This window comes from Symphalangus syndactylus, chromosome 5, assembly GCF_028878055.3.
Source record: "Symphalangus syndactylus isolate Jambi chromosome 5, NHGRI_mSymSyn1-v2.1_pri, whole genome shotgun sequence".
Classification (NCBI taxonomy): domain Eukaryota; kingdom Metazoa; phylum Chordata; class Mammalia; order Primates; family Hylobatidae; genus Symphalangus; species Symphalangus syndactylus.
Genome location: NC_072427.2, coordinates 115,084,099 through 115,145,046, shown reverse-complemented (window position 1 = coordinate 115,145,046; position 60,948 = coordinate 115,084,099). Strand labels below are relative to the sequence as shown.

General features: G+C 36.9%; 3 protein-coding genes across 4 annotated transcripts in view; 1 reads left to right on the top strand and 2 right to left on the bottom strand.

Annotated features, from left to right (window-relative positions):
- Positions 1 to 2,146: 2,146 nt before the first annotated feature.
- LOC129482827 (olfactory receptor 4K3-like) lies at positions 2,147 to 4,907 on the bottom strand. Its single transcript, XM_063640002.1, has one exon. It carries the CDS (start codon positions 3,127 to 3,129, stop codon positions 2,218 to 2,220), a length of 912 nt encoding a protein of 303 aa, XP_063496072.1. The 5' UTR covers positions 3,130 to 4,907; the 3' UTR covers positions 2,147 to 2,217.
- LOC129481804 (ATP-binding cassette sub-family C member 2-like) lies at positions 4,127 to 47,603 on the top strand. The gene is made up of 15 exons (XM_063638511.1): positions 4,127 to 4,180; positions 5,077 to 5,086; positions 7,529 to 7,604; positions 21,256 to 21,316; positions 21,857 to 22,076; positions 29,531 to 29,685; positions 32,868 to 33,023; positions 37,528 to 37,727; positions 38,455 to 38,581; positions 39,908 to 40,009; positions 42,561 to 42,704; positions 43,982 to 44,140; positions 45,678 to 45,844; positions 46,850 to 47,044; positions 47,465 to 47,603. The coding sequence occupies exons 1-15, from the start codon at positions 4,127 to 4,129 to the stop codon at positions 47,601 to 47,603; spliced, it is 1,965 nt and encodes a 654-aa protein (XP_063494581.1).
- Positions 47,604 to 55,905: 8,302 nt separating this feature from the next.
- Positions 55,906 to 60,948, bottom strand: part of HSPA13 (heat shock protein family A (Hsp70) member 13) — a 12,547-nt gene continuing 7,504 nt past the window's right edge. For both annotated transcript variants that reach the window (XM_055279300.2, XM_063639416.1), the window contains exons 4-5: positions 60,469 to 60,636; positions 55,906 to 59,100 (exon numbers count right to left, since the gene is read on the bottom strand). In XM_055279300.2, coding sequence (XP_055135275.2) covers positions 58,433 to 59,100; positions 60,469 to 60,636 — 836 coding nt within the window. In that variant the 3' untranslated portion in view covers positions 55,906 to 58,432. The remainder of the gene's footprint in view (positions 59,101 to 60,468; positions 60,637 to 60,948) is intronic.

Here is a 60,948-nt window from a genome sequence, read left to right as displayed (position 1 = left end):
TTATTTTTGGCTCGGGGTACAGGTGCAGGTTTGTTACATAAGTAAATTGCCCATCCTGGGGATTTTGTGTACAGATTAATTTGTCACTGAGGTGATACGCATACTACTTGACAGGTAGTTTTTTGATCCTGTCCTTCCTTTCACCCTCCACCTTGGAGTAAGCCCAGGGGTTTGTTGTTCCCTTCTTTGTGTCCATGGCACTCAATGTTTAGCTCTCACTCATAAATGAGAACATGCAATATTTGTTTTTCTGTTCCTGAGTAGTTTTGCTTAGGATAATGGCCTCCAGCTTCATCCAGTCACTGCAAATGACATGATCTCATTCCCTTTAATGGCTGAGTAGGATTCCATGGTGTGTATGCACCACATTTTCTTTATCCAGTTCAAGTGTTGAGAAAAACTGACACACTAGAATTCCAGACCCGATGAAAATATCTTTCAAACATAAAGAAAAAATAAAGGCACTTTCAGCCAGGCATGGTGGCTCATGCCTGTAATCCCAGCACTTTGGGAGGCCGAGGCGGGTGGATCATGACGTCAGGAGATCGAGACCATCCTGGCTAACACAGTGAAACCCCGTCTCTACTAAAAATGCAAAAAATTAGCCAGGTGTGGTGGCGGGCGCCTGTAGTCCCAGCTACTTGGGAGGCTGAGGCAGGAGAATGGTGTGAACCCAGGAGGCGGAGCTTATGGTGAGCCAAGATCGCGCCACTGCACTCCAGCCTGAGCGACAGAGCGAGACTCTGTCTCAAAAAAAAAAGGCACTTTCAGATAAACAATAACTGAGAAGAAATCTAGGAAGTGTTTCTAGGCCGGAAAAAACTTTCCCAGATTGCGGTAAATATTGAATGAAAATCATCAAAAAGGAGAAATATACAATATTGGCTATTTAAACCACAACCAAAATAGCAACAACAAACAACAATACAATCTGGCACTATATGCACACATAATTTTAAAAGATTATTACAGTTTTAACTTTTTTTACTGTGAGTATGTGATAATGAGGACTGCCACAATATGTAGTACAGGATGCCACTGTCTTGCTTTGTGCTAAATTTCACCTGTAGTTTTATTCACCATTGCTTTTGCACGAAAATGAAAACATTCCTCTTTTATCCAACTACATATCTCTGTCAGGCCAGATGGCCTTTATGTAATTCTAACAAAAGCACATGTTACAACAGATGCAATGCAGGGTAGAAGAGATAACGCAACTGCTTCTATTCAGCCATATGCAAAAGGAATTTGCAAATAGTTAAAACCATTCCATTCTTCATAACATTTTTGAAAATATTGTTACTTTTCCTAAAATATGATATTTGCAGTAACAATGCCTTATTGGTGTTCTTTTTAAGCATTAGTACATAAGCATTTAATTTTTTAAGATTTCTAAACTGATAAATGTTAATAGATATAACCTACTTAAACAGAAGGTCTTTGGGGTCCCTAGTCATTTTTAGAATATAACACAATGTCCCTTATTTTATCTGGTATAGATAATGAATCTCCAACACATTTATTAAAAGAAAGAGAAGTAATACCCTAATATTGTTAGTGCACTCATCTCTCTTTTTATCATGTATCTCCTAAAGACAATTATACGGTTTTGCAAATGGCCAAGGCATGAAGTTGAAGGAATAACATTCTGTCTATATTATGACTGATTCAGTCTTATTCCGAGTGTGATGGGAAATGTTTCACAATTACCTTTACAGTGTCTGTTCAGGTAAGTTAGGTAGAGTGATTATTAATTGAATGACTAATTTATCCATTTGTAAAAGTAAAGATAGCAATACTCAATTCACTGGCTTATTGAAAAAAATTAAGAGAAGACTTATGTGACATACTTTGCTTAAAGAAATGCTTAGCATAATAGAAAATTTCAGTATATGGTAGTGGGTGTTGGAAGTAGCAGCACCAAGAGTAATGAATGTCATTAATTAACTTCAAGTCATCCTTGAGCACAGTCAAAATCATAGTCATAAAGACTGGCCAAATTTCCCAGACAGGAAATAATTTAGCATTCAATAATCAATAAATGATTGTGGAACTGAGTAGAATTGACACAAATCTTTCATTTGGAGATACAGACTACCATCTGTGTGAACTGGGTAATGTTTCCCAGTTCAAAGTAACAGGTCAGATGTGACTAATTTAGGGACATTACTATAAACATGCTAGGGTGAGACACTAAATACTCACTGCAATCTAATACTAACATAGTAGTCTCTTTATGGCATTTTTAATATCTTTGTTTCTTAGGGTGTACATGGCTGGATTTAGGAGAGGTGTGATGACTGCATAAAATACAGCAAGAAACTTGTCCACCCAGGGGATACTGACTGGCCACAAATAGATGAAGATGCAAGGCCCAAAGAATAACACTACCACTGTGATGTGGGCAGTGCAGGTAGAGAGAGCCTTGGATGCTCCACCCTTAGAGTGAAGGCAGACAGTAAACAGAATATGAGAGTAAGAGCTCAGCAACAGAATGAAGCAGATGGTTGCCAGTACCCCACTGTCAGCATTTATCAACATTTCTAGAATATAGGTGTCTATGCAGGCTAGCTTGATTACCAATGGAATATCACAGAAAAAGCTATCCAGTTCCCTGGGTCCACAGAAGTGCAGCCTTGCAATCATAATTAGTTGGCTTGTTGAATGCACAAAGCCAATAATCCATGATGTCATCACTAACCCAATGCACCTATATCTGTTCATGATGCTGGAGTAATGGAGTGGCTTGCAGATGGCCACATAACGGTCATAGGCCATTGACACAAGCAGTACCATCTCGCCCCCTCCAAAGAAGTGTCCAAAGAAAATTTGACACATACACCCTCCGAAGGAGATGGTCTTATTTTCTTTGAGAAAGTCCGTGATCATTTTAGGGGCAGTGACTGAGGAACGACAGAAGTCAATGAATGAGAGATTGGCTAACAGGAAGTACGTAGGGGAATGGAGATGGAGGTTGGTGATAATTACGACCACAATGAAGATGTTGCCTAAAATGGTGATCAAATAAAGTGAAGAAAATATCACTAGGAGTAAGTCCTGGAGCTCCCATGAATCACAAAGCCCAAGAATGATGAATTCAGATACCACAGACTGATTTAGTTCTTCCATTTAGTGCAGTTTGTTCTAAAGTCATCTGAAAAAAAAAAGGCACAGCATCACATTTTCTGAATACACGGTATGTGATTTGAGAGGATTTTTTTAGAACTGATTCACTTTATTATCCTTGTCCTGGTTATTTGTGGACAGTGCAGCAAGGATAATTATTTGTTTTTACATGGGCTTTTAAGCTGGTTTTGATGGAACTTTGTTCCATAGAAGGAATCTCAGATAAAAATTTTTAAAGCCAAGCCCAGCCACAGATTTGTACCATCAAATACCTGTGAGTTGGGTGAATTCCTCTCTGAGGTTCCAAGATAAACCTGGGGCTCCTGGGCCTGTCAGAAAGTGACATTCTTTCTAAATTATCTGAGACCTGTCTCAGATTTTTGGGGTTCACAACTTCGGAGCTTTCATTTAATCTCACCTAAACTTGATAAGTTTTATTTTTAAAACGTTCTTCACTGTTTCCAATAATAACTAGTATGAACCCAAAAGTATCAGAACAGATCTCAATCAATTTAGAAAGTTTATTTTGCCGAGGTTAAGGACGAACTCATGACACAGCCTCAGAAGGTCTTTATGACATGTGCCCAGTTAAGAGGATTTCTTAAACATCGCTAATGAAACCAAATACTAGTATAATCATTATGGGCAAACAGTTCGCCCTTATCCTGGAAAACTTAACATTCACACATTCTATGGCCCAGTAATTTCACTTCCATTTACAACCCAAGATAAACTCTTGCATATGCATACAAAGAGAAATTTATAGTAATGCCCATTGACAAAACAATGGGATATTATTCTGAACCATAACAAATGAAGTACAACTACATCAAATCATATAGAAAAATGTTAGTAAAACATTATAATGTAGGAAAAGTCCAAAATGGATCAATTCAGCACAGGTTTTATGAGGTGAAAAGCAATAAAACACAACAGTGTGCTTTGCAAGAACTTGTATAAGTGAAAATATATGTATGAAATAAAAAAGAGGAAATGTAAGATGTTCTCAGTAACCCCAGGTGAGGAGAGGCAAGGGAGTTATGAAGATGAGCAGGTAAGCATATGAGTGCTTTATGAATTGTTCAGTTCTTGTATTGCATCATGTTTTCATAGGTGTAATTTCATTAATGGATAAATAAACACATGCATAATGGGCATGAAAGGGCTTATGATGTGAATCAAGGATTATGGTCCATTCAATACTGTGAACCTGAGGTAAAATAATATTCTGTTCTTTTCCTTTTTTTTTTTTTTTTTTGACACAGAGTCCTGCTCTGTTGCCCAGGCTGGAGTGCAATGGCGTGATCTTGGCTCATTGCAACCTCCGCCTCCTGGGTTCAAGTGATTCTCCTGCCTCAGCCTCCTGAGTAGCTGGGATTTCCTGGCCTCAGCTGATTCACCCATGTTGGCCTCCCAACGTGCTTGGATTACAGGCATGAGCCACCGTGCCTGGCCAATAATATTCTTTTTGAAAAGCACATATTATTATTTAGGGACTATATGGTAGAAAAATAGTGCCTAAATATATGTTTGAAATACTGGAAAATATTAGGACATTATTTGAAGGTCAATAATTGTTTCATTAATGAATAAATAAAGAGATCCTACCACTAGTCTTGACAAAATGACAAAACCTTTTTCATCAACGAAAACAGCTAATTAATTATAAGAGCAGATAAACCAGTCAAGGAGAAGGTGGTTAACCATCTGTGAAAGAATAAATGTTCTAGGCATAAGGAAAAATAATGGGCATTAGGAAGAAATGTTCTCTGATCATGAAAATCGAAGCTTGTGTAGCCTGTAAAAATTGTCTCAAAACCTGAGGCGTACCACAGACAGGACAGTGCAGAACGGTGAAATATTTCCTCAGACCACTCAGAATAGCAAGTAATTTAAAACTTATGAATTGTTTATTTCTGGAGTTTTTCATTTAATATTTTTGGACCACAGTTGACCGTGGGTAGCTGAAACCTCAGGAAGCAAAATTGCATGGAAGGGGGAACTAGTGTATAAATCAGCACAACATTGTGGAATAAACCACGGACCAATTGTTAGGAATCCTGGGATCTAGTTCTCTCACTGAATAACCATATCAGTCTTCATCAAATGACTTAATTCTTGTGGTTCTTCCCGTTTGTGAAATACAGTGCTTCGGCTTGCTCTGCTTTTCCCAGCGGCAGACATGGAACTGAGCAATGTACATTATTCTCTCTCCCCTGTCCCCCAAACTGCTTATTAGCCATTTCTTTTTCTTTCCTATCATTCTTAACTCTCATTGCTGAAGTCAATAACAAGTAGCTTAGAAAGTAAATGGTAAAAAGTACGCTTTGCAGTGTAATGTGGGTTTGGATATATCAAATCCCTAAGATTCCATCTAGCTCTAAAAAATCTAAGGGTTTTGCCTTATGGAAATGTTATATAAGATAATCAAATCAGAGCTGAGAAATGGGTTTATGAAGAAAAATATAACAAAGTTAAGATAAATTTTACATATTTACAGATTTAGGTTAGGCTAACTCTTTTTTTTTTTTTTTTTTTTTTTTTGAGACGGAGTCTTGCTCTGTCGCCCAGGCTGGAGTGCAGTGGTGCGATCTCGGCTCACTGCCAGCTCCACCTCCCAGGTTCAAGCCATTCTCCTGCCTCAGCCTCCCCAGTAGCTGGGACTACAGGCGCCCGCCACTGCCCCCTGCTAATTTTTTGTATTTTTTAATAGAGACGGGGTTTCACTGTGTTAGCCAGGATGGTCTCAGTCTCCTGACCTCATGATCCGCCTGCCTGGGCCTCCCAAAGTGTTGGGATTACAGGCGTGAGCCACCGCGCCCAGCCTAGGCTAATTCTTACACAAACTAATTATACTGATGATAGCTTGTATGTCGTAGATAGTGATCTCAATCTATTCATGAGTTTTACATTTACTTAATCCTTCCCCAAAACTCCAGAGGCTGCCATGGTCCTCATTTTACAGAGATTAGGTGTCTTGCTTAAATTAAGACAGAAATCAAGTGACAGAATTTGAATCCCATGCTACCTCTGTTTCATGTCAGACAACAACCAGGCTCTTAAACATTGTATCAAATGTGTAGGAACAAGTACACTGACTTAGTACTGACTTAGTGTGAAAAGCAGGAGTGGCTCACTCTCATTTACTGATGCTTGCTTCTTCCCCAATATTCTGTCTTAAACAATTGCTTCCTCCCTTGCTCTGTCTTAAACAATTCTGGGTTTCAGGCAAGCCACTTACCCTCTCTGAGTTTTATTTTTTCTCCTGCAAAATATAGGTAAATTTACCTATTCTCATATCGTATCAGGTCATTTGTGAGCTCAATTTATATAATGCATGTAAAAGTATCTTATAAATTGAAAATAAATACATTTAAATATTATTATTAAAGGCTATAAAGATGAGACTGTGCCTTAGAGGGAGAGCCTGAAATAACTTCAAACTGAATTTTCATTCTTTGAGCCACGGAATCCCCATGTTTCACAGAGATGTTTGAGATCAATCAGTTTCTTCCATTAGGGGCTAGATGATTCCTTATAGAAAAAAGAAAGCATAGAATTCATAGAAGAGAACTTAGAAATCTCCAAATCCAATTCCTTCTGCTCAGAGATAAGAAATCTAAAATTCAAAGAGTTCAAGTATCATACTGTGAATAAAGACAAAAATCTGTCTAGTGCTGAGGTATTTACCATCAAATTCACCAGCCCATTTACCATCAAATTCACTAAGGTTACTTGAACCTCAGTAGCTGATAGGTCTAGGTGTATGACCTTGGTTTGTGTTTCCTGTATAAGAGCTCAGTGCCTCAGTCTTTTTATCCCTAAAATAAGGATAATAACTGTAGTACCTTTCTCATTAGGTGTAGTTCTGAAAATTAAAAGACATACAAAGCCCTTAGGGCAATGCCTGTCACATAGGATGCTATTATCACTGTTAGTGACACTTGCAAGACAGTGACAGCTTTGGGGAATTTACCATTGTTTTTTCTTACTAATCTTCACAAGAATCACGTTGGTATAAATCCTGCATGAAGTTACGCTTCTTTTAAAGGCTAGAGTGGTTTTCCTCTTGGGAAATATTTAGCCCTTCTGTGGAAGATCTGAAATAACTTAGCAGCCCTCTCAGAGGGACACTGAGAGAGTTAGCAACCCTTTCTCAGAGAAAAAAGAGAATTTATCTGTAGGTTTTCTCATTAAGAAATCTCACTTTTACTACAAGATTACAGAACATTTTAGGACAAGCTGAAATAATGGAGAAAATACAAGGGCTCCCAGGAAACCTATAGATCTAGAACTTAAAAACCTCTCCAGTTTGTGTAATCCTCCATTATACTTCTCTCTATTTTGTTTATTGTTGGCTTATCATTTTGGATATAAAAACACTCACTGTCTTTCTCTCCAGCTCATGCTCTAAAGCGAGTCAGTGCAATCAACTCCAGAACTAGACCAAAAGACAAAATCCTGGAGCAAAAACATAGGTGAGTATCAGGTAATGCTAGGCTCACTGGGATTATGGACTGATTAATTACTTTTTTACAGCATTTGAACACATCCTATAAAAAAGATCCATACATTATAATGGATATAAAACGTACTTAGTGGTTTCCAATTCTAAACTACAAGTTAGATGGATATGTCTAAATTTTTAAGTGAGATAGATGAGACTTATTTTTGGAAACATGATCATTACATTCCTCACTATTTCTAGCCAAATTCTAGTGGTAGAAATTTAACCTGATTGCCAAAAACATCCCCATCCCATAGCATTCATAGACTCTACAGATGAGAATGTGAAAAATAAGCTTTGGACATAAACATTTCATGATGGATTGGGATGATTATCAAGACAGAATATGTGACCTAGACATACAGACCAGTATAGGACCTGAAGAACCTGCCTAGAAAATAAGAGAAAGAAAGAGAGAGAGAGAAGAAAGAAAGAGAAAGAGAGAAAGAAAGAAAGAAAAAGAAAAAAGAAAGAAAGAAAGAAAGAGAAAGAAAGAAAGAAAGAGAAAGAAAGAAAGAAAAAAGAAAAGAAAAGAAAAAAGTAGAAAGGAGGGCAGGAAGGAGGAGGGGAGGGGACAGAAAAAAAAAGGGCAAAACATTGGTCCTGATTGGATTTTGTTATATTATGCTTTTTTTTTTTTTTTGTAAGTGACTAAAATGAACAGTGATTGAAGTAAATTAATCTAATCAGTTTTTTTTTTTCCTCAATGTTTCTTCCCATCAGTTGCCTAAACAGGAAGCCAAAAGATAATAGGAAATAATAGGAATAAAGAGATTACAGGCTGGGCGTGGTGGCTTATGCCTGTAATTCCAGCACTTTGGGAGGCTGAGGCAGGTGGATCACCTGAGGTCAGGAATTCGAGACCAACCTGACCAACATGGTGAAATCCCATCTGTACTAAAATACAAAAATCAGCCAGGCATGTAGGCACCCACCTGTAATCCCAGCTATTTGGGAGGCTGAATGAAGCAGGAGAATCGCTTGAACCTGGGAGGCGGAGGTTGCAGTGAGCCGAGATCATGCCACTGCAATCCATCCTGGGTGACTGAGTGAGACTCTGTCTCAAAGAAAAAAAAAAAAGAGAGAGAGATTATAAAATAAGCGCCTAGAGCTTATAATTGCTAAAATTGAGCATTAGGACAGATTATAGGGAATCAAGCACTTTAGGCTCCAAAAGCTCAGATAGTGGCAGTTTTGATCTTGAATGAAGGAATGAGTCTTGAAATAATTATTTTTTAAGAATGGGATATGCCTAAGGATGTGTGGATGATGTGGACGTTGCAGGTTGGAGATTTGTGTGCATATCAGATTTAGCTGACTCCATAGGTAAACTAATAATAAGTCATTCCTCCTTGATCATAAAGATCTTGGACTGCTTCTGCTTGTCTCTTATCTTAGTATTTTTATACTGTCTCATGGCTTTACTTTCCGTCTACTAATATCTCCAAGTTAATCTCTCTAGTCTGGATCTCTCCTCTGAATTCCAGGATTGAACTGGCAGCTGACCCTCTCAGCATCTCCCCTCTAATGTCTAAATGACATCTCCAATTTACATGTCGCACACAGGATTCTTGATTTTCCTTCAGCACACACAAACCTGTCCCACATGTGATTTTTTCCACCTTAGTTAATGGCAATGTCATTCTTCCAGTTGCTCAGGCAAAAAATATCTTGCCGTCATCTAGACCCTTCTTACTCTACATCCAATCTATAATCAAATCCCATTGGCTCGATCTTCAAAATATATCCAAGAATCCAGAATTCACCTACTACTCATCACCTTCACAGCTGCCCCCTTTGCCCAATCAGGATTATTTCTCACTTGCCGTTATTGTAACTGCCTGCTTACAGGCCTTCCTGCTGCCATCTTACCCCATACAGGCTATTTGCAACATAGTATACAGAGAGTTTCTTTTATAAATGTAAGTCAGAGCATATTGCTCTTCTGCCCAAAACTTCCAAAAGATTCACCTCTCAGAGAAAAATTTGATGTCCTTACACTGACTTTTTGTAAAGTCCTATAGGACCTGGACCTGTTTACCTTTCTGATCTCAGAACCCTAGGAAGTTCACCCTTCATTACTCTTTCCAGCAACACTGACCATTTTCTGTTCCTGGAATAGCAAGGCATGCCCCTACTTCAAGGCCTTTGCATTTCTGATTCACTGCATAAGGTATACTTTGTTCAGATGACCATATGGCTTGCACATCCGCCTTCTGTTGGTGTTTGCTTAAATGTCATCTCATCAATAAAGACTTGCTTATCCACCCTATTTCATATCTCAAGACTTCCTACTCCTTTCCCAGCTTTACTTTGTCATAAGTCTTATTAATTTCCATAAGATTGGGAAATTTACTTGTTCATTTTTTATTTTGTCTTCCTCCTAACTCTATATTATAAGGTTTTATAAGGGCAGGATTTTTTGTTGTTTGTTCCATTGCCATCGGCTAGAACACCAAATGGCACATACATAAGTATTTGTTGAAAGGGTGGGTAAATAACTAGAGACTGAAAGAACACTGAAAAGTCTTCTGATCCATCATTTCTTTTATTTTTGGCCATTGAGACTTAATATATTTCATTTAAATGAGTATAATTTTTTAAGAGTCTCCAAGAAAAGCTAATCCAGAAGCACTGAAACATACTTTGAAATCCATTTGCTATAGGGTATACATATCTCTGAATCCTAAAGAGCATATTTGCCTGTGTATAGTATCACCATGCACTCAGTAAATAGCTTAAGAAAAGCTTAAAATGTAAAAATTAATAAATATTGTTGTAAACTTAATCATTCCCTTTCCCCTACAGTAAATCAATTTTCCTTATTTATAAGATCACTGTTAATATAATATTTAAATTGAACCTCTTGAAGTTTCTGTAAACCAGTTTTGGGAAACCCTTCTTCTTCTCCCTAAAAAAAGAATTCCAGTCCCTATAAATATTTGTTTACAAAATTGTTTTTTTAAAAAATTATAAGTTGCAGCAGCTCAAATAAAGAATACAGCAGAGCATGGTGCTGCACGCCTATAGTTCCAGCTACTCGGGGGCCAAACTGGGAGGATCCATTGAGCTCAGGAGTCTGAAATCAGCCTGGGCAACATAGCAAGACTCTTGTCTCAAAAAAAAGGAGAGAGGGGAAGAGAGGAAAGGAGGAAGAAAGAAACAGAGAGAGAGAGAAAGAAAGAAAGAGAAAGAAAGAAAATAAAGAAGAAAGAAGAAAGAAAGAAAAAGAAAAGAAAGAAAGAAAGAAAAAGAAAGAAAGAAAAGAAGAAAGAAGAAAGAAAGAAAGAAAGAAAGAAAGAAAGAAAGAAAGAAAGAAGAAAGAAAGAAAGAGGAGGGGAGGGAGGGGAAGGGAGAGGAGGGGAGGGGAGGGTCCAGGGCAAGATGACCAGATGACCGAATAGGAACAGCTCTGGTCTGCAGCTCCCAGGGAGACCATTGCAGAAGGTGGGTGATTTCTGCATCTCTCACTGAGGTATCCGGCTCATCTCACTGGGACTGCTTAGACAGTGAGTCCAGCCCACAGAGGGCATGCAGAAGCAGGGTGGGGCATTGCCTCACCTGGGAAGTGCAAGGGGTAGGCGAACTCCCTCCCCTAGCCAAGGGAAGCCAGGAGGGACTGTGCCATGAGGAACGGTGCACTCCAGCCCAGATACTACGCTTTTCCCATGGTTTTCACAACCCACAGACCAGAAGATTCCCTTAGGTGCCTACACCACTAGGGCCCTGGGTTTTAAGCACAAACCTGGGCAGCTGTTTGGGCAGACACCCAGTTAGCTGCAGTTTTTTTTCCATACACCAGTGGCATGTGGAACACCAACGAGACAGAACTGTTCCCTCCCCTGGAAAGGGGGCTGAAGCCAGGCAGCCAAGTGGTCTTGCTCAGCAGATCTCACTTCCACGGAGCCCAGCAAGCTAAGATCCACTGGCTTGAAATTCTTGCTGCCAGCACAGCAGTCTGAAGTTGACCTGGGATGCTTGAGCTTGGTGGGAGGAGGAGCTTCTGCTATTACTGAGGCTTGAGTAGGCGGTTTTCCCCTTACAGTGTAAACAAAGCCGGTTTTCCCCTCGCAGTGTAAACAAAGCCTTGGGGAAGTTCAACTGGGAGGAACCCACCTCAGGGCTACAAAGTCGCTGTAGCCAGATTGCCTCTCTAGATTCCTCCTCTCTGAGCAGGCCATCTCTGAAAGAAAGGCAGCAGCCCCAGTCAGGGGCTTATAGATAAAACTCCCATCTGCCTTGGACAGAGCACCTGGGGGAAGGGGCAGCTGTGGGCGCAGCTTCAGCAGACTTAAACGTTCCTGTCTGTCAGCTCTGAAGATCCCCCAGCACAGCGCTCAAGCTCTATTAAGGCACAGACTGCCACCTCAAGTGGGTCCCTGGCCTCCATGCCTCCTGACTGGGAGACACCTTCTAGCAGGAGTCGACAGACACCTCATACAGGAGAGCTCTGGCTGGCATCTGGCTGATCCCCCTCTGGGAAAAAGCTTCCACAGAAAGGAGCAGGCAGCAGTCTTTGCTGTTCTGCAGCCTCTGCTGGTGATACCCAGGCAAATAGGGTATGGAGTGGACCTCCAGCAAACTCCAGCAGACCTGCCGAAGAAGGACCTGACTGGACTGTTAGAAGGAAAGCTAACAAAGAGAAAGCAATAACATCAACATCAACAAAAAGGACTACCACAACAAAACCCCATCCACAGGTCATCAGCATCAAAGATCAAAGGTAGACAAATCCACGAAGGTGAGGAAAAACCAGCACAAAAATGCTGAAAATTCCAAAAACCAGAATTCCTCTTCCCCTCCAAAGGATCACAACAACACCTCGCCAGCAAGGGAACAAAACTGGATGGAGAATTAGTTTGATGAATTGACAGAAGTAGGCTTCAGAAGGTGGGTAATAACAAACACTTCCAAGCTAAAGGAGCATGTTCTAACCCAGTGCAAGGAAGCTAAGAACCTTGATAAAAGGTTACAGGAACTGCTACCTAGAATAAACAGTTTAGAGAAAAACATAAGTGACCTGATGGAGCTGAAAAACACAGCATGGGAACTTCATGAAGCATACACAACTATCAATAGCCGAATCCGTCAAGCGGAAGAAAAGATATCAGAGATTGAAGATCAACTTAATGAAATAAAGCATGAAGACAAGATTAGAGGAAAATGAATGAACAAAGCCTCCAAGAAATATGAGACTATGTGAAAAGACCAAATCTGTGTTTGTTTGGTGTACCTAAAAGTGATGGGGAGAATGAAACCAAGTTGGAAAACACACTTCAGGCTGTTACCCAAGAGAACTTCCCCAACCTAGCAGGACAGGCCAACATTCAAATTCAGGAAATACAGAGAACACCTCAAAGATACTCCTCAAGAAGAGCAACACCAAGAAACATAATCGTCAGATTCACCAAGGTTGAAAGAAAGAAAAAATGTTAAGGGCAGTCAGAGAGAAAGTTCAGGTTACCTACAAAGGGAAGGCCATCAGACTATCAGTGGGTCTCTCTGCAGAAACCCTACAAGCCAGAAGTGAGTGGGGGCCGATATTAAACATTCTAAAAGAAAAGAATTTTCAACCCAGAATTTTATATCCAGCCAAACTAAGCTTCATAAGTGAAGCAGAAATAAAATCCTTTACAGACAAGCAAATGCTGAGGGATTTTGTCACCACCAGGCCTGCCTTTCCAGAGCTCCTGAAAGAAGCACTAAATATTCAAAGGAAAAACTGGTACCAGCCACTGCAAAAACATACCAAAATGTAAAGACCATCAACACTATGAAGAAATTGCATCAACTAATGTGTAAAATAATCAACTAGCATCATAATGACAGGATCAAATTCACATATAACAATATTAACCTTAAATATAAATGAGCTAAATGGCCCAATTAAAAGACACAGACTGGCAAATTGAATAAAGAGTCAAGACCCATTGGGGTGGTGTATTCAGGAGACCCATCTCATGTGCAAAGACACATGTAGGCTCAAAATAAATTGATGGAGGAATATTTACCAAGCAAATGGAAAGAAAAAGAAAAAGCAGGAGTTGCCATTCCTAGTCCCTGATGAAACAGACTTTAAACCAACAAATATCAAGATCAAAAAGACAAAGAAGGACATTAAATAATGGTAAAGGGATCAATGCAACAAGAAGAGCTAACTATTCTAAATATATATGCGTCTAATACAGGAGCACCCAGATTCATAAAGCAAGTTCTTAGAGACCTACCAAGAGACTTAGACTCCCACACAATAACAGTGGGAGACTTTAACACCCCACTGTCAATATTAGACAGATCAATGAGACAGAAAATTAACAAGGATATCCAGGACTTGAACTCAGCCCTGGACCAAGCAGACCTAATAGACATCTACAGAACTCTCCACCTCAAATCAATAGAATATACATTCTTCTCAGCACCACATCACACTTATTCTAAAACTGACCACATAATTGGAAGTAAAACACTCCTCAGCAAATTCAAAAGAATGGAAGTCATAACAGTTTCTCAGACCACACTGCAATCAAATTAGAACTCAGGATTAAGAAACTCACTCAAAACAGTAGAACTACATGAAAACTGAACAACCTGCTCCTGAATGACTATGGGTAAATAGTGAAATTAAGGCAGAAATAAATAAGTTCTCTGAAATCAATGAGAACAAAGACAAAACATACCAGAATATCTGGGACACAGCTAAAGCCGTGTTTACAGGGAAATTTACAGTGCTAAATGCCAAAAGGAGAAATCGGGAAAGATCTAAAATTGACACCCTGACGTAGCAATTAAAAGAACTGGAGAAGAAAGAACAAACAAATTCAAAAGCTGGCAGAAGACAAGAAATAACTAAGATCAGAGCAGAACTGAAGGAGATAGAGACACAAAAAAATCTTCAAAAAAATCAATGAATCCAGGAGCTGGTTTTTTGAAAAGATTAACAAAATAGACCACTAGCCAGACTAATAAAGAAGAAAAGAGAGAATAGATGCAATAAAAAATGATAAAGGTAATATCATGACTGATCCCACAGAAATACAAATTACCATCATAGAATATTATAAACACCTCTATGCAAATGAACTAGAAAATCTAGAAGAAATGGATAAATTCTTGGACACATATACCCTCCCAAGACAAAACCAGGAAGGCGTAAAATCCCTGAATAGACCAATAACAAGTTCTGAAATTGAGGCAGTGATTAATAGCCTACCAACCAAAAACAGCCCAGGGCCAGACGGATTCATAGCCGAGTTCTACCAGAAGTACAAAGAGGAGTTGGCACCATTACTTGTGAAACTATTCCAAACAACGGAAAAAGAGGGAATCCTCCCTAACTCATTTTATGAGGCCAGCATCATCCTGATACCACAGTCTGGCAGAGACACAACAAAAAAAAGAAAATTTCAGGCCAATATCCCTGATGAACATAATGTGAAAACCCTCAATAAAATACTGGCAAAACAAATCCAGCAGCACATCAAAAAGCTTATCCACCATGATCAAGTCAGCTCCATCCCTGAGATGCAAGGCTGGTTCAACATACACAAATAAATAAACATAATCCATCACATAAAGAGAACCAATGACAAAAACCACATGATTATCTCAATAGATGCAGAAAAGGCCTTTGATAAAATTCAACAGCCCTTCATGCTAAAAACACTCAATAAACTAGGTATTGATGGAACATGTCTCAAAATAATAAGAGCTATTTATTACAAACTCACAGCCAGTATACTGAATGGGCAAAAGCTGGAAGGATTTCCACTGAAAACTGGCAAAATACACGGATGCCCTCTCTCACCACTCCTATTCAACGTAGTATTGGAAGTTCTGGCCAGGGCAATCGATCAAGAGAAAGAAATAAAGGGTATCAAATAGGAAGAAAAGAAGTCAAATTGTCTCTGTTTGCAGAATATGTGATTCTATATTTAGAAAACCCCATCGTCTCAGCCCCAAAACTCCTTAAGCTGATAAGCAACTTCAACAAAGTCTCGGGATACAAAATCAGTGTTCACAAATCACAAGCATTCCTATACCCCAATAATAGACAAAGAGAGAGCCAAATCATGAGCAAACACCCATTCACAATTGCTACAGAGTGAATAAAATACCTAGGAATACAACTTACAAGGCATGTGAAGGACCTCTTCAAGGAGAACTATAAACCATTGCTCAAGGAAATAAGAGAAGATACAAACAAATGGAAAAATATTCCATGCTCATGGATAGGAAGAATCAATATCGTGAAAATGGCCATACTGCCCAAGTAATTTATAGATTCAATGCTATCCTCATCAAACTACCATTGACTTTCTTCATAGAATTAGAAAAAACTACTTTAAATTTCATATGGAACCAAAAAAGAACCCATACAGCCAAGACAATCCTAAGCAAAAAGAACAAAGCTGGAGATGTCGCGCTACCTGACTTCAAACTATACTATAAGGCCACAGTAACCAAAACAGCATATAAAGACCATGGAACAGAACAGAGTCCTCAGAAATAACACCACATATTTACAACTGTCTGATCTTTGATAAACCTGACAAAAACAAGCAATGGGGAAAGGATTCCCTATTTAAGAAATGGTGTTGGGAAAACTGGCTAGCCATATGCAGAAAGCTGAAACTGGACCCTTTCCTTACACCTTATACAAAAATCAACTCATGTTGGATTAAAGACTTAAACATAAGACCTAAAACCATAAAAACCCTGGAAGAAAACCTAGGCAATACAATTCAAGACATAGGCATGGGCAAGGACTTCATGAGTAAAACATCAAAAGCAATGTCAACAAAAGCCAAAATTGACAAATGGAATGTAATAAGAAGAAAGAAAGAAGGGAAGGAAGGAAGGAAGGAAGGAAGGAAGGAAGGAAGGAAGGAAGGAAGGAAGGGAGGGAGGGAGGGAGGGAGGGAGGGAGGGAAGGAGGGAGGGAAGGATGGAGAGAGGGAGGGAAGGGGGAGGGAGAAAAGAATACTTTGGTAAGATCACCTCAGGTCCAATATGTCATATTTTTATCAACACAACCCAGAGTCAAGCCCACTTTTTAAAGAATACACTAAATTTTTCAAATAAGAAATTTCAAACAACTAAATAAATCACATTTTATCTCATGTTTGAGAAGCCTATTATAATTTTTCCAATTACTTGGCTATACTAGTTTTATTATTTTCTATTCTCCCTTTAATTTTTTATCTGCTTTACTGTTTGGTAAGATAATATTACATAAAGAGAGTTTTCCTGACTTTTCAATCTAAATTTCTATTTTTCTCGAATTCTCCAATCATTTCCAATTAGTGCAGAATTAAGATCGATTAAGGATTGGGGCTGGGTGTGGTGGCTTATGCCTGTAATCCCAATGCTTTGGGAGTCCAAGGCAGGCAGATCACTTGAGGTCAGGAGCTCGAGACCAGCCTGGCCTACATGGGGAAACCCCTTCTCTACTAAAAATACAAAAATTAGCCAGGTGCGGTGGCGTTTGCCTGTAGTCCCAGCTACTCCGGAGGCTGAAGCAGGAGAATCACTTGAATCTGAGAAGCAAAGGTTGCAGTGAGCCGAGATTGTGCCACTGCATTCCAGCCTGGGTGACAGAGTGAGACTCTGACCCCCCTCCACCGCCCCCCGCTCCACACACAAAAGAGTAAGGATTGGAAGATACAAGCCGTCAGGAACTTTTCAACAAATACATGCTCTCTGTAATGGGATCTACTAAAATAGAATACAGTAAGTCTTCCTCATGAAAAGGCTCATGGGAAAACTCTCTAGCTGCCTATCAGGGTATGTTGAAAAGGAGTAGAGGGGTTGAACCAAATAATTTCTGAAAAATTTTCCCCTCAAAGTTTAAGAATTAGAGTTAGTTTAATGACATTATTTTTCTAGCAGAACTAAAATATTTATTTCAAACTCTTTCCACATTTTTTTCTAAATTTATGATATGCCTACTAATTACTTTCTTAAATCTCTATCACTGTCTTCCCTGAATAAAATGAACTGGAAATTTTACTTTACTACTTAGGCTGCCCCCTTTTGTCTTTCATGCGCAATACTGAATCACTTTTGTCTTCCCATATGTACTCCACACTTTGTAATTTTGGGTTAGCTCAGAGACAAAGGTTTCAATATGATGATTTTACATATTTTATACAAAATATGTAAATGGATATTGTGCCAATTTTCCTGAGAATTTCTCAAGGACAAAACAAAACTCATGTTTAAAATTTATCTACCAAGATTAAATAATTTCTCTTTTAAAAGACTCAAATAAAGCCTGTTATTCAAAACAAAGAGCCTAGAACCAAATGCAAGGTATATTTTTTTTGTGAAAAAACGATGAATAACATTTTCGTTTGAAAAAGCAATACCTTTCTATATAGTATCCAATAAATTATTGGTTTTTGTTAGTTATATCTAATTAGGAAGGCTTAATTCCCTTTTAACAGCTGGATTTCATAGCATTTTATGTCCAGCTACATTAAGAATTAATTTTTTGGCTTGGCACCAATGCTAAATTTGCTTATCCAAACAGAAGCCATGCCAACAGCTTGAAGGATGATGACAGTAATTAACCCAAATCATATACCAGGAGCTATTCCAATGAAAGTGTCTGTTAAATAGTGTATCTTTCTCTGATGCTGAGGCTGATCCTACAAAGGACATGCACTGCAACTTCCCACAGAATGTTTCTGGATACTAGTGCCAGAGATAGGAAGGGAAGAACTACCGGGCTGTCCGAATAAGGCATTTCTTATTCTGAAAAATACAGTGGAAACCATGAAGAAATGGGGGTTTCTCATGATCTGCTGAGAGGTGTGTACATCAGTTCAGCATTTCTAGAGGTCAGTTTAATAGTAGATACATCAAATGACTTGTAATTGATCATGTCGCATGTTATCGTGTATGGGATTTAGTACAAGAGGCAATAAAAGATGTATGAAAAGAATGGTCACTATAGCAATAAAGTAGGAAAAAACTACAACCAGTATAAGCATTGACTTTGTTAAATAAATCATATCATGGTAAAAAGATAAAATATTATATTATAAAATATAATGGTGTTATAGAAGAATATGTTTTTTATAAATTGAGTTATAAATGTGTAATTTTCTTAAAACAGTATGAACTGGTTATAGAGCAACATTATCAATATTATTATTGACAATCATGTTAATAATTACAATATTGATATAGATTATTTCAATATAAGAGCAATAGTAATACAAGATATATCTTATACGCATTATATAATATAATATAAGAGCAACATTAACAATATTATCATACCACACACAAACAGAGGCAAGACTACTGAAATATTCACAAGCGTGTTATCACAGATTGTCTCTGAAACGTAGGATTGTAAATCTTTTCTTCTCCTTCTTTTCCTCTTCTCCATCTTTTATCCTTTTCCTCCTCCTTCTCCTCCTCCTTTCTTCTCACTTTTCTTCTTACTGTTTGTTACTTTCTAAATATTTATCCAATAATATGATTCCAGAAATATTTAGAAGATGAGATTGACAAATACTTGGTGAATAGATGGAAATGTCCCGTGGTCAAGACAGAGGAAGTGTTGTGGCTCCTTGCAAAGCCAGAGAAAATATCAGGGGAGATAGGAAAATAACTGGCTCAGTTAACTTTGTGTATGACAGAAACAAGCAAAGAAATAAAGTAGATGTCAAGAAAGCATTTGACACATGGATCTGGAGCTCAGGGACAAGCTGTGGACTGGAGATACCAATTTGAAAGTCATCCACAAAGAAGCAAGTTATTGAAACTATGGGAGTGGATGAGATTGCTCAGGAGAGTGTGAAGCATACAAAGGAAATAATTCCTAGAATTGAGCCCAAGGAAACATAAACATTGGAGGGAAGACAGAGAAAGGAACCTAAAGAGAAACTAACGGAGGGCCAGAACGGTGGAAAGAATATGAAAGTACAGTGGTGAAGGGAAGTGAAGAAGGAGCCCTTTAAACAAGTGAGTGGTCAACAATAGTAAACGTGATGAAGAGTTTAAGTGAAATAACTTTCAAAGTGTCTAATAGACACAGCAATAAGTAGTTTACTAGCAATCTTGATGGAAGCAATTTCAACCAGGTGCCAAAAACTTTAAGGAGGAAAATGTGGTTTGACAGAAAAATATTTGGCTACAAAAGGGCAGCAAAAAGTAGGATGGTAACTGAATAAGGATAACTGTTGTTGTTGTTATTGTTGTTGTTGTTTTGTGACGGTTTTAAAATGAGAAGAATGTGTTCTTCTCTGTCAGCTGATGAGAAGGAGTCAGTAGAAAGGAACAAGGTGAAGATTAGAAAAGAGAACAACTCAGTGTTTCTCAGACTTGCCTTAAGATAAGATCCCTTTCTATCATTTGTTTAAAAGATAGATTTCTAGAGGAGAAATCTTATAACCTGTATTTTTAACTGTCTGTGTTTGTTACAGGAGAGAATTGGGAAAGGCTGGGTGGAATGCAATAAATGTAAAGGTTTGGTGACTGACTTCCTTGTCTTCTGTTTCCTCCATGAAGTGGTATATGAGTCCCCTTCTGAGAGTCATGCAAGGATTTCTAGGCACTATTAAGAACCCAGGTAGAAAGAAGATGTTAAGTGATGGTAGAACCAGTTTTCAGGGTTGCCTGATTTTTTGAAGCAGCACTTCAAAGAAGTCGATGTGACCAGGATTGACAAGCAAGTTCTAAGAGACAAGTTAGAACTCACCTTTTCTTCATGGAAGAAAAGCAGGGAATGGGGGTTCAAAAATATTACCAAAGTTTTCATGAAATGATAATCATGGAGAATGCAGGGAAAAGAGAGAGAATATAGGTATGCCTGGGACTGAGGAATTCTGTAGAAGTTGGATAGTCAATGCTAAAACCAGGTAAATCTCAGGTAAAGCAGGATCATTGATTATCCAAGAGAGCAAAGATGATAGAAGGCTAGATTTGGGAATCTAAGTAAAGTAAAAACCAAATGTAGTGAGAATAACTGAATTTAAAACTTATAAATAGAAGAGGTTATGATCAGAGATTGAAATACTTAGAGTTGGGTTTTCAGAGATGGGTTAGTTCTAAGTAATAAGATTCATGGTTTAAGGTCATGAAAGTTGATGGCCAAAGTGTGGTGCACATGCAGGACCTGGAGCTATGAAGATCATGAAGCTGGAAAAGAGATTAAGTTTAATACAGTTTTTCATGTAATCTATGACATTACCCAGGGTGGTGGCAGAACAAAATGAGAAGAGTAACCTTGATGTTAGTTCATCTTCTGACATACCAAGAAGTGAGTAGATGCCAGTCTAGGCCAGGATGAGAAGGGACAGAGTATGGTACAGCCAGATGGCATTAGTTTAAATGCTCTGAAGACTTGATTCAAGTTTAAGGGATAATTATTTAGAAGAAGCAGTTAAAAATAGACCACATGCCCTGGCCCTAAATTATGTGGGATATGGTAGAATGAACAGTCTGTCTTTGATAAGACCAAAAAGATGCAAAGTTATTATCAGGGAAAACCAAGTTGCTGTTAGGGTAAGGGAGTAGGGAAAGATGCAACAAAATGGTTAAGGATGTATAATTTTTTTATGTTCGTTTCATGTAAAACCTAAAAAGCAAACATTGTCTTGCTTTATCAGGCCCTCATTGGATCAAAGAAAACAGCTCTCAACGAAAAAAGAAAAGATCCCTGTTGGTGGGGTAAGCACCAGAAGAACTAATGTTATTTGCTATTAACCACTGAAACATAAAAGTTTACATTGCATTATTGATAAATATTATCGATTTCTCATTTAATTTGAGGAGAATTGCTATATAATAGTTTGAGGAAGTTGAATGAAATGGAAGTGTTGGTGATTAGTTAGGATTACACGTTATTTAGTTATGTATATTCTTTTTCACTAATGATAGCAACTAACATTAACTGAGATTTTAAGGGTTCAGTACTGTGCTTGACACTCTACGTATACTTATATGGTGACTACTGTTATTCTAATTAACAGGTGATTCATCTGAGGATTACAGATGTTAGTGACTTGACCAAGATCACAAAGCTTAGAAAACGTCAGAATAGGGTTTAAATCAAGGTGTGACTTTAAAGTACATCTTTGAAATGCTGTATCTTACTATGTATTTAATTGATGCTAATCAGAAACTATCAATAAGGGAACTTATTCAGAAATGGCATGTCATGTTCCGGTATCTCTTGGTAATCTAATTTTATATCAATTTTGCCTTTAGTTGAAGTTCTCCATCATTCTGCAGTACCTCCAAGCCTTTGGCTGGCTCTGGGTGTGGCTGACTGTTGTCACTTACTTAGGGCAGAATTTGGTGAGCATTGGACAGAATCTATGGCTTAGTGCATGGGCAAAAGAAGCAAAAAACATGAATGAGTTCACAGAATGGAAGCAAATAAGAAGCAATAAACTTAATATCTATGGATTATTGGGATTAATAAAAGGTAAAAGAAAATGTATAGCTGCTTCTCTTTTCTTTTTCTGACCTAATTGATTCAAACACAAACATATGGCACCATGTTATTTCAAATAAAATCTGGGCCATAATTTTCAAATATTTGGGGATAACTCAAATGCATATGTTTCCACTTTACCACATTTGAGAGAATAATCCAAAACTTATGGTGTCATCTACATGGCTCACATTAAATATTACACATAGTTATTTAATCTTGAAAATAATTATTTAAAAAGGTGCTGTTGTCCTCATTTTACAGCTGAGGAAACTGAGGTTTTTATGTAAAGTTATGAAAGACTCAAAAATGGCCACTCTCTGTATATGTGAAGGTTGTGGGTGATGTGAAGATAAATTGGTGTCTATTAAGGAGTTTAAGGCCTAGTGAGCCTAGGTCAGGTATACAATCAAACTACATGATCAGCATTAAACACTATAAAGGTAGTGAAAGAAAACACTATGAGAATTCAGAGCAAGGGGAGGCTGTACTGGGTCGCCATATTAATGTGATTTCTAAGGAGTACTTGACAATTGAGGGGAGAGTAAAAGGATGAATAGAAGTTTATCAGCTTGAGATCACAGAGAAGGAGAGAAAGTCATGGAGGCAGATAGACAGCTGTGAGTAAAGACAGGGATGGGGAGTAAGAAGGGATTTGGCAAGAGTGAGGGTGCCAGTTTGAGTGGTCTTCAGGTTATTGGTAGAGAAAAGTAGGGGAGCTAAAGGTGAGAAAGAAGATTGGAGATAAGTCAGAGATGATCATTGGGAAGGCAAGTGGAGAATTTTGGAAAATTGATGAAGGAAGTGACATAGTTGGATTTGTATTTCAAACAATAAATTAGCAGTGATAATAAAAAGATGCGTTTTTATTGGAGGGACTAAAGTCAGAGAGACTAGAATGAAGCAGGGCCTGGTAGGAAAAGAATAATCAAGTGGATTTGGGAGTCCAGATGAAAGGTAGTCTAGTATAGAAAGATCTCCTATCTGATCCATGGCTGTGTCACCCAAAATAACCAATAGGTAAGAAGCAGAAGAGAAATGAATAAATACCAAAGGAATGAATGAATGAATGAATGGCCAGAGAGCTACAATGGAATTGGATAAAAGGGATGAATAGGAAAGACATTACAGTGAAAAACCTAAGAATTGTCCATTTGAGGGCGGGTCAGGAAAGGGCATTCATTAGTCAATCATGCTTTCGAGGTTTAGGTTGGGTAACTGGGATAGCAATGATGACAAAAATGAGGAAAACAGGAAACCAGGAAAAAAAAATAGGAAACCACTAGTTAAACCAGAGCCTTAATTAGTGAAGGACAGAAATGGTGAGTTCATTGTTGGACACATTTAATGGGAAGTGTTGATGAATTTTTCCATTTTTTTTCTCCAGTTGGCAGACTAAAAATGCACATCTATAAGTCTGGAAATTAGATTTCTTTATCTGTAAAATGAGGGGCTTAAACTGGATGATTTCTACATTTCTGTCAAATTCTAACATTCTAGAGCTCTTAGTTCTACTTACGCTTGGCATTATTCTGTAGAGATAATCAGTGAACCCACAGGAGTAGATAGAATCACCATGAATGAGGAATAAGAGCTATGAGAGTGAATGACAGATTCTTGAGGGGTGTCCACGTAGAGCCGATTAGTGGACTAACTTCACAGAAATTGAACAGAGATAACTTCCTTGTCAGATGATCAGAGGGAGAGAAGGAGATAAAACAACAGCCACAATGATGTGAATGCTTGCTCCATGTCTGGAAACCCGGGTATGTTTTCATTGTTGAAGTTGAAACAAATGAAAACGCCTGTATCTGACTTGTTCTGACCCACAAAAATGGCAATTTCATATGGCTTAAGCTAACACAGTAGTTTATTTAGCATGCATCCTAATGAGGGAGCTCTGACACTCTACTTAAACTTCGTTACTTACGGTTTCAGTTTTATCACTTGTAAAGAATAGATATTGTTTCCTTGGTTACATCAGATATGTGTAGTGCATACCTCAAGAGTGCAACAAATGTTAGCTATTGTTTAACAATAGAAAAGATAAGTAATTATGACAAAGCCCTATGACTGGTAAGTTTTGGAGTCAGATTTGCATCCATGTCCAGCTTACTCCCAAGCCAATGTTCTTAAAAACTAAATTGGCATTTACATGGACAGTAATGAGATATTCTACAAACACCAGGTTCTATTTCAATAGGTTTGGGAAATTGAGTTCCTCCATGAATCTGAAATCTTTTTTCTTTCTTTCATTAAAGGTTTTGAGATATTCTACAATAAAATGACCTGTTTAATTCTGTTTAACACAATGCTCCTCAAATTTGTTTGACCATGATTTTTTTTCCTTGTGTTGCTCATTAATATATTGGAGCAACTTGTGTTCCACAGACTATACTTTGAGAAATTCCAAACTATGAGCGTTGCCTTCCAAGAAACAGAAAAGTATGATGTAATAAAGGCAAAAAAAAAAAAATAGTGTTTGAAGTAAATTCTCAGTCGTTCTGAAATGTTACATATCTATTAAAAACAAAGAAAATTAAGAAATGATTCCTGATTGTAGTCAAGGAAACATGATCAAGAGAGAAATGGAAAAAGAATATAAAGTGTAGTTAATTAAATAATTGTTTGGAAAATTCAAAAGTATAGTGTAACTAAAGGGAAGTTTTTTTTAGAGATAATTTCTTGTGTTTGTATCAAGAGAAACAGGCGCACCTAGAGTGAGACTGGTAGGAATTCAAATAAGAAAATATTAGAGCCATCTATGTGGAAGTTGTTATATCTTCATATTCATATCCATATGGGAAAACAGAGAGAGATGCATGATTTTGGTAATGGAAAAGTCAGATAAAACAAAAACTATGAAACTGAGAGCCTTGCTTCTCTTTTCTCCTCTCTTATCTTATTTTTACTGTCTGGCCATTGTACTGCTTGAACTGTCTCCATTTAAAAATAGGCAGATATTATGAGACAGATTTATGCTTGTTCTGTCATTTTGTTAACATTCACTGGGAAAAGAGATGTTCATAACAAAAATGAGATATAAGAATTATCTGCAGTATGAAAGAACAGGACTTTACAATTTCTTTGCTTTTGAATCAGTGAGAGTCAGATTTATTGACTTGCAGTTTGCAACTCAGTGAGGAAGATATAGATGTAGAGGTCTCAAATTATAGCAAGAGAAACCTCCATATATACATGAATCTCCATATCTCTGCATGTCACATATACATATGAAGGCTAAATTCACACCAATTCAGTGAAATTATGTTACAGCTTTAGAGTAGATGCAATAACCTTTGAAGAACATTTTGAGTAAATAGCATTTCTATCACATATAAAGTATGCAATTTTAGTGTCCATAATATTACTTATGTAAAGTCTTAATTTTAACTGTCAGTAAATATAGAAAGATTTTATAACCAAAGAAACAGATTATGAACAGTTTTATCACAAAGATTTTTTTCCTGATTGGCTTTTGTTTGGAGTGGTCTGCAGTTGTTAGAATATTAATCTTCTCTGATTTATTGCTTCTTCACATTTTTTACATTTAAAAAAATTTTAATTTTTAAGGCTTATTAAGTGCAATTGCAAATTATGTTTCCATAAGTAAGGTGAGCCTAGAAATAAAAATCTATAATTTCTGGGTTTTTTTTTTTTTTTTTTGGCAGAACTCAGCTCTCTTATGGAACCTGATTTAATTGAGAGCAGGCTATATTCACTGACATCATCATAGCTCATTTATATTTTTTATTTTTTGGAACTTTAAAGCATAAACAGCACTTTCACATGTTAATACTAGAGGCCCACTATGAAGAATATAGAAGGCTAGCATTCAAACAAAGCTGGAGAACTGAAGCTGAAAATGCTACATCCATATTTTATGACAATAATAAAGATCTTACCTCATTATTTAAAAAAGAAATTGCCCCGAATAGTTTTTTCCCGTGAGTCTCAGCTATTTGCTTCAAATTTCTAGGATACTTGTATCGTGTTTTATGTCTCACTGTTGGGAACTTCCTTGCTCCGATCCAATGTGTAAAATACAGGCACCTTATTTTCAAAGTGTGATGATTAAGGAGCACACTGCTGCTTCCAGTTTAGGAGGCCTAAGTGGTTCATTTACTTTACTTACCTCACTAAATTCCACTGAAAGGACAGTGAATAAATATAAAAGGAAAGGTGTCAGGAGACTTCAGAGTAATACATTTCTATATACGGGAATATATACGGGACAGAAAATGAAGGGTAGAAGAAAACCTGTAGCCAGGAACAGATACTGGAGAAGCTGGAACAGAAGAGGGAGATGTTCAGTTGAGCCATGGAAAAACACTAAACTTACGTTCACAGGTACAGAGAGAAGAATTGAGTTTCATGGAAGTAATCAAAGTAATTCATTAGAACATTGTTCTGATGGCCCATCAGCCTCTTTTAGAACAACACTGCTACCACCACCAATGTAAACAGCCACTGTGATAGTAACAGTATGATGAAAACTAGAAAGCTGATGTTTAAAGAGGAAAGTAGGGTTTCTAGCATGTGTGACATACATAGAAGGAAGCCTCCTTATTGTGGCTTTTGGAGAAGGCTCAGCCAACATAACTTGCATCCCAGTATGAAGCCTTTCAGGGTCATACCTTTCCTCTTAAGCAGAACTTGAAGCAAACTTTTCCATTCAGGGGAGAGAAATGTTGGGGGAAATTAACGTATGCAACGGCAGAAGAAAGCCACATCAGGTACCTGTATTAATTAACCATGTCTTTGTCTCATATTTTCAAACTGATAATGCCCATCCAGGCAATACATTTCACTCAGACCAACAGCATAAATAAAAGTCAACAAATACAGCAGTCAGGCCCAGAAGTAAAACAATATTTGGAATACAATTAGACCTTCAAAATGTCTAATTACTGCTTTCAGAGATTCAAAATATTGCATCCATAAAGTAAATGTGGAATGTGCTAAAATAAGCTCAGCCTGAGAACAAGAAAACTCTTGAAAACATTTAAAGAATTTTAAAAGGTTGTACAAACGTAATGTAAGTTAGAAGAAATTATGCCAAATGTACAACATTATAAACAGAGATGGAAAATGAAAGATAAGAAAAAATTACAGATACAGTTCAAGAAGTTTAACATGTATATAAAAAGAGCTTCAGTAAATGGGGGAAAAATACTAAGTACATAATATTTTTAAAAAATACTTCCTGGCCAGGCACGGTGGCTCACGCCTGTAATCGCAGCACTTTGGGAGGCCGAGGCAGGCGGATCACGAGGTCAGGAGATGGAGACCATCCTGGCTAACATGGTGAAACCCCGTCTCTACTAAAAATTCAAAAATTAGCCGGGCGTGGTGCCAGGCGCCTGTAGTCCCAGCTACTTGGGAGGCTGAGGCAGGAGAATGGCGTGAACCCTGGTGGGCGGAGCTTGCAGTGATCCGAGATTGTGCCACGGCACTCCAGCCTGGGCAACAGAGGGAGACTCCGTCTCAAAAATAAATAATAAAATAAAATAAAAAATAAAAAACGAAAAGCTTCCCACACTGAAGAATAGAACTTCCTGTTTCAGCAACCATTCTAGTTTAGAGCAGGAAGACCGAAAATTCCAAGGGAGTAGTTTATGTTGCAGTGGACTGGTGCTAAATAACATTAAAGAAACAGTAGGATATTTGATGGGTTTGAGTGTATTCAGAAGAGACTTTTGGCTATTGAAGTGTTTGGGAACAAATTAGCCCTAGTTACACAGAAAATTAAGCATACAGAAAAATAGTGACACAAGCTACATATTTGGTGACCTTCATGAGCAATTATGTGTTTATTGAATATTTGAGAAAAGATGGATAATCTATTGGAAAGGAAATAGGGAAGTATGGGAGGAATGGAGGAAAATAATAGAACACACTTAAGACTGAGAAAGCTAATAGCCATATGAGATATTATTTAAAAATATAAGGAAATTAGCTAAAAGAATGTAAGGTGGTGAGAAGCAACTAGTTTTGTTTTGTTTTAAACATGACCTGCAAAGGAACAAGGATCATATTGGCAACACACTTTTATTAGTAGTTTTGTATACTAGAGTGCAATGGAGCAGTTGTGTATGTGTTAAGACTCAAGAGCAAACTGGCTTAAGTAACATGGAAGTGTATTGACACCCAAAGATAAAATGCCCAGGCATCGATTTTTACACACTTGACCCAGAGGTTCAAATAAAGTGTTCGCAACTCTCTTAATTTTGCAGATCTACTTATTTTATGCTGGTTGGTTTTGTTCCCAGGCTTCACATATTGATGGAAATGTATCTTTCAAAGAATTTTCTTCTGTTTCTATGTGTGCTAATAACTGTTTTTCGGCTTCTTCCACTAAAGCTACAAGTTTACCTGATAAGTAGCTAATGCAAGAACAACCCTCCCATCAACCACTTCTCAGGAGCTTAGCACACCAAAAGAATTGTAGCCCTCACTCATTTTTTGTTTTTTAAGGCAGTTATAATTTTTTTTTTATTATTATTATACTTTAAGTTTTAGGGTACATGTGCACAATGTGCAGATTAGTTACATATGTATACATGTGCCATGTTGGTGTGCTGCACCCATTAACTCGTCATTTATATTAGGTATATCTCCTAATGCTATCCTTCCCCCTTCTCCCCACCCCACAACAGGCCCTGATGTGTGATGTTCCCCTTCCCGTGTCCATGTGTTCTCATTGTTCAATTCCACCTATGAGTGAGAACATGCGGTGTTTGTTTTTTTGTCCTTGCGATAGTTTCCTGAGAATGACGGTTTCCAGCCCTCACTCATTTTATGTGTCCACTGTGGGTCAGGAAAGGGACTCTGCTTATCCTAGGGACTCCAGCTGAGGAAATGAGCCAAGCACCATTTTAAATGCTGGCAGGCACTGTGCAAAGGGAATAGGACTGACACCAGCAATTAAATGTTCTAACTTGGAAGTGTCGTATATCATTTCTCTTATAATTCACGGTTCAAAACTATTCATTTGGGTCTATCAACCAAAAGGGGGCCAGAAAGTTCAACTCTACTATGTACCAAGAAGCTGGGAGAATGGAAATATTTGGCTAAAAGCACTGGTAACTAACATATTGTCCCACAGAACATCATAAAGGTAATAGGTTGCTAAACTTCTGTGCATTAGATCGACTTTTTATCTTCTGTACATTTCTGTGTGGAACCTATGATCACAAATGGGAGCATTCTGCTGTAGCAGCATGGCAAAACATCAGAAATGTGTATTTATTTCACATGCATCGTATATTATGTTTATATTTATTTTAGTCTACAATTACACATTTTAGGTATAATATTCGGGTTTTCAGTTAAAATAAATATAAATAGTTTTTATAATTAATCTTTTTACAGCAATCTTTTGAAAGCTAAAACACAAATTTCCTTATATTGTTAATATAACTGTGATAACTATGTGTGTTTAGGTCTCTTTGTCTGCTCTGGAGCCTACGTAATCACTAGAGGATCCCTGGCTGCCTCTCGAACCATGTATGTTCAACTGTTGAATAATGTACTGCACCTCCCCATCCAGTTTTTTGAAACAAATTCCACAGGCCAGATCATTAGTCGTTTCACCAAGGTAAGGAAAGACACACCTTATTAAATAGCATACATAAAAGTGACCCATATTTAGTACCTTATATTCTCACTTGTACAAAATATTATGTGTTTTATATAGATTTCATTGTTAAATATATTTCTAAGCCTTAGGACATCTATAACTGATGTACAACAGTCACATTTTGTACATATAATTAAAATAACACTTGAAAAATTACTTAAAGAATCCAAGAAACACATGTGCTTTGAGATGTACCACTCTAATTCTTACACACATCGAGTTTGAGAATCACTGCTTTAGTCTAAGAAGGGAAAGAAAATGTAAGTCGGCCAGGCACGGTGGCTCACGTCTGTAATCCCAGCACTTTGGGAGGCCAAGGCGGGAGGATCACGTGAGGTCAGAAGTTCGAAACCAGCCTGACCAACATGGAGAAACCCTGTCTCTACTAAAAATACAAAATTAGCCAGGCGTGGTGGCACATGCCTGTAATCCCAGCTACTCGGGAGGCTGAGGCAGGAGAATCGCTCGAACTTGGGAGGTGGAAGTTGTGGTGAGCCGAGATTGCGCCATTGCACTTCAGCCTGGGCAACAACAGTGAAACTCCATTGAAAGGAAGAAAGGAAGAAAAGAAAGAAGGAAGGAAGGAAGGAAGGAAGGAAGGAAGGAAGGAAGGAAAAAAGAAAGAAAGAAAGAAAGAGGCCGGGCGCGGTGGCTCAAGCCTGTAACCCCAGCACTTTGGGAGGCCGAGGCAGGCGGATCACGAGGTCAGGAGATCGAGACCATCCTGGCTAATACGGTGAAACCCCGTCTCTACTAAAAATACAAAAAAATTAGCCGGGCGTGTTGGCGGGCGCCTGCAGTCCCAGCTACTCGGGAGGCTGAGGCAGGAGAATGGCGTGAACCCGGGAGGCAGAGCTTGCAGTGAGCCGAGATCGCGCCACTGCACTCTAGCCTGGGGGACAGAGAAAGACTCCGTCTCAAAAAAAAAAAAAAAAAAAAGAAAGAAAGAAAGAGAAAGGAAGGAAGGAGAGAGAAAGGAAGGTGAGAGAAAGAAGAAAAAAAGAAAGAAAGAAAAAGAGAGAGAGAAAGAAAAAGAAGAAAAGAAAGAAAAAGAAAGGAAGGAGAGAGAAAGAAAGAGAGAGAAAGAGAGAAAGAAAGAAAAAGAAAGAAGGAAAGAAAAAGAAAGAAAGAAAAGAGAGAGAGAGAGAAAGAAGAGAGAAAGAAAGAGAGAAAAAGAAAGAAGGAAAGAAAAAGAAAGAAAGAAAGAGAAAGAAAGAAAGTAAGAAAGTCAATGTGGAGATATCTAGACTTTAAAAACATCCTGCCTTTAAGAAAACATAACATCACTTATGGTGAATGGGGAATGAGTTGAGATTTTCAGAGTGTCTCTGCTTATCTGTAGGAGTTTTCTCATTGTGTCTACTATAAAATGCTTCTAATAGAACTGTCCAATAAAGATAAAATGCAAGCCACGTATATGATTTTAAATTTCCTGGTAGCCATAACAAAGAAGTAAAATAAAACACAATGGAAAGAATTAATTGTGACAATACATTTTATTTAACACAGTATATCCAAAACATTATTCCCAACTGTAATTAATATAAAATTATTGATTAAACTTTATACTTTTTTGTACAAAGTATTTTAAATCTGGTTTTTATCATGTGCTTATGGCATATCTCAATTTGCAATAGCCACGTTCCAAGTGTTCAGTAGTCACATATTGCCAGTGGTCCCTATATTAAGATGCACAAGTCCATAACCTCAAAGTGTATTAACACATTTCTATGTATATGTAAAAACATGGTGGGTATATAAAGGGAAGTGAAGATAAAACACAAAAATAAAAATGAAAGCACCTAACATAATAAATTTCTAATGTAATATTAAATCTTGCTTAATTGTACCAATGTACATTCTGTTTTTTGAAAAATTATAGAAGAGTTTCATCACCACCATTCTGTTTCTGCCAGAAGACATTTCTGACTACAACCCTAGTGATTTATTATCATTTTTATATAGTAAAATTTCAAATGATTGAGTCTTAAGCAGATGGGAGTATGGTCAGGTAAATTCAAAATAGGAAATTCCATGTGAATACGATACTGTTACACTGTTTGGTATATGAAATAACCAGGGAACTCCCAAAAGAGGGTAGAATTAACAAAATTTCATCTCTGTTTTTTATATCAGTTTTGTCCTGAACTGAGTAGTTCATCCAGTCAAGATTCAGAGTCTTAGTATTCCCTAGCATCTCTCAGGTCATACCTTGTACCACAAACAGATTAAGTTATATGCAACAAAGTGTAAAACAGGCTGGGTGTGGTGGCTCACACCTGTAATCCCAACACTGTAGGAGGCAGAGGCAGGTGGATCACCGAGACCAGCCTGGCCAACATGACAAAACCCCACCACTACTAAAAATATAAAAACTGGCTGGGCATGGTGGCTCATAACTCTGTAATCCTAGATAGGTGAGAGGCTGAGGCACGAGAATTACTTGAACCTGGGAGGCAGAGATTTGCAGTGAGCCATTATTGCACCACTGTACTCCAACTTGGGTGACACAGCGAGACTTTCTCTCAAAAAAGAAAAAAAGAGTACAAATCAATGCATGACCTTCCCATTGTCCTTCTCTCGTTCCTATTGGCCACTCCATCTTTCAGTTCATAATTTTATAAATGAAGATTATTTTGTTGTCCTGCCTCTTCTGATATGAGTAGGATCCAGTTACCCAGGAAGGCCACTGAACATGTTCTTAGTTGATAACAATGCCCCAGGAGTGATTTACAAATTTTGAGTCATAAATAATGGTAGCCCAATGCCCCAAATACTGGAATTAAAAAAAAAACAGCTATTGAATAATGGACTGTTTTTTTGTTTTTGTTTTTGCTTTTTCATCAGTCTGACTTTAATTGTATAATTAATTGCCATGTAGTGGTCATTGGGAAATACAAATTGCTTGATGATAAGTATCTTGAAATTAGAACAGCCTTTTAATTGTTATAATCGACTACAGGGGAAAAATATATGGGGGATGAGCAAAGATCATGTAGTTAGATTTATTTATGAAATCAATAGATTGTCATACCTGGGTAAACATTTTTAATTGTGCCATTGAATAATATATTTCTTCTTTCTCTCATTTTAAACTGTAAAAAGTTAAAAATAAAGCGACCTAATATCAAATTTTTCAGGACATATTTATAATTGACATGCGTTTGCATTACTATTTACGGCTGTGGGTGAATTGTACACTGGATGTTGTTGGAACAGTTTTGGTCATTGTGGGAGCTTTGCCCCTCTTCATTCTGGGGATTATTCCCTTAGTGTTCTTCTATTTCTCTATACAAGTAAGTGCATACATTTTTATTTGTATTAATAACTTATAAGTTCACAATCAAATGTAGTTTCAGACCCACTTAAACCTCCTCTTTGTCCAGGTTCTCTAAGAAGCAGAGTCGAAGAAAGGAATAGATGTACTAGAGATTTACTGGGGGAAATGCCTGTAAAAGGTAAAGGAGAGGGAGCAGAAGAAGGCTGGGCTGAGCAAGCCCTCAGACAGTGACTCAGGCTGAATCCCTGTGAGGGAGAAAAGGAAAGAAGACGGATTGGGTAACAAGGGTCTTTGACTACAGGACAGTTCTACAACAGGTTCAACAGGAAGTTTCTCAGTCACAGTTGCCCGTTGGAGAGTCTCATGTGCACTTTCAGCCAGTACTCAGTCACTGGCTGGCCTCTATGCTAATACAGCAGTGGATCCATCAGTGCAGTCGCGGGGGCTGTCAGTCAGCTATGCTTCTGCAGCAGGAGAGCTGGGGCCTGCATTTTTATGCCCACCACAAAACCTGTATGTTGTAATGTTAGCAGAAAATTAATTTGCCTGCATATCCAAGAGAGAAACAGATACTGCCTTTTTGTCCTGTTTTTTCAGACATCACCTGTCTCTTCCAGACAAACAATTGCTGGAAGAGCTAAATATGGTTCTCATGATACTTACATGATATCTTCATATTAAAATGGGATCATCCAATTTAAACTGCAAAATTATGTCACTGTAAGGCTGCAGTGGAAAACAAAATTTCTTAGCATTTTTTTTCTTCAGCTATCAAACAAAGCAATTTTATTAAACAATGAAAGAAATCAATTAAAATGGATGTCTTTATTATCTTTATTATTTTACAAGAAACCATGACAGCTTTTGGTTTAAAAAAAAGTTTATAGCTTCATACAGAAATGACTCACATAAAAGAAATTTCTCCAGCTCGCTCCTACACTGTGACATAAAAGTTCTTTTCATATTCACAGATTTATACACCTTATTTCTGTTCCCATAACTTTTTTGACACTTATACCAAGGTACTAGTCAAACATGCAAGAACTATAAATAGATGAATTTTTCAAATGTATGATATCAAGAGATTATTATTATAAAACATTTTAAACATCTTTTTACATTGCCTTTATCAAAGTATGCAGTTTTTTAATTACAGGCTTAATCCACAAATAAAGGGTGAAATTTAAAGACAGTTGCAGAAATAACTATTTCCCATTTATTTTATTTATCTTGGCAATAAGGACTTCAATAAAAGATGAAATTAGTTTAAGTAAACAGAAAAACAAAAGTAGATTATAGGTGTAAATGGAGCTCAGACTGAATCCAAAACAATGAATGTATATTTTTCCACTCCATATTTTAGTTGATTATCCTCAAATATGCAATCTACTATGAAAACGTAATCCTTACATTTGTTGGAGATTTTAAGTGAAGTACAAAATACAGAGAAAATTACCCATTATTTCTAAATTTTCAGTGAAATTCCTATATTAAAATAATATTTATTCCAAAGCATGATTTCTTTATCCTGATAGTTTCAATCGGTGACATACAAGGTAAAATCAATGCTGAAGCATATTTTAAATATAGAAGTATCTGAGGCTCTTTTCACAAAAAGATTCTTAGATTTAATGCTTTTCAAAAACCCAAGTTTTAAAATTCATGTTAGAGTTTAGTCTGCTCAAGCCAGACTACCAATGATTTTCGCATTTCCATACCTATACTCCATTATTCTCCCTACTTCACATCTTTTCCCTGTTCTTTCTGTCTGTCCCGATCTTACTTGACATTGATGGCCTAGGTCATTTTCCATTTTCTGTGTGATGCATTCTCTATCACAGTAGTGGAAAAAGAACTGACTCCTTATCTGCTACTCTAATATCTACTATTATGGATTTATTACACTGGTGGCATATACTGATGGTATAATACATCCAGAATATATGAAAATGTAAGTGCTCTGGGGGCAGAGGCTATGTTTTATATATATTGTAAAAATCTAGAAAAAAAGCACTCATGTGGCAAATGAAATTTTATGTGTTGGTCTCCCGTCTGGTAAACTATAACTGAGTTATTAGGAGTAAAAAGGAGTCTAGAAATCATGTCTCATTAGGGGGAGTCATATAGGATGAGGTCTGAATTTGGATGCAGGAACTTGGAGTGCTAGTCATCTTCCTTACTCGCCTGCCTGGGACATCATTTCCCTTTCTAGGCTCCATTTCTTTCCCCTGTGAAATAAAAGGTTTGATTTAGATGTGTGCTATGTACAGTGTAGTTCCTGGACCCACGGGCCATAGCCCAGACCTATTGGGTCAGAATGTCCCGAGGCAGGGCCCAGAAACCTGCCTTTCAACGAACCCTTCAGGCAGGTGATTCTTACTAAAGTACGAGAAGCATTGATCTAGATAAAATTTCTTAAACCAGATTCCCCAGAGAGCTGCATGAAAGAACATGGATTCTACAGTTCACTGAAAATTTATCAGAAGCTCCGAGTGTGTATGCATGTTTACATTTGTCTAGGGAAAGCATTTTACCCTTATTTATCTACTCACATGGTCTGTGACCCCAATAACATATTCCCTAATCTAGGCAATCTCTTAAATCCCTTTACAGCCTCAGGATGCCATAGTCCTCCGTATTCTTCAGAGCACTTAGCATAGATTAGAGTTCAGCTGTAGACTACCAGGCTGTATGTAACCTGAGATATGTTTTTGTTTAGCTTGCTCAGTGCTTTTACCAAATGAAGACATTTTAAAATCAGGGATTTTACATAAAATTCCAGATTTAAAATTTTCCTGAAAATTGTGCAAGACCTCATAACTCTTGATTTTCATTTCCAATTGGTAGCAATTTTCTGGGGCTAATTAATAATCCAGTTAATACAGGGCATGCTCCATCTAGCTCCCCGCAGTCCTACCTATCCTAATTGTCCTCAACTTCAAGCCAAGGGGAAATAGATAACTTATAATTGTGACTGTAGTGGAAATTTTTGAAGAAAAAAATAAAAAATATTATTTTTCTGTAATTATGTTTAAGTACAAAATAACATTGTGCATTTGGTCTGCTTCTCTCATTCAATGAGTTAACTGTTCTGTCACATTTTCAACATGTAACATAGAGCTTTCTTCATAGTAGGTACTCAATAATGGTCATTTGAGAGCATTGTCGAAGTGAAATTTTGCCCAATTATGTTCTTGTTGTGCTGTCCAGAATTGGTGCTTTTTTTTTTGAGACAGGGTCTCACTCTGTTACCCAAGCTGGAGTGCAGTGGCATGATATGATCTCAGCTCACTGCAACCTCTGCCTCCCAGGTTGAAGCTATTCTCCTGCCTCAGCCTCCTGAGTAGCTGAGACCACAGGCCGTCACCACCACAGCAGGCTAATTTTTGTATTTTTGGTAGAAATGCGGATTCACTATGTTGCCCAGGCTGGTCTCGAACGCCTGAGCTCCAGTGATCTGCCTGCCTCAGCCTCCTGAAGTGCTGGGATTACAGGCATGAGCCACCACTCCCAGCCTCAGAATTTGGGCTTTTTACCATTACAAGGGCACATGAGTTTCCTAAGCCTTCTGTAACAAAGTGCTACCAACTGCGTGGCTTAAAACAACAGAAATGTATTCTCTCACAATTTTTAAAAATCTGTTTGTTTTATTTTATTTTATTTTTATGAGACAGGGCCTGGCTCTGTCACCCAGGCGGTAGTGCAGTGGCATGATCATAGCTCACTGCAGTCTCAACCTCCTGGGCTCAAGTGTCAAGTGATCCTCCCGCCTCAGCCTCTCGAGTAGCTAGGCCCACAAGCATGCACCACCACATCTGGATAATATATTTATATTTTGCTTTTTGTAAAAACAAGGTCTTCATATATATATATATATATATATATATATATATATATATATATATATTTATTTATATAACTTTTTGTAAAAACAGGATCTTCCTACATTGCCCAGGCCGGTCTCCAACTCCTGGGCTCTAGCAACCCTCCTGTCTTGGCCTCCCAAAGTGTTGGCATTATAGGCATGGGCACCACACTTGGCCTCTCTCACAGTTCTAAAGGCCAGAAGTCTAAACTCAATATATAGGCAGAGTTGATTCCTTCTGGAGGCTTTGAGGGAAAATCTCTTTCATGCTCCTCTCCTAGCTTCTGCTGGCAGTCAACAATCCTGATATTTTCATTGGCTTCTAAACACACCACTTCAATGTCTGCCACTGGCAGAGATGGTGTTTTCCCCGTGTCTATGTCTTCTTTTTTGTCTCTTATAAGGATACCCAACATTGGATTTAGGGTCCACCCTAAATCCAGGGTGATGTCATCTTGAGATCCTTAACTTAATTACATGTGTAAAGATGCTATTTCCGAATAAGGTCACATTCACAGATACGGGGGGTTAGGACTTGTATCTGACTTTTGGGGAGTCACTCTTTAAATCACAACACAAGGGTCTTGTAGTTTTTGAACTATTGAAGCAATTTCTGCTACATCTTTCTGACTGCTTCTTTCTGTCTTCTGATTAGAGATACTATGTGGCAAGCTCTCGGCAAATCCGGAGGTTGACAGGAGCGTCCCATTCTCCTGTCATTTCCCACTTTAGTGAGACTTTATCAGGAGTGTCCACCATCAGAGCATTTGGACATGAACAGAGGTTTATCCAGCAATACAAAGATGTGGTGAATGAAAACTTGGTCTGTTTCTACAATAATGTAATTTCCAACCGGTAAGTCCCATCAATACCCAGACTAGGATCAATCTCTTCTTAGACATCTTGCTCACTGACTTCTAAACAGAGGGTTTTGAAATGGCATTTCATCCAAGTTTTAGAAGTATGTATTAATAAGACAAATATTTTCCAGTATTTAATGTACATTTAAATTAAATTATATCTATTTATATTCACATGAAAAGTACATACTATTTAATATGAAAAAGGTGCTTTTAGAATTACTCATGACATAATTCTACATTGTGTTTTATATTTTTAGAATATATTTTATTTGTATACACTGTTTTGTAAAATTTTTGAGTTAGAAGTTATAATTTCATATAAGGGAGAAAAATGAAATATTAAATAGCAGTTGAGCACATTTCAATTTTTAAAGACTAATTTTATTATATTAAAAAGTATATGCAACTGGAAGGGAATTGATTTTCCAATAGGACTTAAAAAATGCAATACATCATTATAGCTGGTGTTATTTTGCTTTTAAATTCGGATCAAGTTTTAAAGCAAAGTTCTGCAAAAGTAAAATGCATTTTCATGCAGATGAATTCTTTAAGTTATCATGTGATGATCCTATGTTTGATTGAGTTCCAAGTAAGTCGGGGAGAAAAAAGAAAGCAGCTATTGCTGTTTATGTCTCGATTTCCCAGAAGAAAGGGTTAGTACTAAATGCACCAAAACTTTTTCATCTCAGTTACTCATGAATATATTCCATCTATCACAGGTGGCTCTCTGTTAGACTTGAATTTCTTGGCAACTTAATTGTGCTTTTTGCTGCACTGCTTGCTGTCCTGGCTGGCAATTCTATAGATTCAGCAACAGTTGGTTTGTCTGTATCCTATGCCCTAAATGTAAGTAATAATGATTTTTGTGGTATATGGTATGTTTATAATCCAGTTAATTAAACACTCTTCTTCTTTGCTTGTCTGAATTATATATTATATTAACTAGGTAATGAGAGACAAATGTGGATTGCCTGGAGGCTCATTTCCTTCTCTATTTTGTTAGTAGCAGGAAGCTAGCTCAGTAATTCTAAGTTAACTTATAGGAAGAACAGGCTGATACTCAAGGCTGAGTGCTAAAAGATCAGGAAACTCCTGCTATTCTGTAGTTACTCAGAAGTTTCCTGCTCTCCTGTCCTGGTGGATTTATAGAGTATTACAAGGGTAGGGTCCCTCTCCAACACAGCTGGTGTATCTCATTTGCTCAGCCTAAGCAAGAAGATAATTCTCTAGGGAGAATATATTTGCTGTTTCTCTTCGGCTTGTAAGTTTTCCCCTAATAAATCCTATTTGATATTACACTGCAATGCCCCCTTTTTAAAACAGCAAATGCCCTAAACTGCTTCCACATTATGTAGAAGTCTATGTGATTGTGTTATATACTCTTGGTCCCATATCCAAAAACCTTGAGCCAGTTGCATTTCAGAATTCAGAATTTAGGCTTCTAGAAAGGAAATATGTACACAGCCATATCCAGCGTCTGGTTCAGAAGCCCATAATCAAACACTACTGCATGTACACCCTAACTGGATTAAGTAAACGCTTTGAAGAGCCCCATATCAGTTCAAGTCAGGTGGGCTATTAAATGAGTTGGCACCAAACTCAAGAAAAAAATGGGATTGTACAAGTTTCTTGACTTTTAGAATTCTGTTCAAAGTTACACCCTTAGAGAACCTACATTTGGGAATAGAGTGAGAAGAAAATATAGGTTTTTGTTTTTTTTTAAATAGGGGAACAGGAATAGTTAGAAAGCCAGGAGAATCTTCCTTCTGATGGAAGGTAGTGAAGAATGCCAAAGTGTTTTTTCCCATTTAGGATGCACATTTTTTTGAGGCATATCCCATCAATCTTGGTATTCATCATTCCTTATACCCACTATGCACTTCTTGCATATATGCTGAATTATGGTCTATCTTATCCCAAGTAATTCCATTATTTATGATATTAATGAGTTCAGTATCCTTAAACACAAATATGCATATGAAGAAATATGCTTATTTCTAGAGCTGCTAAATAATAATCAAAAGATATAAAGTATATGAGATAGTATGTGACAAGCTCTCAGCAGATTCAAGAAATGAAAAGTGAAACTATAAAAAATAAAGTATTATTTATATTACATAAAAAACTAAAGAACATGCATTAAGCTCTTGTTTCCTCCCCCATACCCCCCAGATAACTCATTCTCTGAATTTTTGGGTAAAGAAAGCGTGTGAAATTGAAACCAATGCAGTTGCTGTTGAAAGAGTTTGTGAATATGAAAATATGGATAAAGAGGTAAGCACGCCTCCTGTAATCCCAGTACTTTGGGAGTCGTGGGAGGATCACTGAAGTTCAAGAGTTCAAGACGAGCCTGGTCAAAATAGATTCTGTCTCTACGAAAATAAATAAACAAATAAATAAATAAATAACAAAGTAGGTAAGCTGGGTATGGTGGCTTATACCTTTAGTTCAAGCTACTTGGGAGGGTGAGGTAGGAGAATCCCTTCTGCTTGGGAGTTCAAGGTTGCAGTGAGCTTTGATCATGCCACTGCACTCTAGCTTGAGTGATAGAGCAAGATCCTGTCTAATAAAAAAAAAAGTATGAGGAAAAAAAAAGAGATAAGCACTCCTAAATAATCAATAAATGGATTGGATACAGGAGTAAGACATTGTAATGTACCATAAATTGACATTTAAAAAAAATGTTAAGCAAACCTGCATTTCCAAATTCATGTGATATTCAGTGTTTCAATGAAATTAAAACCAAAATTGTTATAAAGTGGCCTATTATTTTATATATCATTAAAATAGAAATAAAAATACTTCTAATTAAATTAGGATACACCCTAAATTAGAAGATATATCCCCACTTCAATGAGTTCTAAAAATGCAGGATGATATCTTGTTTCTCAAAGGCACAGTGATTTGTCCTCTACTGATGTATAGAGTAAAATATACAACTTGCAATTATAACTTTGTGGGGCTTTTACAGTGATAAAAGTGTCTTAATATAGTCAACTCATAATTATTTAGATTCTGCACAATTCTAAATTAATTACATTTTATTGCTTATACCTTCTGTTCTATTTACTCACCATTAATATCTCTGTGAATGGGAAGGGAGAGGAGAGTAAATCGGTCTGTTTTGTTCCCTGTAACTGTAATTTGGGAGGGTGAAGAGTTATTGCAACTATTGACAGAGTATAATATTTAAGTTTCTAAAACACTTTACTCATCTGGATTACTTCTGCTTCCAAATTCTATTAATTAACAGGGCAGATGACAAAGATGACTTGAATTTCTGTTGCTTCTTCAATCTGCCTAGGAAGCTATCTTTCTTTTTTATCTTGTAACTCTTCCTCTTTTGCTCATGAATCTGAGGAACAGGTACCTCCTCCAAAGAAAAATCTGACATTTCCCATTGCATTTTTGGTAATATCTCTTCCTGTCTTCTCTCAGATCTCACTCTATTAACCACCTCTTCTAATTCCCACTCCCTTGCAGTCCCTCTCAGCCTGTAACTATGCCAAAATACTTTCTACATTCTCCAACTCCTACCTGAACTTTGAATTTTCCTCTGGATTTTTCCCCAGGTCTTGTCTTTCCTTCTCAAAGAAATTTCATGAAAGATTAGTCTACCTTCACAATCTTCAGTTACCAATATTCAACTTGTTCAGTCATCTCATGGCTAATATCAAATATTATTTTTCTATATTTTCTAAATTTTTGCTTATAAAATATATTTCTTTCACACTAGAAAAAGATGATAAAAATATGTGTGTACACACATTTAAACAAACAAAAACCTTTATGTAATTTGATGCAAGTTGTGACAAATACTGCTACAAAAACTCTTGATGTGGAAGGATAAATGTGTTCAAATAATCTTATTCAGCCCTCTACACCTGTTTCTCTGCTTTCCATTACAGAAAAATTCTTTTGCAAAGTTGCCTGTACTTGCTTTTCTATTTCATTTTCTCTGATTCATTTTTGGACCCTCGCCAAACAGGCTTCTGATTCCACTATTCCACTGAACCTTCCCTCATGCAGATCACAACGGGTTCTTTCTCAGTCCTCACTTTACCTGATCTATCATTTGATGTTAGCCATCATTCCCTCTCCCATGAAACGCTTTACCTCACTGCCCAGGCATCACACAGTCTTGTGTGTTCTTTTACCTCGTGCTTCCTCCAGTATTCACACAGGCCCCTGTCTTAGGTCTTGGGCACAACTAATTAGATCCAAATAGTTACTAAACCCTTTGCCTAGAATGTTCTTCACTGGTATCCACCTAGCGTTTTCTCTGACCACAGTCAGCAAAGCCTTTCCTAACTACCCTGCTTTAAATGACACCTCCTCCTTTTCCCAACCCTGCCTGTTTCTTGTCTTACAAAACTTTATTATCATTCAACATGGCTGCATATGTTATATGGTTCTTTTTGTCTGTCCCCACTACACCCCATAAGGGAAATAATTTGTATCTGTTTTTCTCACTGCGGAACCTCCAGCGACTAAAATAGTGACTGACACAGCAAACCTTTGAGGAATGAATGAATGACAAGCTGTCCTTATCTCAGCTAAAATTTCAAGTTATTTTTTCTTAATAACTTGATAGGAGATGAGAAGTCTTGTTACCTCAAAATATTTATTTCTAATTTTTTTATAGCTAGATAAGTTTCATGTTGGTAACATTTAAAACTATTTTCAGAAAATCATAATATCCACAAACGTCTTTCATCATTTATATTCACTTTTGTTACCTGCATAAGAATTATTTTGGGGGGAGGGATTTTTAAATTATAATTGTTGTTTAAAGTATTTATTTTTTGTTTGTTTTTGTTTTAAGGCACCTTGGATAATGTCTAGAAGACCTCCATTACAATGGCCCAGTAAAGGTGTAGTGGAATTTATTAATTATCAGGCTCGATACCGAGATGATCTTGGTTTAGCATTGCAAGATATCACTTTCCAGACTCATGGGGAAGAGAAGGTATCATATATATTTCATATGTTTTGGTTTCCCTCTTATCTGATTGCATTCATTGTTGAGTATAATATGATATTGAATATAAGGTGGTCTTTTGTTACACAAAAGTAATAAAGACATGTGGTTGGTGTGTACTGAATAAATTTTCCCTCTATAAAAAATACATTTCTTAATTAAATTGCTCATATACTACTGTGAAACACAACTTTGGTGTACTTAGTTTTTACTTCCTCTATAAAATGAATTGCAACAATAAGTAAATCATTACCCCAAACACAATAAATCCCTATGCTTGACTATTTGTATACTCAAAGACATCATGTTTTCCAAAACCGTTAAAGAGATGGGAAAATGCTTGAAATGTACTTCAGTTAACACAAGCAACTTACTAAGCTATCGATAGTATATGATATTAGTTTTATGCTTCAAAAAAGCAAACAGACACATTAGCAAAAGTATTTTTGGAGCAGAAATATTTTTGGAACAGACAAATCATTCTGAAATTTTCATTACCCCAATGAATTCAACAGATTTCTGTTTTTTCTGATGTACTTTGTTAGACTTAAGATTTTATATTAGGGTAAACCAACCACTTTAATATTCTATCTGCCTAACATTCCTATTAATACCAAGACACAAATCAGCAATCAGAAGATATGGCTCTTTAGTTCTCATGGTCATAGGGAAACGTTTAATCACTGGGATGTTTATGACAAGATGATTATTTTGGCCAGGAGTCAAAATCCTTAAACACTATTTTTGGTTACCCATAATAGTTTTAATGAAGAGTTCCTTTGATATACCAGGGAAATTTACAGACATTCGTTTGGATTTTCTAGTCTATCTGGCAAAAGATTCCAGTGCCCTATTTGTTTCTTTGCTTATTTCAATGAAGGGAAGATAAAGAAAATCTGTTTTCTGAAAATCTCAATAAAACCACTCATTATCATTGCTTCTTTTGCCCTAACCTTTAATGGGTAGTTCAGGGGTGGTTCAGGAATGATCTATTTTTCCTGGGTCTGCTGGGGATCTTTGGTGAGGAAGTAACTAAATTACCCAGAACTAAAGGAAAAACACAGATTAGTCAGAGCCTTTCCAGCAAGTGAAGAGTATTTGGATAAAGACTGGTCCTTAGAAGTCACCTGACATCTTCCACGCCCATCAAGGTTAGTCTTGTTGACAAAATTGGATCCCACTGACCTGACACCTAATACATTTGTTGCCAGTGAAAAGGCCTTGTTTCCTTACAAAAAGTCGAGTTTATGATTATTTCATTACAGATTGGAATTGTGGGCAGGACTGGAGCAGGCAAATCCACACTATCAAATTGCTTATTTAGAATTGTGGAGAGAGCAGGAGGCAAAATTATTATTGATGGAATTGATACATCAACTATTGGACTTCATGACCTTCGTGGCAAACTTAATATTATTCCACAGGTAAAGCCTACATTGCCATAGGCTTTCTTAACCCACTCCAAGTAAATCTGTTTTCCTTCTTTTTAAAAATCTGTTCCTTCCAAGTCTAAATTCATTGTTCGAAGCCACATCATTTTAAATGGAATATATGAAGAACTGCTATGTAATTGAACCCTCTTTAAACACCCTTATCATAAAGCATTCTACCTAAGAGCATTTACGTTTGAAAAACCAGTACATCTTTTTGATAAAATTTCCTTCATAATAGTAAGTCCAAATAAAATTCCAATAAATAGATCAGACTGAAACACATTGATTTTTTTGAAAGAAATATTACTGAAGTTTTTGCTTAGTTGTTAGAGTGTAGAATTTTGACTCTTTTTCACTTGAAGTTTAGAAACATTAAAAAAAGAAGAGTAATTCAGTTAGATCTCTTTTCTCAAGTTCTTTGATTTTTCCATCTGTGGAATCAAAGGAACTTGATCATTAAGGGGCATGCAAACTAGCTTAAAAATATGCCTCTTAAGTCAAAGATGAAATACTCAGCTGAAACTGGGTGCGGTGGCTCACGCCTGTAATCCCAGAACTTTGGGAAGCCAAGGCAGGTGGATCATCTGAGGTCAGGAGTTTGAGACAAGCCTGGCCAACACGGTGAAACCCTGTCTCAACTAAAAGTACATAAATTATCCGGCCATGATGGTGCACACCATGTACTCGGGAGTAATCCCAGGTACTCGGGAGGCTGAGACAGGAGAATTGCTTGAACCTGGGAGGCGGAGGTTTCAGTGAGCCGAGATTGCGCCGCTGCCCTCTAGCCTGGGCAACAGAGCTGGACTCCATCTCAAAAAAAAAAAAAAATCATTGTACTGTCTTCTAAAAATCTATTAAAATACTAATTTTAATGTATTAAAATGTTGTATTGTTTAGACGTATACTTGTATTCATGCATTTACTTCAAAACAAATTTGAGTAAAATCTGGAATTCTGGAAGGGAAAAAAATTCGTGAAAAAAAAGAGACATCAATCGTTCCTCTCTTATAGATAGAGTAAAATATAGTTTCACTAGGCATCTTGGTGTAGCATAAAGAAAATGAACTCAATCCTCTTCGAATTCTCTTCAATCACTAACTTACCTTCGTGTGGTGTAAACAAGAACTCTTTGGAACCTCCAGCTCACTCTCTGTGAAATAAGAATACTAACTTCTATCTTTCTGAGTTGGTATACTGATTGATAATGTTATATACCTACTATATTTCATATTTATTATATGTTATGTCCTTGACTACACGGCAGTAATTATCATCATTATTTCAGTGCTAGTTATTATTTTCAATAATAGGAAGAGGAGAAAGAAAATCAGGAGACTTATGATGACTTAATATGAATTATAGTTTATTCTGACTCTCTTCTGTTTCTGTTTTAAATATAAAATAAATTTGATGACTATATTAGGTCTGATAATTTTGCTTTCTCCTGCTTTGTTTTCTGAGTCTGATTTTTTAAAATGTATTTATGCCTCATGACAGTAAGATTATGCAGGACTATTTTCTGCTTTAGCACCCCATTTTATTTTCTGGAACCCTTCAAATGAACCTGGATCCCCTAAACAAATATTCTGATAGCAAGCTGTGGGAAGTGCTGGAATTGTGTCACTTGAAAGAATTTGTGCAGTCCCTTCCTGAGAAGCTACTGCATGAGATTTCAGAGGGTGGTGAGAACCTCAGGTAAGCTGCTAAGAGCAGAGCTTGTCCAAGTTATTCATTCCAAGCTCTTTAGAAACTCGAATTGGCATCCAAGGGCCTGTTTAAAGTACACCACGGCTGATTCCTTCTAGGGAAGAGGAAGGAAAAGTAAATTGGTAGCTGCAGGCTGGGAAACAACTGACTAAGAGAAAGGAAAGAAAAAAAAGAACAATGCCCTATGAAAAGTCACTATTTAATTGAATCTTCTTTTGTCAAGACTGCTACTCTAAGAACCTTGTTCCTAAAAAATGTAAGGGGCTACCTTGCCTTCACCATTGTTTGTTGCCTTAAGATAGCCCCCTTCGTGTGATCAGAGACCCCAGAAAAGTGAGCTAGATCCCTGTAATGGCCTGCATAGCAAGACTCCCACCACCCCTTCTTTGATCACTTTCTCCCTACCCCTCTGTGTTTCTGTGACATTGGCCTCCATGCTGTGTCGTGAGTTTGCCAGGCCAATTCACGCCTACCACAGGGATTTTACATCTGCTATTTCCTTTACCTGGAACAAGTTTTTACTGGAAATCTGTATGCCTCACTCTCCATGTCCTTGAGTTCTTGCCTTAAAACTTCTCCAGAGGATTTCTTTGGCACGCCCATCTAAAATGCCCACCCCACACCTACACTTTATACCCCACTTCTGTGTGTTTGAATTCTTAACACTTATTATATATATATATTATCCACGAAATTACTACATATAATGTTGCACCGTACTCATATACCCCTCCTACTATGCTTTTTACTCAATTATCTTAATTATTGTTTTCTGTGTCCCCATGAGAATGTATCTGCTACACAGAGATTTTTGTCTGTTTTGCTCATTGGTCTAAAGTCTGGCACTCCCTCAAGAGATGTTTCTTGAATAAAAGAACAAGTGAAGTTGTGGGTGAGAAAAAGAATGAATAGCAGTATTATCAGAATTTTAAAACATGAAGTGTGTTACCATAAAGTCCATTGTTGAAATTATGATTATTATTATTTTAACAGCATGGGACAACGGCAGCTCGTCTGTCTAGCTCGTGCTTTGCTTCGAAAAACAAAAATTCTCGTCTTGGATGAAGCAACAGCCTCCATTGACTTTGAGACGGACAAGTTGGTGCAGACCACAATCAGGAAGGAGTTTTCTGATTGCACCATCCTGACCATTGCTCACAGACTGCAATCTATCATTGATTCAGACAGGTGTGCTTTCTTTCTTTTCAGAAATAAAATCATTTCTGCCAAGATAAATATTGGGCATATGAAACACACTGATTACTTGCCAGTCATAAATAATTATATCTGTGCTGAGAGATACAGAATTTTCCCTAATGATATAAAAGTTATTTTCCAAAATCATTGGAAGAAAAAGTTCAAGCTAAAAGATATTAGAAAACTTGATATAGATAATGATATAGACGGTATTTTCCAAAATAATTGGAAGAAAAAGTTAAAGCTAAAAGAATAATTATTAGAGAACTTGATATAGTTCCTGAATTAACTAACACCTTTATTTTGTACTGAAATGACTCATAGAATAGTTTAAACTTTATATTAGCAGGACCAATAAAATGTGAGGTGGAAGACTGTATGTTACCTGATGCTATTCTTTTCACGTTTCAGGGTGCTTGTTCTAGACTCAGGAAGGATTGTGGAATTCGAAGCGCCTCAGAATTTGATACATCAGAAAGGACTTTTCTATGAAATGACAACGGACGCTGGAATAACACAAGACTCAGGGACAAAAAATAAATTACTTTAGCTGTATGTTAATTTGCATAATAAAAAACACTACAGTGCATTAGTATTTAAAAAGCAAAGACAGAAGAGAAATGCAGAAGGGCTGGCCCCTGCTATGAGTTGGCACCCACACACATAGGCACCAGAGTTTCTTTGTTTGTTTGTATGTTTTTGTTTGTTTGTTTGTTCGAGATGGAGTTTTGCTCTTGTTGCCCAGGCTGGAGTGCAATGGCTCGATCTCAGCTCACTGCAACCTCCGCCTCCCAGATTCAAGCGATTCTCCTGCCTCAGCCTCCCACGTAGCTGGGATTATAGGCACCTGCCACCACGCCCAGCTAATTTTTGTATTTTTAGTAGAGCCGGGGTTTGGCCATGTTGGCCAGGCTGGTCTCGAACTCCTGACCTCAGGTGATCTGCCTGCCTCGGCCTCCAAAAGTGCTGTGATTACAGGTGTGAGCCACGTCCCCCGGCCAGCAACACAGTTTCTAACCATCCTGGGCTGTACCTAGACTTCCCTCTTCCGTTCGTGCTTACCTTATCCACATTGGCCAAAATGCTAAGTGCTGCTTGTCCTTTAAGTCCCTGACTTCACATGGGAGTTCCCTTCTCAATGTGTCCCCCGATCTTCCCCTCTGCCCTGCAGTGTGATCTAGACGCCCCTTTTCTGTGCTCTCATTAGCCCCATGTGCATACCTTTATCATAGCAGGGCTCATACTCTATTTTAATTTTCAAGTCTGCTTTCCCCTTGAAGGCAAGTGCCCAGTTTTAATCATCTTTGTATGTTATGTTCCTAGCATAGTTCCTTTCACATAACTGATACCCAACAAATGTTTGTAGAATGAATAGCTGGACATTTTAGAGTACTATAAGTACTTATTTATATATAAATAGATGTGGGCTGGGCACTGTGGCACACACCCATAATCCCAGCATTTAGGGAGGCCGAGGTGAAAGGATAGCTTGAAGCCAGGAACTTGAGACCGACCTGGGCAACAAAGCAAGATCCTGTCTCCACAAAAAATAAGTAAATATAATGAAAAAAATGAGACGGGCATATAGTGCACACCTGTAATCCCAGCTACTCAGGAGGCTAAGGTGGGAGGATTGCTTGAGCCCAGGAGTTCAAGTTTGCAGTGAGGTATGATACACCATAGCACTCCAGCTTGGGTGACAGAGAAACACCCCACCTTTAAAAAAAATTAAAACAAATAAGTTTTAAAAATATTTTTTGAGCTATTGCATAATTTATGAAATGATGAAGGACTCAGAAAAAAATAAACTATTCAGCTGCTTTTTGGAAAGAGTAATTATATATTAACAGAATTTTATAATTGTTTATAATGTTTTATATTTTTACTGTTTACCTTTGAGTGAAAAAAACCTAATATTTTCTTTGGAACATTATTTTTTGGTTCATACATCAACCTCAGTGACATATTTTGTTACATTTATGGCAGGATTGTTGATTTGTAGTCCTAATCAGATTTTGAAGGGCTTTTTCTTTAGTAGCTTTATTTAAAAGAAGCAACATTATGTCTCTGAATTGCCCTTCAAATTTAAAGTCTTTAAACTTCAATAGGATTTTCTTTCAAGAAGATTTTAATAAAATAGTTTAACATGTTCTTTAAAGCCCATCAACCATTTCTTTTGTCCTCCTTTCTTCCTCCCTATGCAGCCCTGTAAAACCTTGCTTCATTTCCTAAGGGTATTTATGAAAAGTTGCCTTAAACTAGAAAACTTGTATTATCTAAAGTCTCCTCCCTTAAGGATGTAAGCTACTTGAAGTGTTGTCCTGTCTTTACAATCCCTGAAGTGCTTTGTAAACACTGAATAAATAGCTGTTGAATTCTATTAAGAATGGAATCAAAATATTTCATTCATATGAGTTAAAGGATGTTTTAGCTCCCTACTCCTATAATTTTAGTAAATCAGAGAAGCTGAATAATTTTAAAATCTAATGGGAAATCAACAGTAGCCTGGATAAATTGTGGTATATTCACATAATAGAATTCTATCTAGCTATGAGAATGAATGTACAACAGCTACTGTGTACATTAGGCAATCTGATGAATCTCACAAAGAATGTTGAGTGAAATAGCCACAATAGAATACTGCCATATGACTCCATGATTCTAATTATACAATTTTTTTTAGAAGAAAAACTAATTTATACTATTGGAAGTTGGGATACTGGTTATCCTTGGTGGGGAGGGTTATAATAAGGTACACAAGGTAGACTTCTGGGATAATGATAGCATTTTGTTTCTTGAAGTGAATCTGAGCACTCATTCAGTTTGTGAATGTTCATCAATCTGCATATTTAGAATATGTGTAGTTTTCTGCATATATATACAGATATACATTATCTTCATATGTAATACAGAGTAAAAGAAGCAAAAGTAAAAAACACAAAAAGTGACTAAATCAAAGTTATTCAAACATAATTTTATTGTTTTAAGAAATTAATATTTTCTTATATCAATTATGTACATCAAGCTCATTCAATTATTGATGTACACTAGAAGCAAAGTGCAAAGTATTCAAAATGATTGGGTTACAGAGAAGTAGCACATTTGTAATAAAAAAGGTTATTCCATGATTGTATGATTTGTTTAAAGATTATAACTTCAAAATAGATTCATAAAATAATGATGAATTTCAATATACAAAATATTTACCATAGCTGATAGAGAAAAATCCTATGTAGCATTAAGTTTCTTTCTTTGAGGATAATGAGAATGTTTATTATTGAAAGCCCACGATATGCCAGGTAATGTGTCACTTTCAATTCTCACTAAATAATATAAGAAAGGAATTATCTGCTCTATTTTACCAAATACGATATGAAGATTCCAAGAGTAGCTGGAATCCAGGTTTACGTGACTACAAAGCTGATGATGTTCTTTCTACTTCTCTACCAAGATGTCTCATTCCAGAAAAGTCACTAAAAAATAGTCTGTAGTTCAAAAAATTTCAAAATCTTTTAAAAAACAGGATTTTGAACCAATATCTTTGTAAGCATACTAAATAAAATCAAAGCTTGTGGTAGGGGTGGGATCCATGCCTCTTTAAATATAGTATTAGGTTGGACCATATAAAATAGTCATTTCCGTAGGTCAAAAAATGGCTGAATAATGGCAATTTTATTTACTTCTAAACATAGCCTTGATATAGAAGTGTTTAGAAAACTTAATGTTGCATTTTAATATGCATATAAATAATGAATAGTTCTACCTGATCTAAAGGGACTTTCTTTTAAAAGAAAATTTAAAAGCTAGAATGCAAAAACATAGTAGTTAAGAGTTCAGGATCTCGACAGGGTACCTATGTGAAATCCCAACTCAACCACTTAATAGTTGTACAAACTTGAGTAAGTTAACATATTTCTCTGTGTTTATTTGGGAGTCATAATTCTATTTACCTCCTAAGTATGCTTTGGAAATTAAATCATGTAATACATGTAATCACTTAAGACAGTGTCTAGCATATAAAAACCATTGAATAACATATTGGCTATTATTTAAACACCAACACTCATTGTTCCTTATAACTTTAGTCTCATATCTACAAAATCACATCATAGGACAAACTTTTTTTTTTTTTTTGAGACAGAGTCTTGCTCTGCTGGCCAGACTGGAGTGCAGTGGCATGATCTCGGCTCAGTGTAACGTCTGTCTCCTGGGCTCAAGCAATTCTCTTGCCTCAGCCTCCCAAGTAGCTGGGATTACAGGCATATGGCACCATGCCTGGCTAATTTTTGTATTTTTAGTAGAGACAAGGTTTTACCCTGTTGGCCAAGCTGGTCTCGAACTCCTGACCTCAGGTAATCTGCCCACCTCGGCCTCCCAAAGTTCTGGGATTACAGGCACGAGCCACCGTGCCAGGACATACTCCTTTTTTTTTTTTTTTCAGAGGAAGTCTTGCTTTGTTGCCCAGGCTGGAGTGCAGTGATGCAATCTCGGCTCACTGCAGCCTCTGCCTCCTGGGTTCAAGTGATTCTCCTGCCTCATCCGTGCGCCACCACACCCAGCTAATTTTTTATATTTTCAGTAGAGATGGAGTTTCACTGTGGTAGCCAGGATGGTCTTGATCTCCTGACCTCGTGATCCGCTGGCCTCGGCCTCCCAAAGTATTGGGATTACAGGCGTGAGCCACTGCGCCCATCCCAGGACACACTCTTAAGTAAATAAAAACTGCAAAAAGTTTATAAAAGGCTATTTTATACACAGCAACCTTGGGATAACTGGAGATTCAAAGAAGAGATAGGCCTCAGTAATGCCTAATATTATCTCAGTGAGATCAAGCAAATATGAGGAGGCAGCAGTTAGGAGCTTCTTCTAGCTCCTTCTAGTTCTCCTTTCCTACTATCCTGGATGCAAACAGATCATTTTTAAATACAAGAAGTAAGAACTTCTGGATGTACTGTTATTGACATGTCGCTAAATCTTCTTATGAAAAGGAAGGCTAGTTGGTAGTTCAAGTGTCTGCTATGCTGCTGAGTTAGTGGGCCGAGGTAATGGGTCTGAACCACATAAAGAGTTACTGGCTTCTCGATGATTGCTGTCTAGGTAACCCAGGTTTCTCACTAGTTATTTTCAGAATGCCCAGTCTGTGCTTAGTTTTCATTGTTGCCCAAAGGTAGTAACCTTTTGTTTATCTCAATAATGCTGCAAAAAGAGAAAAGGAATAGGTGTAGGAGGAAAATGTAAAATAGATCATTAATAGAAAATTATTTTTGATAAATTTGCTTCAAACATTTAGAAAGAAAATAACACATATGCATTTTTTTGTGTGCCAAGGAAAGTAACATAGGATCAGTTTTTGAATTCATGTTTAAACAACTCAGATCTTCATTAATGCGCTTGTGGTGACTGGTTTATGGCCTTTTTAAACTCTGATATACACAGTAGACATAATGTGGTGATCAAGATGAAGACTAAGATGAATGATTTGGAATGCAAGACAATGGAGTGCAAAAGGAACCAGGCATAAATATTAGTACAGCTTCAGTCACCACTAATTCCCTGTGAACATCTGCTTCTGGCTTTCTGTCATGAGCATTTGTGCAACAATTTCCAGATTTTACAGAACATCTTACTGCTTGACCTATATTACCACACTTGTCTATGATATTAGAGAGGTAACAAACAAGAATTATTATTAGTCATGATACATAAGGTCTTGAAAAGTGTTGTTTCATATATTCTGTTTGACTTTTTAGTTAACACAGGCAAGAGGAAAATCAGTTTTCTTTTATTCCATCTTGGGCAGAAGCAGAAGTCCAACAAAGGACAATGTGACCAAATGTCTAACTACGTAAGGGTCGTAAATTGAAAACTACAAGTATGAAAAGAAGTAAAATAAGAAGCGTAAACAACCACACAGCTTATTGTTCTCAGGTAGAAGGAAGTCCCAAAATACAGAGTACAAAGTTGGTTAAGGTGGCTCCATATCGCCTGGGCTGTACCTATCTTCGTTTCAAACATCCACAGCATGTTTGTTGCTTAGTAGTTGCAAACCCCTTGCTATCTCCAGTATCATGTCTGCATTCCAAGAAGGAGAAATGAATGGTGAGCAGATGTTTGTACAATCCAGATGAGTAAATTTAAAAAAGCCTGAGTTTACACCTAGTGATTTATGCTTATATCTCATTGGCCAGAATTATGTCACAGAGCCATCCCTAGCTGTAAGGGAAGCTGGAAAATATAGTTTTTGAAGTAGGGATATTGCTGCTCCAAATAAAAGTGGGGTAAGCATGAATAGAATAAATATTGTGATAGCATTTAGCAGGGTCTGCCACAACTACTCAAAAAACTTTTCAATCATGTTAAAAGTATCTTATTAGTTTAGCAACTTGGGAGACAGAGGAAGGGTATTGATTACACCTAATAATTGAGACTCAATTTCCAGTTTCCAACAGTCCATGTTAAATAATTTAAGGTGAATGAACTCTTAACAAAAAAAAATGTGTTTTTATCATATTAGTTTTACATACATACACATACACACATATATATGTATACATGTAATATATATAAAATAAGTTACAGGGTTACAAGTGTTAGAGCATTTGAAATTTTTTAGGTATTTTAGGTAGGCCAATTAATAGGCAATTCAATGAGGTATGAAACAAACGCATTTATTCCTGCTTTAAAATCCAAATAACTTAATGTGAGGCAAATCGTTTATAATTCTTGTCCAAACAAAGTAAATGCTTTACCAAAGCAAATTTTTTTTCATAGTTCATCAGAAGAACTCTCAATAATTTACAGAAATTTTAGACGCATTGAATTAGGCTCTGATGATATTGGGGAATGTAATCTATCCATGGCATCCTTAATAAACCCACATAAGGCCATGTGCGGTGGCTTACACCTGTAATCCTAGAATTTGGGAGGCCGAGGCAGGTGGATCACCTGAGGTCAGGAGTTCGAGACCAGCCCGGCCAACATGATAAAACCCTGTTTCTACTAAAAATACAAAAATTAGCTGAGTGTGGTGGCACGTGCTGTAATCCCAGCTACTCAGGAGGCTGAGGCAGGAGAATCACTGTAACCTGGGAGGTGGAGGCTTCAGTGAACTGAGATCGCACCACTGCACTCCAGCCTGGGAGACAGAGTGATACTCCATCTCAATCAATCAATCCATCAATTAAAAAACCCACATAAAATTGAGAGTCACTGAACTTTGTTCATTTCTATATCTACCATATGTATTAATCGTTATCACTTTCTATATGCCAGACACTTACAAAAACCAAGTGAAATAGGTGCTATTGATTTCATTTTGTATTTAAGAAATCTACACATTCTAAACCTGCTTGTTGAAAATGTAAAGGAATAACAAGCATAAATCTCCAATGTTAACATTAGCTGGTAAATAAGAGGTCTTACATGGATACTATCCAGGTTTGGTAACAGAAAAGGTACTATGGGATTGTATTCTGTAATGGATAAGGCAGCACAGCACTGGGATTACAAGCGTAGACTGGATTTGAATCCCGACTTTCTCACTTAATAGTTGTAATCCTGGGAAAACTGCCTAACACATCTATGCCTTAATTTCCCTATTTGAAAATGCAGATAATAGTACCTGCTCAAATGGTGGCTAGAACTAAACTAAATTGGTTAGTATTAGTAAAATTTTTAGAGCAGTGCCATTGTAAGAAATCTGTTTTCTGCTGTTGTGTAACAAATTAATCCAAAGTACTTTAAAATAACAGAACTTTAAAATAACAGAAATGAATGATAATTCTTTGCCAAAACAAGAATTATGGAAGGCAAACTGTTTATAATTCTTGCCAAAACAAGAATTAAGGTCTCCATGTGGTGGCGTTCAAATAGTCAACTGTGGCTGCATCATCTCAAGACTTACTACGGCTGGAGGGTTCATTTCAAGAAGGCTGTCTAACATAGCTGGAAATTCGTGCCTTCTGTCAGTGGGGGGTACCTGCCTGCCTCCATGTGGCCTCTCATCTTCTAGGGTGTTTTTCTACACCTGTATTCACCAGAACAGCCTTCTTTACATGGTCTTCTTTACGTGGCAGCTGGGATCCAAAAGAGAAAGCCAGCAAGAGTGTGCATCCAAGAAGGAAGCTGATCTTTTTTAAACCTAATTTCAGAAATGACACCTCAGCACTTCTGCCGTATTATTCATTAGCAGTGAGTCATTATCTCTTGCCCAAATTCAAGAGAATAGGATTACCCAAGGATGTTTATTCCACAAGGTGGGATCATTGGGTCTCACATCAGTGGCTGCCTACCTCAGTGAGGCACTCTCTGTTAATTAAGATAAATATGAAGTATTGCTGTATTTCCTCATATATTTGAGTCTCTCCAAGGTCAAGTCTACCGTCATTACCTAAAGGCTCATCTTAGAAGACTACATTAATCAAATGAGTTTCTTAAAGAAGCAAAACATAATTAATATATTGGGATTTTTTGTCCAAAGACTAATATAAATTTTGTTAGAGAAATATTTATTAACCATCAACCAAAGGAATCCTGTTATGCAGGATTATTTCCTAACTAGCTAGATTAGGTTAGCTTACTTTCTGGCTCCATCATGGTCAGAAGCCATGAATTAGTATTCAGAATTCTGAAGATACTGTTCATATGCTACAAGTTGTCTTTTCTAAATTAGAGAAATAAGTGGAAAGCATATAAGCAATAGAAAGGATACAGAGAAATGTACATTTCGGGAACAACTAGGCAACAGCTACTGAGACTGAGTGTCTAGGCATCAAATCAGTTCCATCCTTATTTTCTTATTTATATGCCTGAAAAGTATACTCCAGACTAGTCCTGAATGACAAAGTACATAGTTTAAAAAACAAACTGCAAAATGGCATTTATTTACATTAAAACATGAATTGCCTGTATACACACAAATATTTAAGAGGAACAATCTGTTATGCACAATAACTGTAATATTTAGTACATGTTATACACAGTAGTATCTGTTAAGTCAGTGGTTTGAGTGAAAACACAGTACCAAAACACTCCTGATACAAAATAAGTTACTCATTCACATATTCTAATCATACAAGACAGTTAATATTTTAAAAGTTACATACTTCAAATAACACTGGCTAAATGTACAACTAAAGTTTATTTTTTTTTTTATGAAAAGACTTCAGATTGGTATTCATAAATGATCCCTTTCAGGATGCATTATCTTTTAAATAAATAAACTAAATTGACTTCAAGACTATTTATAAATAGCCCACTAAAATCTGATTGAAGACATTCCTTCATTTTATTAAAGGTGTAGCTACATACTAGAGAATATGCTCAACTACTGCCTCCAGATTCCAACACTGTCATTCTAATTTGCAAACAGAAATTATTTAAATTCCAACTTCAGGATATGAGATTAGCTGCCTGCCTTATTTTGTCAATTGTTTCCAAAAGCATTAATGGATTAAGAGACTGTCTTGAACATCTCAAACATTTGAGAAATTCAAGGTTTTCTTTATGTTTTAGGTTAAAGCTGATCTTATATATGGAGATTTTGGGATAAATTGGAACACTTTTAGAAGACCTTCACAAAGAATTTTTCAATTCTAAAATCTATTACAGATTTATATAAAGTCCAAGAGAACATCTGGAATATTTTCATAATGCAGTGAAGGATTCATCTTTGGCATTTCTCCATTCCTTCTAAAATAAGATACTTCAACAAACATTTTATACTTTTCTATCTACCTACTATAGATATTTTCTATACACAAAAGTATTTGATGGAAATTTGTGTTTTAACAGCAATTTCATTGCTAAGAATTTTTTTTTTAGATATGAAAAATATTAGTAACATTCAGCTTTTTACTATGAGAAGCTGAAATGTTTTGATGTTGTTGAGATGAATTTGCTCAGCTTCCTTTTTCGGTGACTGGCAATTCAACAGCCTATCAAATTCAGCAATGGATAAAGCAGAGATACTTTACAGTATCTCTGCTTTAAAAACAGTAAAAACAAAAAAAGGTGACCAGGATATAATTTTTGAATAATATGAAGCATTCCTCTATTAAGGAAAATATGTATATATATATATAATCTGTATCCATATATCTTCAAATACAATGGGTATGACAGAAATCAAACTGTTATATTTTCTTTCTTGGTCCCTGTGGTTTTTCTTGAAGGAAACAACAAAAACAAACAACTCTGCTACAAATGCCGATTTGTAGAAACTTTGCCATGATGGCTTCCACATTAGCTTTCCACATTATTTCCAGCATTCACAAATTTTTTGCTCTCATCACAAACTAACCTAATGTTTGAAAAGAGTCCAAGTGTGATTATTTCAAAATAATAATAGAAAAGAATAACACAGCTTTTATAATTGAGCACATTTTCCTCATTCAAAACTAAATATGAGGAAAAAATCTCAGTAAAACGGAACCAAAACCATTTAGTAGCTCAATTCCATGCTATATTCCCCAGGGCTTACTGAAAATATAAACAAAGAAACAAATACAGTAGGTAAATGATGCTATTTGCCAATGTTTGCAAAGGTCTTGGATAACAAAAATAAGATAGTAATCATGGCTTTATTATGACATTAACACATTCTTCAAATGCAATTACCAATTTTATTCTCTAACCAAACAGAATAATGGAAATCCAAGCAGAGAATGATGTACAGGACATAAAGGAACTAGAATATAAATTGGGTATTTCTACTATATGGTGCTGAAACATTTGAATACCTTTAGAAATAAAATAAATTCATCTATTAAATACATAAAACTCCTGGAGAATGCAGATTACAAGAATATGACACTTAACAGGATACTGAATTTGTGAATGTAAATTTGTTACACAATATGGCAGTTACTGAATATTATGTATGCAGCTTATGCTAATAATACTGCTATCTTCCAACCACTGTAAATACCTGACATCAACATGGTCCTTCAAGTATAGTTCAAATTATTAGTTACATGTGATAATACAAGTAATTACCAGCTCCTGCTAATACAATTTAGTAAGAACTGGGAATCTCATAATTGGCACTACTTAATGTTTATAGAATATAATGTTAAGTGCATATGGTTATCAATCTCCAGAATCCAGAAAATACAGTTATCCATACTCTTATAAGAGAGTTGTACCTCAATTTTATCATTTTCGAGTATTTGTTAGAATAGGACCTCTCCAAAATCAAATAGGATCAATCTGGTCACGTCTAACCCTAAGACAAAACACTGTAAAATTTTCCTGTATCTAAATGTTGCCCTCTAGGTAAATCTGTGATATTTTAGAGACTTTCTTTTGTGGAAAAGGTAATCTGATAAATGGGAAGAGATCATCAGACAAGATCACAAATAACCATTATTTCTCCAGAATTCAGTTGAAGTTGGTTTTTTGTAAATGCTTATTGGGAATTTCTAAAGCACTGACTTGGAGAGGCCAAGAGCCTCCATCAATCCCTGCTTGGATAGCCACTCCCGTTACCACTGCTAGGTCAGGGTCCACAGATGTGTTGGGATCTTTTCCAAAGAACTCCTGAATGACTTGACGGATCCGAGGAATACGAGTGGAGCCCCCAACTAAAACCACCTCATCAATCTCAGTCTTTTCCAGGTGGCCTTCTTTCAATACTTGCTGAATGGGTACGAGGATTTTCTGAAAGAGGTCTTCATTAAGGGTATCAAAGAGTTTCCGTGATATTTCTGTTTCAAATAAAACCTGACTTTCTCCACTTTTCTTATCAGAAAGGCCACGTCCAAACCCACTGTTCACACGACGGTCATCTGCTGAGGAAAGTTTGTCTTCTGGCAGTTCAGTGTCACTACTGTGAGGTTCCTTCCTGTCCTGTTCCTCCACCGTTAGTAATACTGACAACTGAGCAGACTGATGAAGAGTCAGATTTAATTTGACCATTTCCACGGCTTGTCTCAATCTGTGGATTTCCTCTTTCCTAGAGGGCACGAAGCCATACGTTTGATAGATCTGTTTATATAAGTACTGAAGCAATCTCTGATTGAAGTCCTGTCCTCCAAGTTTATTGTTTCCTGAGTGAAAAATAAAAGAGTTTAATATAGTTATGCATATATGTGTGTATGTATACATGTATGCTATTACGTATATGTAAAAATTATATTCTGGCAATAACAAATCCCTGTTTCATGTATCATTACAATTTTATTCATACAGAGACTGGTTAAAAATAACTGTGTTGCTGGGCATGGTGTCTCACACCTGTAATCCTAGAACTTTGGAAGGCTGAGGTGGGAGGACTGCTTGAGGCCAGGAGTTGGAGACCAGACTGGGTAACATAGCAAGACCCTGCCTCTATAAAATAAATCAATAAATAAAAATTAAAAAAATAATGACTGGGTTAAAGCTATCTTAACCCAAATAAGTACTATTTAAAAACTAGTGCACATCAGGGTCAAAATTTTAAATTATATAAAAGGAAGTATCTCTTCACAATATCAAATAATTTTTCAGTAAACAGAGATTAAGAATACAGATTGGCTTATAAGTAGCTATTTAAAAACACTGGATGTCATTCTCAACAGAGGAAAGTGCTTCTTATAATGAAAAAGTAGGTATTTAATCTCTTCTTTTCCTTTCATTTTTTTCTTGCCTGATTAGGACCTGAAAAGGTCTTTCTACTTTTCTACCTGAAAACTAGATAAATAATTTCAAAGGAAAAGAGTAATGTAATATAATTTCCTGGTATTTAACTCGATTCGAAAAAGAGAAAAAAAATGCAGAGGTTAGAATACCTATAACTTACAACTCAACGTGTCAAACAGGTTGAATCCCTTAAGCTAAATTTGACAAAACAAAAACCTTTAAAAAAGGGTTTAGAATGCAAAATCCTATCATTTCCTAGGGAAAAATACAATTAGACTTTCTAAAGACATCTACTTTATAAAACATATTAAAGGAAATATACTGATCACCTTTCATTTTAAGGAAATTTTTCTTCCCTCTGTTCCCTTTCTTCACCATCACCATGAAAAGTCCTACTGGCTCCGTGAGCCGTAACTGGGTAACTGGCAATGTATTTATTTGACTTATAGGATGCTCAACATTTTTTGAGATTTAACTTTTTGCGGTAAATATATACAAATGGTGGTATAAAATTACATATACAGAAAATTATCAAAATGAAGTCAAAGAATTCTGGGGGAAAAAAAGGATGCACTACACATTGGATATGTTAAAGAAAGCACTGCCCAAACCTCTTCAACTCTCCCTGCATTTTTCTGTATTTTTTTTTTTTTTTTTTAAATAGAGACGGGGTTTCACCGTGTTAGCCAGGATGGTCTCGATCTCCCCAACTCGTGATCCGCCCGCCTCGGCCTCCCAAAGTGCTGGGATTACAGGCTTGAGCCACTGCGCCCAGCCTCTCCCCGCGTTTTTCTTACCAGACATTGCTCGGGTTAGAAACATCCCTCCTTGTTTATTCAGTAAAGACACATCTAGAGTTCCTCCGCCCAAGTCTATCACCAAGACGTGGAAGACGTCAGCCTTGTGGAGGCCATAGGCCATAGCTGCCGCTGTGGGTTCATTTATTACCCTCAAAATCTTCAGTCCTGTAAGATTGGTTAAGGGAAGAAAAACTCATGAGAGGATGCAATAAAGTAATCTCTTCCCATTTATAGCATGTTTGTGTCTTCTGTGACATGAACTCCACCACAGAGTAATGATGAGAGCAGTCACAAACCGAACAGAAGCATGAAATGGGGACAGTAAACACAAGCTCTTCTAAATGGTATCTTTAAAATTATTCTGAAAGATTACAATATAAAGAAATAAAATCCAAGGTTCAGTGGAATAAGTCATTCTACTCTTTATTAATTAACACTTAACTTTCAAAAAGTCTCCCAGCCTTTTCTAACATTCAT

Coding starts and splice junctions, on each gene's coding strand:
- LOC129482827 (XM_063640002.1), bottom strand. CDS start 3,129: ATGGAAGAACTAAATCAGTCTGTGGTATCTGAATTCATCATTCTTGGG.
- LOC129481804 (XM_063638511.1), top strand. CDS start 4,127: ATGTTCTCAGTAACCCCAGGTGAGGAGAGGCAAGGGAGTTATGAAGAT. Junction 37,728..38,454: donor AATAATGTAATTTCCAACCG/GTAAGTCCCATC, acceptor CATCTATCACAG/GTGGCTCTCTGTTAGACTTG. Junction 45,845..46,849: donor GAGGGTGGTGAGAACCTCAG/GTAAGCTGCTAA, acceptor TTATTTTAACAG/CATGGGACAACGGCAGCTCG.